The sequence below is a fragment of the Magnolia sinica genome, chromosome 14 (assembly GCF_029962835.1).
Source record: "Magnolia sinica isolate HGM2019 chromosome 14, MsV1, whole genome shotgun sequence".
Taxonomy (NCBI): Eukaryota; Viridiplantae; Streptophyta; class Magnoliopsida; order Magnoliales; family Magnoliaceae; genus Magnolia; species Magnolia sinica.
In genome coordinates, this window is record NC_080586.1 from 79706434 (window position 1) to 79767381 (window position 60948).

Genomic DNA, 60948 nt, shown 5'->3' on the forward strand with positions numbered 1-60948 from the left:
ACTTAGAATGTGTGTAGTCTATCCATGCCGTCCATCTGTTTTTCCATATAATTTAAGGGGTTGAGCCCAAAATTGAAGCAAATCCAAAGATCAAGTGGATCATAACGAAGGAAACAATGGGAATAATGATTTTCACTGTTGAAAGCGTTCTAGGCCCCACAGTGATGTTTATTTGTCATCCAACATATTCATAAGATCATACGGACATGGATGAAGGGAAAAAACAAATACAAGCTGGATGAAAAACTTCTGTAGCCCTCAAGAGTTTTTTCAACGGTAGAGGTTCAATTCACACTTTTTACTATAGTGTGGTCCATTTGAGCATAAAATGGATGGACAGAGTGGATAAAATACATAAAAATCGTGTTCAAGCTCACAGAGTTTACTCACTAAGCTTAGTGAGTTACTCATCATGCAATCCGCTTCCCGAAGGTTGTTCGGGATATTGGAAGGAGATTGCGTCCGACCCGGCATGTACAATGAGCTGTCCATGCAAGGGCTGGGGCCACCGTGTGTGTGTGTATATGTGTGTGCGTGCCGGGGGGATGGTTCTATGCAGTTGACCTCATGGGAACTTTCCATGAGGTTGAGCTGTGTAGGCCCCATCGTGATTCATGTCGAACATCAATGACGTGCATTTGATGGGTTCCTTTTAAATTATGGGATATCCAAAATATCAGTGGTATACAGAACTTAGGTGGGCCATACCATATAAAATCATACGAAGACATGCCTAAAACTTATAAAAGCACTTGATGGGGCCCACCTAAAATTTTTATGCATATGAAACTTGGTCTTAGCCCTCATCCAAGTGGGACACATAATGGATGGGCTGGATTGGTGAACAACATGTCGGTGAGCCCAACAAATGATTATGAATGTTTTAATGGGAGGGTAATCCCTCTCAACTTTTGTATGTGGTGTCGCCCACACAAGTATTAATCGTAAGGTCATCTCTGGTGTGGTTTACTTGAGTGTTAGATTTGGCTCATTTTTGAGCTCATGCCTTAAAATGATTTGAGAAAATGCATGGACAGCGTGGATAAATAGATATATCATGGTGGGCACCACAGGAACCCATATATGTTCTGAGGGAAATTCAGTCCCTCCAAATGGTTGACCCAACTGTCAATGAATCACCACCATTTTCTCAACTGTGGTTTCCTAACAGAGGGTATATTGTCTGATGGTGCATATAGAGTCGCTGTCAAAAATTATGGACACGGCTTAAGTAGGTGGATTTCTGAATGTGGGGTTCACTGCGATGCATGTTTCTTATATCCATACCATCCATCTATGTAGGAGATCATTTTAGGGTATTAATCTTAAAAAATGAAAGTAGATCCAAATTTTAAGGGGACCACAACACAGGAAATAGTAGTGATTGACCATTAAAAACTTATTAGGGACCACAAAAGTTTTCGATCAAGCTGAAGCTGATATTTGTGTGGTCCTTTTATCTATGCCTGTGTGACTTTACCAACCAGTTAGATGGCAAATAAACTTTCTGGTGGACTCAAGAAGTTTTAAATGGTGGGTATTCCATCACTGTTATTTCCTGTGATGTGGTCCAGTTTTTTTATTAAAAAAACAGAGCCTTCAGTCCATGGAAAGGTCACTGTACAGGAGACACTTCGGGCTGGCATCAGGCCAGAAAAGATGCCTGATGCCACCTATCATAAGATTTTCAAAATTCCACATCCCTTTTTTTTTTTTTTTTTACAAGAGAAAAGCTGGTGCCCAAACCGAAGCCGCAACCTATTCTACTGGGACGTAGGTGAATTATATTTATACATGTGAATGACTTGTACACCAAACTTATTCTACTGGGACTTGTAGAGGAACCACTCTCTTTATATATCTGCCTACTGCATGAATGTTTGGGTGATAGAGTTAGCACTACTCAAAGACAACGCGAAGATTTGCTAAGAGAGATTCAAGAAGTGCACCACAACAAACTTGTATATGGGAATGCATGCAATCATTAGGTGCGGTGGACTATGGAGATGCCGTTTTGTTTTTTGGTTTTTTTTGTTTTTGTTTTTTTTTGTTTTTTTTTTTTGTTTTTTTTTTTTTTGGTTTTTTAAATTTTAAAGATAAAATCTTCATATATTTGAACGAATTTACATCACCAAATATAGTTTGGGCAACCTCACGGAAAAAAGGACCGAGTAGAGGCCTCTTCAATTTTGTATTTTAGTTCTTAAGTTTTATTTTTTATTGCTTTAGAGAAGAAAGATGACTTAGTATTCAAGAAATAAAGAAGCATTCTCTTTTCTTTGGTTTAATATTTTATGGCAAGGAGTCTTTGTTCATTCAACTAAGGAGCCATCTGGATGGGTGAAAATAATAAATTAGTCAGGAAAAGAAAATCAACTTCCGCAAATGTAGTGGTTTTTGTCATTTCCAAAAGACGAGGACTTGAGAAATCAATTTTAATTTCCTAATGTCATTATGGAACATCTAACACGAAGGGTTACCACACATCCATAAGCTAGTCTTGGTATTTTTGGGCCATGTGAAATGTTAGATTCCTGCTGTCCAACGGTCATTAGTCACCATTGATAAATGTTTTATATCCCCACAGGCGATTTATTACATTTTCCCTGAACTCAAAGGCTTCAAATTCGTATGTTAGTTCTTAGGTATTATTATTTATTTATTTATTTAGAGGAGAAAGATGACTTAGGACTCAAGTAATAAAGAAGCATTATTTCTTCTTTGGTTTGATATTCTTATGGCACAAAGTCTTTGTTCACCTGCCACAATTTCTTTCATTTTTCCTCTTCACCTTTCACACTTTTTATTTTATTAGTTTCCAAGCACCTCCTTGGGACCAATTTGAGTCACCTAAGGAGCCATTTGGATAGGTGAAAATAAAAATAATAATAATAATTAGGAAAAGAAAATCAATTTCTGAAAATGTAGTGGCTTTTGTCGTTTCCAAAAGACGAGGACTTGAGAAATCAATGTTAATTTCCTAATGTTATTTTGAAACATCTAACATGAAAGGTCTACAAAATCACTCATGTGACGGTAAAAGTCATTCTAATTGGATGCTCATGACCACTAGACATTGGACACCTAAAAAAATGGTTATCATATACCAATATCGTGCATCCATAAGTTGGTCTTGGTATTTTTGGGCCATGTGAAATGTTAGGTCCCTGCCATCCAACGATCCTTAGTCACCATAGATAGACATTTTATATCCCCATAGACGATTTATAACCTTTTCCCTGAACTCAAAGGCTTCAAATTCGTATGTTTGTTCTTAGGTATTATTATTATTTATTTATTTAAAAGGGAAAGATGACGACTCGAGTAATAAAGAAGCATTATTTCTTCTTTGGTTTGATATTCTTATGACACCAAGTCTTTGTTCACCTACCACAATTTCTTTTATTTTTCCTCTTCACCTTTCACACTTTTTATTTTATTAGTTTCCAAGATCCTCCTTAGGACCAAGTTGAGTCACCTAAGGAGCCAATTGGATAGGTGAAAATAAAATATTACTCAGGAAAAGAAAATCAAATTCTGAAAACATAGTGGTTTTTGTCATTTCCAAAAGACAAGGATTGGAGAAATCAATTTTAATTTCCTAATGTTATTTTCGAACATCTAACATGAAAGGTTTACAAAATCACTCATGTGAATGTAAAAGTCATTCTAATTGGATGCTCATGACCATTAGACATTGGACACCTAAAAAAATGGTTAGACCAATCATACACCAATACCATGCATCCATAAGTTGGTCTTGGTATTTTTGGGCCATGTGAAATGTTAAATCCCTGCCTTCCAACGATCATTGGTCACCATAGATAGACGATCTATATCCCTATAGATGATTTATAACCTTTTCTGTGAACTCAAAGGCTTCAAATTCGTTAGTTATTAGGTTTTTTAAAAAAAAAAAAAAAAAAAAACTTTTTTTAGAGGGCAAAGATGACTTAGTACTTAACTAATAAAGAAGCACTGTTTCTTCTTTGTTTTGATTTTCTTATGGCAATGAGCCTTTGTTCACCAGTCACATTTTCTTTCATTTTTCCTTTTCACCTTTCACTCTTCTTATCTTATTAATTTCCAAGCTCCTCCTTGGGACCAAGTTGAGTCATCTAAGGAGCCATTTTGATGGATGAAAATAAAAAATTAATCAGGAGTTGAAAATCAATTTTGCAAATGTGTAGTGGTTTTTGTCATTTCCAAAAGAAGATGACTTGAGAAATCAATTTTAATTTCTTTTTGTCATTGTGAAACATCTAACATGAAGGGTTTACAAAATCACTCACCTGACTATAAAAATCATCCTGATTGGATGCTAATGACCATTGGACAATGGACACCTATATAAAAAAAAATGGTTAAACCAATCATATACTGTTACCGTGCATACATAAGCTGGTTTTGGTATTTTTGGGCCATGTGAAATGTTAGATCGCTGCCTTCCAATGATCATTAGTCACCATAGATAGATGATCTATTCCCCTAAAAATGATTTATAACCTTTTCCCTGACCTCAAAAGCTTCAAATCTGTAAGTTAGTTATTAGGGTTTTTTTTTTTTTTTTTTATTTAGAGGGGAAAGATGACTTAGTACATAAGTAATAAAGAAGCATTATTTCTTCCTTGGTTTGATATTCTTACGGCAAAGTCTTTGTTCACCTGTAACAACTTCTTTCATTTTAACCCTTCTCCTTTCACACTTTTTATCTCATTAGTTTCCAAGCACCTCCTTGGGACCAAGTAGAGTCACCTAAGGAGCCATTTGGATGGGTAAAGATAAAAAAGTAATTAGGCAAAGAAAATCGACTTCAACAAATGTAGAATGGTTTTTGTCATTTCTAAAAGACGAGGACTTGGGAACATCTAACATGAAGGGTCTTCAAAATCACTCACGTTACCGTAAAAATCATCCTGATTGGATGCTAATGACCATTAGACATTGGACACCTAAAAAAAAGTAGTTAGACTAATCACATACCGTTACCATGCATCCATAAGCTAGTCCTGGTATTTTCAGGCCATGCGAAATGATAGATTCCTATCTTCCAATGATCATTAGTCATCATATATAGATGATTTACACATGCATAGACGATTTATAACCTTTTCCCCTGAACTCAAAGGCTTTAAAGTTGTACCTAACATCTTAGGTTTTATTTATTTATTTTTATTTATTTAGAGGGGATAAGATGAGTTAGTACTCAAGTAATAAAGAATCCTTATTTCTTCTCTGGTTTGATATTCTTATGGCAACTCGTCTTTGTTCACCTGTCACTATTTCTTTCATTTTTTCTCTTCACCTTTCACATATCTTATCTTATTAGGTTCCAAGCTCCTCCCTGGGGCCAAGTTCAGTCACCTAAGGAGCCATTTGGATAGGTGAAAATTAAAATAATAATAATAATAATAAATAATTAGGAAACAAAAATAGACTTCCACAAATATAGTGGTTTTTGTCATTTCTAAAAGACGGGGTCTTGATAAATCAATTTTAATTTCCTTATGTTATTATGGAACATCTAACACGAAGGGTTTACAAAATCACTCACGTGACTGTAAAAATCATCCTGATTGGATGCAAATGACCATTGGACATTGGACACCTATAAAAATTTGTTTGGCCAATCAAATACCGTTACCATGTTGATGGGGTTTTTGCCCCAGGCTCGACCGGTCATGAGCCTTACTCGATCGGTCGAGGGCTGGTGCACGACCAGTCAAGTCCAATAGAGTGGGACTCGACTTAAAGTCCAACGACGAATTGAGGTATTTTTTCGTGGTATTCGACCGGTCAAGTGGGCCGCTCGACTGGTTGAGGACACTACTCGACTAGTCGAGGTTACGCAGATTCTGGTCCGATTTTATGCAGGATTTGGATTTTTGAGGCCTTTCGCAACAGGATGCGGAAGGGAGTTTCCTAAAATTATAAATAGGGGTCCTTAGGGCTTTTCTAAGATATGAAAAATAATATAAGAGGTTTCTTAAAGTGTTGCAAAGGTTTGCCAAAGGGTTTAGGGCTATCAAAGGTGTGAGAGAGAAAGAGAGAAAGAGAGAAAGGAAGCTTATAGAAGGGAGGTTGTGCTCGTGGAGGTGATCTACTATGCAGTCAACATCTCAGCGCTTCTACGTCCTCGTAATTGGTGAGATCTCTCCGTTTTTTTTTGTTCTCTTACTGTTTATCCGCTCTTGCGTGAGTGATGAAGGTTTTATTATAGCAAGGTATGCTTGTGATCAGTTGTAACGTTCTATTTGATAACGGATTGTTGATCTGGACGAGGTCTCGTGGTTTTTACCTCTTTGAGGGTTTAATTTTCACGTAAAAATCTCTTGTGTGGTGTGTGGTTTATGCTTTGATTTATTTCATTGCTTTATTATCTTATAATTCTGGTTTGTTCTGGGAGGCTAGATCCTAAGGTTTTGTGCAAGGCCCCCAACACATGCATCCATAAGCTGGTCTTAGTATTTTTGGGCCATGTGAGATGTTAGATCCTTGCCTTCCAATGATCATTAATCAGCATAGATGGATGATCTATACCCTCATAGACGATTTATAACCTTTTCCTTGAACTCAAAAGCTTCAAATTCGTATGTTAGTTATTAGGTTTTATTTTTTATTTATTTAGAGGGGAAAGGTGACTTAGTACTCAAGTAATAAAGAAGCATTATTTCTTCTTTGGTTTGATATTCTTATGGCAACAGGTCTTTGTTCACTTGTCACATTTTCTTTCATTTTTCCTTTTCACCTTTCACACTTCTTATCTACATTGTGGGTTAGATGATATTGATACCTTTCTTTCATATTTGATCTTTTCTTAACGTTAGCTCTGCTACCACTTGTTAGGAAATCATAGAAGCACACAAAAACGAATCAAGCAAAGTAAACACAATCGCATAACCAAGTCCCAAAACAACCAATCGAAATTTTATATGAAAAATCCTTTCGGAAAAAAACCACGGCACAAAGTGACGAGTATGCACTATGAAAGTAGAAATTACAAGAGATAGAGTATTAATGACTCGAACAAGCCTCGAATCCACTTCACAAGCCCTAACTATACCCTTAAAACTCTTAGGAACAATTTAGAAAGCCCTATAACTCATCTACCACTCACAAATCTTGATTACACCCAATATATAAAGTATTAATATGACCAGAATAGGAAACAAATCCTGCAATTACGCAATTTTGCGTGTGCGCTCGATGAGACTTCGATGGCATTGATGACATCGAGCAGCAACACCAAAACGTTCTAACAACCAACATGGATTTATTTATTTATTTATTTTACCGATGGCATCGAGCATCTGTTGATGACATTGACCTATGCTCGCATCAACTGGTCTGTCGATGATATTAACAAACCCTGTTATTTATAGATTTAAGACATCAACAATAGTAACATGTCTGGTGGATAGTATGATAGTAATAATGATAATAGTAGTTGCTCAAGTGCACTTTAAATGTGCAGCCGCCTGGCTTCTTGAAACTAAGGCATATGATTGTGCAATCATAGCTGCTCAACTAGCGATCCAGCAGCATAAATGCAAAGCGTACGAGATCATTGGATATGCCACAACTATAAAAAATAAATAAATTATTAAGAGATTGGAAAGTATGTATATGTTGGTCATGTGTGGCCCACCTACATATTATATTTGCCTAATTTTTATATGCACATAATCTAAACAGCAATGATTGCCTGAAGTGTACTAAATATACAATGTGTTGCATTTGTGAGAACCAGAACATTAATCAAGCAGGCCACACATTGAACATTGGTTACCACAAAATTCAGCCATTCCACTCCGTAGGAACACAATAAAAATTAGATAGAATAGGATAGCCAACCGTTCACATTGATGGTTCAACTAGGGGCCTTGTGTGATGAGCATCATAAATATTGCAATTGTTTGTTGTGTGGTTATACATGGCGCTCTTCTGTTAGGTGATTGTAAATGTGCACTTGCAAATAGCAATCCTTATGATGGGGCTCACCATTCAGTAATTACTCAATGATCTAAGCCACTGATATCATCTGTCCCAGTGCAGATGGCCCATACACCAAAAATCACTAAGAACTTTTGCAGCTCCTTCAATGGGTGGCCATTAAGTAGACAGTTAAGGAAAGAAAGTACAAGGTTTTGTCCTCAACCATAAAGGCCATAAATTAAACCATTTGATTGATTTTGATGAGACCCTAACACCCCATTGCTCACCAGCTTGCTGTTGTCAAAGTTATGTGAGCCCCAACATAATGAATGATACACAAGAAATAGAGAATTGAACGGTTACCGTTGAAAACGTACCAAGCGCCATAGAATTTTTGCGTCAATGATGTATTTATTATATCCACACCGTTCATCCATTTTTCTAGATCATTTTACATAATGATCCAAAAAATAAATCATATCTAAATCTCAAATGGAGCACACCTAGCAGCGAGATAATGATTTTCACCATTAAAACATTCGTAGGGCCCACCATAATGTTTAGTTTCCATCCCACCTTTTCATAAGGTCACAAATACCTGGATGAAGAGGAAAGACAAATATCATATTGATCCAAAACTTCTGTGACCCTCAAAAGGGTTTCAAAGGTAGACGTTCAATCCCCCATTGCCTTTTGCAGTGTGTTCCATTAGATCTTTAGATATGTCTTATTTTTCGGTGCAAGCCTTACTATGAGCATACAAAACGGATGGACGGTTTGGATATAGCACATGCCTCATGATGGGACCACAGAACTTACTGACGTCAACACAGCTATATCGCCCGGTGCTTGGTACACCAGCCAATCCGCTTCCGGAGAAAACACATACATCATGGTGGGGCCCACAAAGCTTTGACACCAACTGGTCTTCAAGTACTGTGGAGACGGTGGGCCCTACCATGAAGATCACTTGAAATAAAAATCAATCCCGTCCACTAATTAGGCAGAAGTACCATTTAGATCAAGAAGCCGTGGCCCCAGTTGTACGGGCAAAGGCCTACGGAGGATCTGGATGTCCTCGGCTTGAGGACCATAGTGGCACTTCCCTCCACTGTTTATGAGAAATCGTATATACAGGAAAGGAAGTAGAGGTAGGCATGGAGTCGAGTTGGACCGCATTGGGTTCAATTCGACTTGGTTCGAAATTTTCAATGAATTCACATAACTCATTTTCAATGAATTGACTAGAACTTAGTTCAATCTAAGTCTGAGTTTGGGTCATCTATCCTGGTCGGATCAGTTGCAATGCTTGCCTAACCCTGAGTCAGATCAGGTAGGGTAGAGTCTTCTATTTTAGTTAAAATTAAAGAAAACATTTCTTATGACACGAATCTAGAGCATAAATCTAGGAATCAGAGCTTCTTAGCCCCAAACCCAGGGTTTCTAATAGCAGAAATGGTCGCATTTCTGCTCAAAATCCATGAAGAAACATATGCATTGCAGTAATATAAACCAATAAAGATTGGAGAGATGACGCGATTTGAAGCGTTACCGTGAGATTCAAGCTGTCGATTGATGAGATTTTGTAATCGGAAAGTGCGTTGAGATTCAAATCCCTTTCCCATCATTTGGGGATATTTCGCTCTCTGGTTGGAAGGAGATCTCTTGAGATTACAAGTAGGTTTAAACTTCGAGCAATTTTCTCTACATCGAACTGACATAAATAGAGTCGTGGAGCGAGAGAGGCTTAGAACCATCAAATTCGGACATGTGTAAGCAGTTTAATAATTTCGTGTGAAAATGTTCTAGCCGAGTATAGCGCTTTTGCCTCTAACTTTTTATTTTTTGAATAAAAAAGAAAATAAAAAATTTATGACTTTCACTGTTGAAAAAATCGTAAGGCCCACCACAATGTTTATTTTCCATCCAATCTATTAATAAGGTCACAATTACATGGATGAAGAGGATAAACAAATTTCATATTGATCCGTAACTTCTGTGACCCCCAAAAGAGTTTCAATGGTAGACGTTCAACCCCCATTGCTTTTTGCAGTGTGGTCCACTTGATCTTTAGATCCATCTTATTTTTCAGCTCATGCCTTAAGATGAGCCCGCCAAATCGATGGATGGTTTGAATATCACACATATCTATGTTTCAATTAGCTGTATGGAGGAATCACCAACTCTATTGGGAATATTACCTCACTTGTGGATCTTTATTTATCATTCAGTGAGAATATAACAGGTAGCTTTCCAAGAGCCATAACTAAGCTTATGTAACACCTCGTACTTTTCTATACTCGGGTGTTACCATGAGAACCTGACTTAGTATAAATATAATCCCGATTTATGTGAACATCCACACTCCACCCTAAATCCAACTATCGAGATGGTAGAGCAATTACGAGATTCGAGATCTATCGTCCAACTGATATGTAGGGAAATCTAAGCTATAGATCTGCCTCAAAGTTAGATGGGTGGCTTATCTTAAGTTGATACCCTAATAATTCATTTTAAATGTGATGTAATTGTATATATACTATAATATAAAGTAATTTTATAATTATTCGTAATAATACATATGTTACATGAATTATTTAATCATGTATATTATTTAAACTATATATAAAATAAATTGTACGCCAACACAATCATATAATTGATGTATATTTACATCTTTAAATATATACTATTGTATTCCCTCACTCAATTTATATGTTGCCTTGCTCAATTTCTAGTTTCCCTCGCTCAATTCGTAGGTTGTCTCGCTCAATCCATAGGTTATCTCGCTGAATTTCTATATTTCCTCGCTCAATCGCTAAGTTGCCTCGCTCAATTTCTAGCTTTCCTTACTCAATTCCTAGGTTCACTCGCTCAATTCATAGGTTTTCTCACTCAATTTTTAGGTTGCCTCACTGAATTTCTAGCTTCCCTCGCTAAATTCCTAGGCTGTCTCGCTCAATTCATAGGTTCCCTCCTGAATTTCTAACTTCCCTCGCTCAATTTCTGGCTTCCCTCGCTCAATTCGTAGGTTGCATCACTGAATTTCTATGTTGTCTCGCTCAATTGCTAGGTTGCCTCGCTTAATTCCTAGGTTCCTTCGCTCAATTTATATATTGCCTCACTGAATTTCTAGCTTCCCTTGCACAATTTGTAGATTCCCTCACACAAATCCTAGGTTGCCTCGCTCAAATCGTAGGTTCCCTTGCTCAAATTCTAGCTTCCCTCGCTGAATTTCTAACTTCCCTCGCTTAATTCCTAAGTTGCCTCGATCAAATCTTAGGTTTTCTCGCTGAATTTCTACCTTGCCTCACTCAATTTCTAGCTTCCCTCGCTCAAATCTTAGATTACCTGTTCACTCCCAAAGTATAGGGTTGTGATGTAGTAATAAACTCAGTGAGACCGAGGTCAAATCCACAGGGACTGAAACCTGTATGTAATCTGAAAGTAACCAGAACTAGAACTAGATAAAGATAAAACCTAAATTAACTGAATATGAGTGAATAATGGTGAAGTATTACTCTAAAACTTGTGAAAATAAAGGTGGGAACTAGGGTACCAAAGATCCACTTGTTGCAGTTGGGAAGCTACCTTGTATTGATTCAGGGACATAACTGGAATCAGAGTCCTATCCTATCCAGTTGGTAAGAAGAGATTTGTCAGATCTCTGAACTTCTCATGGATCTAATCATCAATAGATAAGAGTGGTGAAGATTTGGAAGTGATTCCGTCACCTAACCATGCCCAAGTGACTATGGCAAATAACAGCAATTTACCAATCTTATAGTCAATCATGAGAGAATTGTGAAAGTTAGGAAGGATTCCGTCACCCTACCATGCCCATGGGACGATGGTGAACAACAGGTCTTACTAATTCACAATCTCAATAATGGAAAAAACAAACTTAAAGCTATCGCAGATCCATTGTAATTTGAGTCACAACAAACTATTAAAAACTAAAAATATACCTTCATAAATAACTAGAATCCATAAAAGTTCAACAAAACATGAATCAAAGCCAAGCAAACGTCTCAATCATGCTGCAAGTTTCACCTCTTGGCCTTAGCTAAGAGGTTTAGCCCAACATGATTGGACTAGATCTCTTAAAAATAATAATAAGAAAAATAGTAATCAAAACAAATTAAAAAAAAAAACTCTAAAATACTATCTATCTCTTGAATTATGCCTCCACGGCTGCTCCACACCAAGATGCCCTCCTCTCTCTTTTCCTTTTCTTTCATAGCAATAGGGAAGTCGGTTGGGAGTGCATAAGAGGTCACGCACTCCCTCTCGTAGTGGGAGAAAGCTCCTGACTTACACTGATTTCTCGGTGGGGCCTAGGATTGGTGTAACTTAATAAATCCAGTCCGTTCATTGGATTTTGCACGGAAAACCAGTCGAACATGACCGTTTTTACACTGTTTTGGTGCGGCCCACCAGATTTTCTATGCTACCATTCATTCTCTCTCAGATGGTTGAGATCATCCCAGTGGTTTTGCTCTCGAACTTTTGACACCTAGGCTTAGATGAGAGGGCCCTTGGGCTCTTAATGGACAGTCCAGATTGGACCTTTGATGCATAATGCTGGCCCACAAAAATCCCTTTGCAGGCTCTGTTATGAAACAGAGCCTACGCAGCGGCGCTGTGGTGTTTGGTGGCCCACTAATTGATGTCAGGTGGAAAATCCATGTCATCCATTGAAGTGTCCTCAAAAAATCGTTGGGAATGAACAGTTTTGGAGCGAAATCGGTGTGGCGCACACGATCTTCTATTCTGCCGTCCATCCTGCGTTTAATGGCTAGGATTTTCCTATAGATTGCATGATGTCAAAATATCACCTAGTGAGGTTAATATAATACCCCTTCTCTGTACACAATGGACGGTCCAGATTGATGATTTGAATGAGGGGTGGGCCCCACTACACGGAACCGGTGGACAATGTGAGGACGTTGTCCTTTTTTGAATTGGAGAAGAGGGAGTCGGTCAGCGTGCGCTGACCGACTTTGAGAAATTCAGCGCATGGCTAGTGCACTTGTGCACCGTGCACACGTGATAAACGCGAGGTCCTATGGAGATGTTTGTGAGAAATTCGCTCCGTCCATCTATATTGATAGCTCATTTAACGCGTTGAGACCAATTTTGAAGTATACCTAGAAAGCAGGTGGGCCCAAAATCAATGGTTTATGGGCTGATCTGTCCGTTGGGCCACTTCCATAGGGATCGAATGGATGAAATTTGGCGTGTATGGTTAATTTATGTTTATCAGGCCATATATGAAGTTTCGAATCTAACGGATGGTCAGAACCCTGTAATCTTGTATTCTGGACAAATTTTAGGCTTCTTTAGCGTGAAATATTGGATTTCCTCGAATCTTAGGTGTGTAAACTCTTCGATCTCGATCCCTTGGGGTCTATTCCTTGCCTTGGTGACTTCAGAGCGTTAGGTCCATGCTTTTAGTATCCTTTTCTAGTTTATGCTCTTAAATACACCTTGCATCATAAACACAATTAAAGCAGGGCGTTAAACGGTATCATGCTCATAAAATCAGGTAATAACTGGGGTCTAATATGCAATATTTGACCCTCAACATTGCCTCGCTGAATTTCTAGGTTCCCTCGCTTAATTTCTAGGTTCCCTCGCTCAATTCATAGGATTCTTCGTTGAATTTCTACGTTGTCTCGCTCATTTCTTAGATTCCCTCACTGAATTCCTACGTTGCCTTGCTCAATTCCTAAGTTGCCTCGCTTAATTTGTAGCTTCCCTCACTCCAATCCTAGGTTGTTTCACTGAATTTTTAGGTTCTTTCACTTAATTTCTAGCTTCCCTCGCTCAATTCCTAGGATTCCTCGCTGAATTTCTACGTTGCCTCGCTCATTTCCTAGGTTCCCTCGCTCAATTCCTACGTTGCCTCGCTCAATTTCTAGGTTCTCTTGCATAATTTGTAGCTTCCCTCGCTCAAATCCTAGGTTGCCTCGCTAAATTTCTAGGTTCCCTCGCTCAATTCCTAGGTTGCCTAACTCAAATCATAGGTTCCCTCGCTCATTTTCTACGTTGCCTTGCTCAATTTCTAGGTTCACTCGCTCACTTTCTACGTTGCCTCGCTCAATTTCATGTTTGCCCCGCTCAATTTCTAGTTTGACCGCGAAATGAATGAAATATATTTTCGACCATCGACCTGATGGAATCTTGGAAAATAACTAGGTTGGTTGGGTAAAGTAGCCTCTCCTACCCCAAATTCATAGGTGGTACGCTCAAGTAACTAATTTTAGTTTAGAAGATATTCTTATTAAATGATTAATGAAAGAAATGAAAAAAAAAGAAAAAAAGAGAGAGAGAGAGAGAGAATTTTATATATACACACACACATATATATTAGATAAAAATGTGGGTAGAATAAAATTCTTCATGTAAAAAATAAAAAGAGAAAGCAGTGCATAGCTACAATTATGCTACGGTTATAATCCGTAGCTATAGCCAGTTCTGACCCGGCTAACCAGGTCACTACCCGGTCAACCCCAACACGTGATTCCTTTTTTTTTTTTCCCCTGATGTAATCCCCACTGATTTTTGTGGGCCCCATTATGAGGTATGTGTTATATCCAAACCGTCCATCTATTTGGAGAACTCGTATTAAGGCTTGAGATGAAAAATAAGACAAATCTAGCTATCAAGTGGACCACACTTGAAAAGGTGTGGGGAATTAAATGTCTACCATTGAAACCCTTTTAGGGGTTATAGAAGTTTTGGATCAGTATAAAATTTATTTTGCCTCTTCATCCAGGCCTTTGTGACCTTATGAATAGATTGGATGGAAAATAAATGTTATGGTGGGCCCTACAAAACTTTTAATGGTGAAAATCAATTTCCCCGCTGCTCTTTGTGGTGTGGTCCAGTTGATCTTTGGATATGATTTTGTTTTATTGGATAATGCTCCGAAATGATCTCGAAGCATGGATGAACTTTGTGGATATGATAAATACATAGCTGTGGGGCCATGTAACTTTGATCTCTTCTAAGCCGTTCGTACAACTCTCCGTTGGAGGAGCGTTGCAGTGAAAAGGAGGGGTAGTTTCACCTTCAAAGTCGCTGTCCGCACGTACTAGTCTAAGTTGGTAACTTAAGTTCGAATTCCCTCATAAAAACCGCTGGATAAAAGGTTTTACCTACAGTGGTCATTTTATCCCAGCCAATCCGCATCGACGCGGACTGGGTACTGACGGGTTGAGCAGCGAGACTCCCTATTGAAGTTACATCACCAAGTTATGTGGGCCTCATCATGATATATTTTTTGTATCTATACCGTCCATCCATTTGAAAATATATTTTTAAATAAATATCCAAAGAATGAGTCAAATCCAAAGCTCAAGTGGACCTCACCACAGAAAACAATGGGGAGAGTGATGGCCACCATTAAAAACTAAAATAGGCAACAAAAGCTTATTATCAAGTTGATATTTATTTTTTCCCTTCCTTCATGTCTTTGTTAACTCGTGAAAAGGTTGGATTTCAAATAAAAATCATAGTGAGCCTTAGGAAGGCTTCAACAGTAGGCATCATTCTCTACATGTTTTTTATGGTGGGGTCAAATACATATTTGGATCCGCCTCATTCTTTAACTCATGCTCTGAAATTAAATCTCCAAATAAATGAACAATGTAGATGAAGCACATACATCATAGTGGGCTCACAAAACTTAATGACGTCACTTCTGTAGTGAATCCCGCTATTCAACCTCTCCGTAGCTAATCCGCGACCGCAGAACTAATCCCCCGTCACCAACCAATGGCTGGTAGTTGGTGCTATGTGGACCCCACCAAGATTTATGTATTTCATTCATGCCATCCATCTATGTTTGTAGATCATTTTATGGTATGAGACCAAAAATGATAATATCCCAATCTCAAGTACAGGAAAACAATGTTGAATAAATGTGGACTGTTAAAAACTTTTTTAGGGCAATAAAAGTTTTGGATCAAGTTGATATTTGTTTTTTTCCATTCATCTAAGTCTGTATGACCTAATCAATAAATTCGATGTCAAATAAACAATATATTGGGCCTTAAGAGAATTTTAATGGTGGATATCAAATCACTATTGTTTTCATGTGGTGTGGTCAACTTGAGATTTATATCCCTCTCATTTTTGGTATCAAGCCCTAAAATGATCTTTAAAAATGGATGAATGGAATGGATGAAACACATATATCATGGTAGGCTCCGAGAAGTGCCGCATGTTAAAAGTTGAGATGTGCACATCGAAGGGAGAAAATCTCTCTGGCAAAAGATAATTTTGAATTAAAAAATAATAAACACATTGTGCATAAATTTTCAAGGTAAAATTGTGGAGCGCTTCCCTTCTTATGGGTTAACAAACACCATTAAGCATGAGATATTTTTCAAATTCCACCACTTAGATTTTATTAGTAGTTTTTTAAGAAAGACTTGTAATTATGTTCGAATTCTTCTAATAAAAGTTTATTTAAAATTTTTATTTTTAAAAATTAGATGTTAGAAGACTTTTACTAGAATTAGAATTTTTATTAGATTTAGAATTTTAATATTTTAAGTAATTAAGAGTTTGAGTTTGATTATGAAACTTATTCCTAATATTTCCGTAATTTTCTTCGTGGATTCAGAGGTATCTATGTGAGATTCCAGAGAAGCTTCCTGGATTTGGAGCAGTAGGTGATCAATTTATCACGTTCATTCCTGCCTCACTAGTCTATCCATCCATGGTCACATACACTGTAAATAAAAATTTGAACCGTGTCCATTGAAAAGGCAGCTTATTGTAAACCTTTCGGGGTCCACCATTCAAGTGGGGCACATGTGATTGACGGTCTTGATGTCCGAATCATAGACCCCACTTTTACGAAATGTGGGTTTATGGAATGAGCATATGCTGAGAAAAAGGGATCGCGGCAAACAAATATGGTGCGTTTATACTTTTTTTCTATGTTGAGCCTCCTACAAGTGGCTTGTATCTGAGCCATCGAAGACTGTCCAAATCGTGGCCACACAGGAATCATGAGATCACATTAATTGGATGATCTTAACCATTTATTTCTGCCCAGTTGAATTTGGATGGCTAACAGTTTTGTTTCTGACAGTTTATTTGAAGGCCAACGCTGGACGTTCAGTGTCATCCTTTCGTTATGAATTTCAGTCCATGTTCTATCCACAACATGGCCACTGATTTGGACGGTATGGATTGGCATTACCTGAACACGTATAACCCACACGGTATTCCAGTGGACCTACACAATATCCAATCCTCGCCTTCTATCCAGTAGTCCAAAAGTGAATGGGTTACAGCTCGCAACCCATGAATCACGAGAAAACTATGCAAATGTACGGTTAGAAAACGGCCAGCAGTCTACAATCAAGAGGCAAATCCATGGTAATCTGAGGATCGACCAACCCGTATAATTTTTAAGTTGTGGCCCACCCAAGAACATCTGGAGATCATATTAGCTTACCATGTATAGAGGAGATGGACGGACTAGATTGTTGGATGCTTGAGTGGAGTATTAAATCAGGCTTCGGAAGGAAAGATGAGTTATTTGATGCATCGTATGAGTAAGGTGATCCACATGCAGGCCTAGCCAACGTGGCATGTACATCTAACTCAAAAGTCAATCCAAACCATCCAAATCGTATGAAACCATTTTGGTCCGGGCATAATTAAAATATTATAACTAAGGAGATATCCCGGCTACTCTATGGGGGGCCATCAAATGGACGGTTAGAATGAAAAAGAATAATTTATTAAAATCCAGCAAAAAATGTCTGTTCCTCGTAAATTAGAACATACGAGCAATTGGAATTTGTGGTTATGCCCATCAGTTCCAAGATGGGATAATTCGATAATTCAAATTGAGGACATCAATGCCACGTGTCATTGGATGCATGCGCGCGCATGGATCTTCGTACTCATAAACAAGATCAATGTTTTTTCTCTGAACAAAGTAATTGCATTTAAGAGAGTTGTTGTTATGGCCCTTATGGGTAACATTAGCCTAGTAGGGACTCGCCAGACGCGGATTTCCGGCTAAAGCCCTGCCTGGGAACGTGGTGGGGTCTGCAGTGTTGTTTGTGAGAAATCTGTCCCGCACATCCGTTTTAAGAGATCATTTTAGAACATCAGACAAAAAACGATCCGGATTCAAGACTCAAGTAGGCCACACGAGAGGAAACAGTGGGGATGAGCAACCACCGTTGAAACAATCTTATGGCCACAAAATTTTTGTATCAGGATAAGATTTTTGTGTTTCCAGTTCATCCCAATGGTAATGACATTATAAACAGTTTGGATTTCATGTAAACACCGAGGTAGATGACAGGAAGCTTTCAACAGTAGGAGTTTCTTTCCTCAATTTTCCCTCAAATGTGGCTCACTTGATTCTTGGATCCATCTCGGCTTTTTTTTTTTCTCATTTTGTATACTTATCTCGAAAAACGGATGGATGGGATGGATTTCTAAAAAACATCACGGTTGGCCCCACCTAGGCTCCCAGCGCAAGAATTTCCTACAAATGCTTCCGTCCGAACCAGCGCAAGCAATGACCGGGCAAGATAAAAATGTGCGTTTGCAACACCCAAGAGAGAACCACTTACAGCCCTACGATCTCTTCGGATGGAAAAGCTGCACCATCTATATCCATGACTAGATCATTACTTTATCATGATTGAAAGATTTAAAAAAATCTAAGTTCAAGAGATAAGATCGATTGGTAATTATCAATTTGACTTCTAATGCCCAATCTATGGTGCGCCCATGTTCTGGCCATTTTGTATAGATATAAAAATGTTAGCCATCCATACCGTGGACTGATGAATGTGTATGCGATCCAACGTACCATGCCAAGATAGGTCATGGTTTCTAATTTCACATAAGAAATGATAATTCACCACCACTTTTAAGTTGTGGTGTCCCATATGCTAAATACATAAACGGGCCAAATCATGTGGTCCCATGCCTATGCAGAATGGCCCAAACATCTCATCAATCTGATCAAGGAAGATCAACCATCTGATTTTTTGCTCGCTCAATTTGACTCACTGCAATTTCAATTTGAACCATCTATTCGATAGCAACCAATTGAACGGTTAGGATGGTTCATCCACAATGGGGACCTACTCTGGACTATGCTCCATCCATAATGGGAACTACAGTTTGGACGGTCTGGATTGAAGTGAAAGCATGAGGAAGGGGATCGTTCATGAGACACCGGAACTTAGGAAAATGGTGGTTGGCCAATCACAGTGTTCTCCGCGTTAATAAAATCTATAATAATTAGTTTAAACTTAATCCCTCTTGCAGGCGCATGTTAGATGCTGCCCATGAGGTGGTACGAGAGACGGATTTATCTATTTCTCCTCAAAATATCGCCTTTGAAGCTTTTCTAACCCCACGCGCGTGCAGAAATCAACAAATGCACACGCCACCAAGTATGCCCCCATGGCATAAAAGTGAAATATCCAAGCCATCCATCAGAAGGCTAATACCATATTTATTTCATATAATTATGTCATTCCATCAGTTATATGGGCCACAGAGGACTGAAAAAAGGAACGGTTTTAAAGAAGTAGCTGAAGTTTTCTAATCTATCAACGTATAAAGCTACTGGACCAAATTTATATTCTTAAAAGAAATCTACAAGGTGAGTTACACTAGATGAATGGTTTGGATTTTTCATCTGTTTTCCATGCAGGCATATGGGGTGGCGTGTGTGCTGCTGACTGTACACGCGTGTGGGCTTATTAAAACCGGACGTAGAAGAAAACAAATGTAAATAGCTGTAAATTTGAAAGGATTCCTCTTGGAGTTTACACAATGCAACGAGAAGAACCTGAATACGGTAGCGCTATGTCTACATAGTAAACGTGGTAGGACACTGTATCAATCAGGACCGTCAATATCTCTTATATGGCTGGATATTTTATCTAAATTGACATACATCTGATAATATTATCAATATGATCACTGAGCTTCAAATAAACGGTTCAAAAGAAAAACAGCTGGGTACAAAATTCCCAACCTCTGATATTCGGACATCCATAAAGATCACTTGGTACAAAATTCAGGATGGTCTGCTTGTCAGGCATTGAATCATATTACCGGAAAGTCTGATCTAGACCATCTATTAACACAGTGGGACGCGGATTGGGTACTACCAGGCATGTTCCTGGCTGGGTGCGGACAGGGGCTCTTAGGGGTCGCTGTGATGTATGGGTTTTATCTGCACCGTCCATTCTTTATTTATTTATTTATTTTTTTTTTAAATTTCATTTCAGGGTTCAATCTAAAAAATAGGCACGTGTGTCTGCGTGCGGATGGGGCGTGATCCACACGCGTGTATTGTTTTACCCAATAGTAGTCTTCGAAACTATCTGAAAATGCAGGCCGTGGGCCTGATCTGAATATGGTGCCATCATCTGTGATTGGAACCACTCAATCAGCAGGGTCCACTACAGGTAACCCTTGCTGCAAAGCTCAATTGATAGACTTGGTAGAAAGTGCATTTCTAGCCATTTATCTGAACCATATACCGTCTTGTAAACTGCTGTGGGCCCCACTGGGCTGTCCAATCAAGGTGATTTTCGCACTACATGCCATCTAGAGTGGGGTCCACTTAATTAAAATTTTAAGATTACTTAAGGTGCATCGAATGCAGGGTAAACGCCCCCAGAACTACGATTAGGGTGGCTCCTTCAAGGAATCTGCCATTTTCCAAATTTCAGAACAAGTCAGACCCGTCCAATTTCATGGAATGGCCCCATATAAAATGCCCAGAAAATGCCAAATTCAGTAAGACGGTCTATAAAATGCATGATTAGCTGCGAGGAAATCTCAAGCTAACCGTTGGATTGCTACCTTTCTAAGTTTTCTTTTGTTGTTTCTCATATTTTCTTTCCGGATTTCATGACTTCGTTGGAAAAGAAAGGATGGTTTCAAAATAGAATTTTATTCCAATTTTCGTTTTTTTTTTTAGTTCTTACTTAGGAAATGAAATACAACAAGTGTGGATAAGTGGAGTCCATGGACCACCGATCCAAACTGTTGATTTTATGGTTTTCACCATGAATAGACCATGCGGAAAAATCCCAAGATAAGAAGAATTCTAACCCTTAAATAGTTGGAAGCGAATTGGGGTGGGACCTTTAAGCGTCCCACAGTGTGTGGGGCCACCATGATGTCTCTATTTATCCACGCGGTTCATCCATTTTCTAAGATCATGTTGAATTGTAGACCCAAAATGATGCACATCTAACACTCTAAGTAGACCACACCAAATGGTAAGTCAGGTTGTATTAAACGCACATTAAATGTACAAATTATTAAACGGAAGTTGCATTAAATGCAAAGTCATATATAGTGTGGTCTATTAGAGGGATTGGCCTCAATTTTGGGCCATACCTTAAAATGATCTGAAAAATAGGAATGGACGGAGTGGATAAACAGATACATCACGGTGGGCTCCACATAAATCTGGTCAAATACTTAAAGGTTCGACCAGCATCGGATGCCATCCGCTTCCTAAGTAGTTGGTTAGTAAATTGTCAATTAAAAGAGAAAATACAGCAATTGTTAACATTCAACCGAAAACAAAAATGCTAGACAGCTAAGAGCTTCCCATCCGGCAGAATTTTCGGTGCATGGGCCATGCAACGTGGGGTCCTTTGTTTCCACGGTTTGGATGATTAAAATATGAAGTTGTAGATAATTATGAATTCTCTACTTCATTGGATGTCTTTGATTCTCTGTTAGATGGGACTGTACCACATGGTTTTGACTCAAAGGCTCCTCTGGTCTTGAGTGGGCTTGACTCATCTGAGGCGATGGCATGGGAGGGACGAGTCCGCAGGCCATGCTGCAGGGCCCAATTTGAGCTTTGAATCCGACCTCATATCCAAGCATTGGCATCTATTTAAGGTCCATCTCTACTTGTACGACGCTAGGTCCAAAAACCGAACAGGCCACCTTAGCCAGTTGCCATGCATCCCTAGAAGTGGGTCCCACATATTGGTATGATAATCAGGTGGGCCATGATATGTTGGACGTGGGTCATTGGCTAAGTTCTTATCGGCAGTGCATTTTATTTTTGGCACACGTGTGATCCCATCCAATGAGCAAATGGTTTTGATGCATGTACAGTAAGCTAAGTGTAGCTAACCTTCCCATGCACGTAGTTGCACTTGGACATCTTGGCATCTAAATCACCTATCTAGACCGTCCACTAAGCCCAGTTCACTCTTCATTCAATGCCCGATAAAAATCATGCTAATCAGATGGTCCAATGTTGAAATTTAGTTTTAAAAAAATTTAAATATTTTGTAAATTTTACTTTCCGGTTAAAATGATATTGAAAATTTCAAATACAAAACTGTGGAAAGGAATTTTGTAGTTTATATGTGAATGTATACATAATATTTTTAATAGTAAAATTGGAGGTTGAGATGCTCGGGTTGTGTACACGCTCAAGCTCGAACAATGGGGTTGCAATGATGCACTTTGCACCTGGCACCAATTAACTCCATCAAACTTTAAGGACAACATGTGTGTATAAAAGATGATACACAGATAAATCCAAGCGGCTCTAACATGAACATGGACTTGTATTGCTGACTCGTTCGAGTCGACTCAGACTCAGTTGAGACCAGTACAAGATTGGACAAGCCAGGACCGTTTACCAGGTCAAAAACCCGTCACTATAGTAGAACCATGTCTCCACAGTCCATGTTGCAATGCGTTCAGTCCATCCATATACTGGGCGTGAAATGGACAGACAGAGAAACTATAAATGGTTAGTGGCCACGTATTAAATGGTGTGAGTTGAAGAAAGGTGATGAGTGGGATTGTCTAATAACTTTAGTTATTAAAACATGTCATCAATGTCCTGCAAATAGACGGTCATGATTGACACGTGACACCTGTAGGTGCATGGTAGAATGATGACTCTACCAACAAGCTGCACAAGGCCTTGACCCTAGCCCAACTCAACTTAGGTTAGGGTTGAGGATTTCTAACCAGATCTCAACTGGGCTTGACCTGAAGTCCGGGTTAAGACGATAGCCTTCAACTGAATCTGATTCAAGTTACACCCGTAGCACCATCAGTTGTTTAAGACTTTCCTGTATTATGCGGAATCCCATGTAATCCTAAGCTTTATAGGCTTACCATGTTATCCATGTTATGTCCATTCCTCATCTATTTCATTACTTTATTTCGGCAAATCTAAAATTTAAATGAGACACACTAACAGAAATAATGGGAATACAATAGCCCACCATTGATACCTTGATGAGCACCACCATGATATTTCTATGACATTTGACTTGTTCCCAAGGTCTCTATGGCAATTGATGAGGTCATTCTTTTTAAGTGTTTTTAAGAAGAGTTATTATATAACAAAAGAATGGAAGAAAGATAAGTCTTATATTTTTAATTTTTTTTTCTTTAAAAGTTTATTTAACTTAAGCGGGTAAATAATTTTTAACTAATTTTTTGAAAAATTTATCATTAAATTGTTCAAGTAATTGCTATCTTACCATCTTCTTCTCTTTACAATCTCTTTAAGGACCTCCATGATGAATAATCCATATTGAAAGTGAGGCTTAACATGATGAATGGTCCACATCAAGGTGGGCCCAAATAATACATGATCGCATTAAAGGTGGTCTGACATAATGGATGCCCGACATCAAATTGTAGACCCACATGATGGACGACCCACATCAAAGGTGGAAGCTACTTGATGGATATTAAACATTGAAGTTTATATCACGTGATGGAAGGTCGACGTCAAAGGTGGGCTCACATGATGAATGACCCGTACCGAAGGTTTTGTTTTAATAAATGTAACTTGTGTGCCACATGTGCCAAAGCAGCAACGTTTTCCTCTTTCGGTGAATTGTCTACAAAGGCTGGACCCCCATTATATCAACGGTCTAGATCACTTAACCACGAATCCCACTTGCAGAGACTCAAAACTCGAGTATGCCTCCATGTCACGGTACGAAACCAAAGAGTCATAATTTTAAGATAAAACCATGGAAAAGAATAGTGGTAATCCACCACCAGATTTAACTCATCCTCATATGGGGTCCACATTTAAGGCTATCCACACCATGCAAATATGGCTCACATTACCGATGAGGCACATATGAAGAATCTCACATCATGGATTTGGCAATCCTAACCATTGAATTGTGGCAACCAAATGAATTATTAAAGTGGTTAAACTCAACTAGAAAAATCAAATGGCTACCATGAAGATGTTGTCATTTTCAGGTTATAATCCATCCACAGCCGGATCAACAATTTGGACGGTCCAGATCACACTACTATGCAACAAACAGCACAGTGACGTTAAACATAAATGAGCTAAGACTTCTGTATTAGTTTTCCACCGTCTAAAAAATGGTCACCACTCTTTAAACCAAACTTCAAGGGTACACGTGGCATGGTTGTAAGACAATCCAGAGGATGGACCATAACTAAAACTGAGATGATAATATTAACCATCTGATTTATCCATTCTAATTTCGACCACTCACTAATTTACTTTTAAACATTAGGATTGCTTGATCCATGATATTTTAGAGATATGATCCATCCACGATGGGACCCACAGTTTGGATGGTCTGGATAGCGGTCCAATGTTGAAATTTAGTTTTAAAAAAATTTAAATATTTTGTAAATTTTACTTTCCGGTTAAAATGATATTGAAAATTTCAAATACAAAACTGTGGAAAGGAATTTTGTAGTTTATATGTGAATGTGTACATAATATTTTTAATAGTAAAATTGGAGGTTGAGATGCTCCGGTTGTGTGCACGCTCAAGCTCGAACAATGGGGTTGCAATGATGCACTTTGCACCTGGCACCAATTAACTCCATCAAACTTTAAGGACAACATGTGTGTATAAAAGATGATACACAGATAAATCCAAGCGGCTCTAACATGAACATGGACTTGTATTGCTGACTCGTTCGAGTCGACTCAGACTCAGTTGAGACCAGTACAAGATTGGACAAGCCAGGACCGTTTACCAGGTCAAAAACCCGTCACTATAGTAGAACCATGTCTCCACAGTCCATGTTGCAATGCGTTCAGTCCATCCATATACTGGGCGTGAAATGGACAGACAAAGAAACTATAAATGGTTAGTGGCCACGTATTAAATGGTGTGAGTTGAAGAAAGGTGATGAGTGGGATTGTCTAATAACTTTAGTTATTAAAACATGTCATCAATGTCCTGCAAATAGACGGTCATGATTGACACGTGACACCTGTAGGTGCATGGTAGAATGATGACTCTACCAACAAGCTGCACAAGGCCTTGACCCTAGCCCAACTCAACTTAGGTTAGGGTTGAGGATTTCTAACCAGATCTCAACTGGGCTTGACCTGAAGTCCGGGTTAAGACGATAGCCTTCAACTGAATCTGATTCAAGTTACACCCGTAGCACCATCAGTTGTTTAAGACTTTCCTGTATTATGCGGAATCCCATGTAATCCTAAGCTTTATAGGCTTACCATGTTATCCATGTTATGTCCATTCCTCATCTATTTCATTACTTTATTTCGGCAAATCTAAAATTTAAATGAGACACACTAACAGAAATAATGGGAATACAATAGCCCACCATTGATACCTTGATGAGCGCCACCATGATATTTCTATGACATTTGACTTGTTCCCAAGGTCTCTATGGCAATTGATGAGGTCATTCTTTTTAAGTGTTTTTAAGAAGAGTTATTATATAACAAAAGAATGGAAGAAAGATAAGTCTTATATTTTTAATTTTTTTTTCTTTAAAAGTTTATTTAACTTAAGCGGGTAAATAATTTTTAACTAATTTTTTGAAAAATTTATCATTAAATTGTTCAAGTAATTTCTATCTTACCATCTTCTTCTCTTTACAATCTCTTTAAGGACCTGCATGATGAATAATCCATATTGAAAGTGAGGCTTAACATGATGAATGGTCCACATCAAGGTGGGCCCAAATAATACATGATCGCATTAAAGGTGGGTCTGACATAATGGATGCCCGACATCGAATTGTGGCCTCATATGATGGATGACCCACATCAAAGGTGGAAGCCACTTGATGGATGATAAACATTATTGAAGGTAAGATCACATGATGGAAGGTTAACATCAAAGGTGGGCTCACATGATGAATGACCCATACCAAAGGTTTTGTTTTAATAAATGTAACTTGTATGCCATATGTGCTAAAGCAGCAACGTTTTCCTCTTTCTGTGGATTGTCTACAAAGGCTGGACCCCATCATATCAACAGTCCAGATCACTTAACCACGAGTCCCACTTGCAGAGACTCAAAACCCAAGTATGCCATGAATATAGTGGCTCCATGTCACAATACCAAACCAATGAGTCATAATTTTAAGATAAAACCATGGAAAAGAATAGTGGTAATCCACCACCAGATTTAACTCATCCTCATAAGGGGTCCACATTTAAGGCTATCCAGACCATGCAAATATGGCCCACATTACCGATGAGGCACATATGAAGAATCTCACATCATGGATTTGGCAATCCTAACCATTGAATTGTGGCAACCAAATGAATTATTAAAATGGTTAAACTCAACTAGAAAAATCAAATGGCTACCATGAAGATGGTGTCATTTTCGGGTTATAATCCATCCACAGCCGGATCAACAATTTGGACGGTCCAGATCACACTACTATGCCATCACATGCATTCCCTTTAATGAATAACAAAAAATCTCCATACTCAATCAGTTTTAGCAACAAACAGCACAGTGACATTGAACATAAATGAGCTAAGACTTCTGTATTAGTTTTCCACCGTCTAAAAAATGGTCACCACTCTTTAAACCAAACTTCAAGTGTACACGTGGCATGTTTGTAAGACAATCCAGAGGATGGACCATAACTAAAACTGAGATGATAATATTAACCATCTGATTTATCCATTCTAATTTCGACCACTCACTAATTTACTTTTAAACATTAGGATTGCTTGATCCATGATATTTTAGAGATATGATCCATCCACGATGGGACCCACAGTTTGGATGGTCTGGATAGCTGTACAATTAGTGCCACGAGGGAGGAGTCCAGTCACCATCACTTTTTAAATTGTGCAGAACTAACATGGGAGTTTATTCCTAAAAATACATAACCAACCATGCATACATATATACATTAATTGAAATTTTATATGTAGGACCATATGCTGTGTCCCTTGTCCTTGTCCGACAAAGTAGATCAGGTCATGATCATTTTTTACACGTGGGGACCACGTGTTATGATTTAGACCGTTGATATGGTGGGACCCACAGGGAATGCATAATGCCTTGAAAGTTGTCTGGATTGTATGATGTCATCCATCCCATTAGACCATTGTGGTGCTTTCTATAAATCCAATGGTTGGAATTTTTGGATCTGAGATTTTTTTTTTTTGGGCAGTATCCATCCATAGATTGGAAGGTCCTGAGCAATATACATTGTTAAGAAAGAGGTGAAATAATTAATGGGTAGGATCTTCCATAGATTGTCACAAGCATCCCAAGTCAGGAATGTAAGCATAGGTAGTTAATGGGCGCCTAGATTAAATCCTAAGCCCGACCCATTATTTTCAAAATCAAGACAAGCCACGCCCGTCGAGCATTGTCCTTGGCTTCTACTGGGCAACAACTTGCAGTAGCAAAGCCGTTAAACATGTTAACTGCCCCAGCCTATTTGTTTATCCAACCTGAATATTTGACTCAGGCCTATGTAAATGGCCTGGCCCAGGCTGATACTTGTTTTGGGGGTGCCAATGGACCAAGTTTAATTTGGACCAGCTGCCCTAGCCTATTTGTTTATCCGACCTGAATATTTGACTCAGGCCTATGTAAATGGCCTGGCCGGGGCCTGGCTGAGACTTAGGACCCAAGGTCTAAAACTAGCACAGGCCCATCATGGGCCTATTACAGTAGGCCAAGGTCCAGCCCAACCTAGACCAGACTGGTCCGCGGTAAATTTATAAAATCCCTATTTCCTTATCCACCCATTCATCATTCATCAAATGGATACACTTGCATATATAAAGATTAGAGTATTCAAATTATACAATCTTCCTAAATTAGTAAAACTTACTAAAGATACCAAAAACGACTCAAATTTGTAACCTACACATAACTTACCTAAATAAGTACTCCAGGACAAAAATGGGCTCTTAAATCTGATGTAGCAAGTGGGTGGATGAAAAAGAAGAGATCAGATCATTGCTTCCTAGGATGATTATTGAATTCACAAGGAAATAAAAAAAAAATTAAGAATAAAAAAAATAAAATTGATATTATTGGTGAAAAGTATTATTTATGCTGTTATTAATTGGTCGGTGATGATTTTAATTGCATCATTTCACATCAAAATCATTAACACAAAAGAAAAATAACTAATAAAAAAACTTACTAATAATAATAAGTTTGGAAGTAAAATGGACCCAAAATCTCTACTTCTTCACCATCCGTGAATTCTTTCGCAACCTACACCACATCAAAATTACTTCATTTCTCACATCCATTTGCTTCTTAACCCGATCAGATGCCAGGATCGTAGGACTCGATGGGTCCTGAACCACTCGAATTCGGCTCCAATAATGTAACCATGTCGTTATCCGTTAATTAAATCACCTTCTAAAATGGTGGTGAACCATCATCACTGTATAGCTCTCCACTCACGCACTTACTATCTGTGGGATCCAAACCACTCACTAGGTGTCCCCCAAACCCTCCAAAAAAGAAAAAGAAAAAAATGGTCCACTCATTTTGGTGGGCCACCCCATGCACGAGAAAATAGAGAGTTAATTAGAAAAGATGTCCATTTTAATATACAAGTACTGACCACCAAGCAGGTGGGCTAGCCTGATTTTTGAGGGGGAGAACGTACATGGTGGGCCCCACCTAGTGACCAGCTTGGGTAAAACTGGCACATGTGTCCGGGAGTGCACCAACATCTCCCAGCCTTCCAAACCAGCTTTCTCATTATTGCAAGGGACATAAAAGAAAAAAGTGCTTTTGTAGGGCTGAAAAGTCTCCTTTCTTTTTACCATTGCACGCCTTGGCCCACTTTCTCTCTCAAATTTCAAAATCCAACGCTCCAAAAAGACTCCCCACAATTTCCTTATAGGATACTTCTAGCCGTTCATTCCATTCCGAGATCAAACCTTCAAATGCCTCTCTCTATAAATAGGATCCCACACACACTTCTATTTCTACAAAAGAATCCTCCTACACGCATACATTTTGTTCTATCATATTAAACTACAAAAGCATGTCTGTATGTATCCATTTTGGTTTTTGGTAGTTATTATATTGTAATTAGTGACCAATCACATGCTATATAATGTCTGATCAATGCCGCGGCCCGGTTGCAGGTGATACAGGTGAGGGTCCCAAACCTCGACTGTGAGGGATGCGCCACAAAGATTCGGAAAGCTCTCTTCAAGCTCGAAGGTATATACGTGATCAATCTCTTATTCAGGCTTTGTTTGGTTGCACCAAATATCAAAAAATTTCATGATATTGTGCAGCCAAACACGGCCGAAGAGTTTGTATCAGTATTGCTTGTGCTGGTCACAGCTTGTTTGGATAATCTGCAACATGATATGATTTGCAATCCAAAGCTGTCCATCTTGTCCAGCATGAAAAATACACCAGTTAGATATCATATGACACAGCAGGCTTTTTTGTTTTCCTCTTCTTGATCATCTAACATAAATGGACGTGGTTCTTAGACCATAGTCATTTGGAATCGGGCCCACCAAATGGATGGTTGGGATTGTTGAGCCATGCAGCTATATGGGCCCCATCCAGTAACGCACATTTTCTAATCCTAAGCATGCTTCTTGTGTTAACTAATGGCGTGTTTGATTGCACCAAATACAATGATATTTCATGATTAGTCAGTCTATTTTGGCGCAACATATAATGAAATTTCGTGATATTTGGTGCAACCAAACGCACCATAAACAAACTCAATATTCAAAGCCTTGTCATCTTTTAGCAGATTCAGTTGCCAGCTTCCAAAATGCAAATTACTTCTCTAGCTTCTCACATTGGGTTAGGGGTCCAACCCGGATATGGGTCCAGATTGGGCGTACAAAAAACCTCAAAGTTGGGTATGGGCCTTAGTTGAAAATGGACCCAGGCCTACAAAAATTTATGTTACCCAAGTACAAGTGGCAATGGAAGAGGCTTGTGTCAGGCCAAGCTAGGCCCTGGTCGACCCAACAGTTAAGACCCAGAGCCTGATCCTGGCCTGAACTTGCATGGGCCCACCAGACAGGCCGTTTAAGCCCAGCAGAATTGGTTGCCCGAGCCTGCCCAAGACTCTTCTCGGCCTGATCAGAAATTGATAAATTTCTTATTTCCCACTTGAATTTTTTCTATCCATCCGCTGATCAAGTGGGCCACACATGCACAGAGAAATAGACATTTTAAAGGAATGAAACCAATGGTCTATATTTAAGATGGATCCATGCCATATTTGTAATATATATTAATACATGTACGTACGGTGGAAGTCTTAAGTGGGGCCCACCGTGAATTGATTGAATCTTGAACACGTATGCTACATTGGCACATGTGCCACCCCATAATAATCATGGATGAATAACTAGCATTTTTGATTGGGTCCTTACTCTTGCTCGGGTGGTAAACTCCTAGGAGTTTCAACTCCAGGTCAAGGGTTCGAGTGCCCATAGTTGGTGAAATTCCACTAGCGTGAGTGTGTGGGGGTGTGTCTGCATGTCTGAAAAAAAGAAAAAAGAAAAACTAGCATTTTGATTTATTCAGTTCTTTCCATGCTCCGCAGGAGTAGATGAAATAGACATAGAAATGGATTCACAGAAGGTTACCGTAAGAGGTCATGCAGTGGAGGAGAAGAAGGTAATCAAGACCGTCCGTCGGACTGGGAAGGCTGCCGAGCCATGGCCATTCCCAGCTTACTCCCATTATTCGTCATTTTATAAATACCCAGCCCACATAGCGAACCACTACTACGAACGGTCCAGCCACGATGTGGCGAGTGTACACACTTTCTTCCATACTCCCGCAACCTACTCAATGGCTGTGTCATCTGATGAAGCTGTGGCATCCCTTTTCAGCGATGAAAATCCACATGCATGCACCATCATGTGATCACGTGGTTTTTTATTTTTTAATTAAATATTCAATGGATAAGGTTGTATTGTTTTGTTATTGAGAAATGATCCAGTGGTTCATATCATTATAAGTTACGGTGCTGCTTCTTGTTTTGGAAGATGTTGATAGTCTGACTGATCGATCAATCTATGCTGTCCGTTAGTCCAGTATTCATTTCAGGGTCCACAGTGCAAAAAATCACATTAGCTAGTTGGATGATTCAATCCATAGTTGCCCTTTTTTCAATTTATATCCATCTGTTTGCAGGCCATTGGTGCAATGGTTAGGATTGACCGATAATAGTGGTTGTTTAGAAACATAAGCAATCCACCGATTCTTATGTAAACAATCACAGCTGTTCATAGTGTAAGCTGTTGATGGATGCTTAGAATTGTCTGAACAGTGTGAATTTTCTATGGTAGCCTGCAAATTTTGTGATGGGCCTGATGGATGGTACAGATCGAGAAATCAAATTATTCAAGGGTCCGAACACAACTAGGAGCACTATAATTTATAGCGCTCGGGATCATTCGTCTTTGTTACTCTAGAGGGGGAGAGAGGGTATTCGTGAAGTTGTGTAAGGGTATTTTTGTCATTAATGAAATATCAACGTCCCTATTTTGATGACAGTTCAATAATCAATGATTCCTGACTGTCCATCAGGTCCAACACACATTTCATTTTCATGAGATACAATCCACCACTCCTGAACATAGACTCGTCCGAGTCGACTCGGGCTCGGCCTCGGCCTCGAGTCACCTCAGATACAAGCGAGTTTGGCTGATTTACCACCGAATCGCCACATGACTCAAGACCGTTGAGTCTTAAATCCCTGCTCCCGACCAACCATTAGTTCATACGCTTTCATGAGCCACCTTGTATAAATTACACAGATCGGATGATTAGATCCATCTAAAAGTTTCACTTATTTTTCTGTAGCCTTCCATTTCTTGCACCATTTCACTGAATGGTTTGGATCGTTCGATAGAAGTACTTCTTTTGATTACATATGTGACTTAGTACGTAAGCATTAAATCAAGCAACAGAGAGAGAGAGAGAGAGAGAGAGAGAGAGAGAGAGAGAGAGAGAGAGAGAGAGAGAGAGAGAGAGAGAGAGAGAGGGGGTTGGACTGAGGTTAGGAATCAGAAAAAGTGACCCCCCAAAATCAGCTCATTTGTGGGACATCCCTTGTTCAACTACACCAAAGAGGAGATTGGGGCAAGATTTGGTAATTTTGGAGCGGGGAGGAGCCAGGGGTTCACTTTCATGAGGTTTCAAGAGTAGGGGGAGGCATACCTTGCGGTGGAGAAACTCAACAATAGGAAATTGAGGGATAGAAAGATGGAGATCAAAGAGGCTCACTAGAGGGTGCAGGCAGTGTTGTTAATTGATGTCTTAAATCTATAAACTCACCAATCTGTTGATGACAGGTTCGATGACATCGAGCAGGCTTCGATGCCATCGAAGTCGGCTCGATGCCATTGAGTTATTCCCAGATTTCCCCTCAAGGTTATTGGACATATTGGTGTCATTTTTCGATGACATCAAAGATATGTTCGATGTCATCGAAGATGGGTTGAGCTAATCGGAAATTTTCAGAAAATCTATGTTTAGTTGCTGGACGTTTTTGCGGCTGTTTGATGGCATCGAACATTTTGTGCAAATTTTTTTTCGATCCGTCTGATCTGCGAAATTTGCTTCCTATTTCATTTGAGATTTTTTCTAAAGCTCTATATATGGGTGTAAACAGGATTGAGAGGTATTCTAAGGTTTACAAGACCATACTTAGGGTTTCTGAATAGTCCTAGGGCTTCAAACGGGTGTTATAAGGGAGGGATTTGAGGTTGTTCGAATCGGGTAAGCTCTTTCTCTTTGTAATTTCTACTTTCATAGTGATTATCTGTCACTTTGTGCTGTGGTCTTTTTCTGCAAGGATTTTCTATGTAAAAATTGTTGTGTACTCTTTACTTTGCTTGGTGCTTTTGAATTGCCATCCTAGATTCATCTTTGTTTGCTTCCACGCTCCCCCCAAACAGGCTAGAATATTGGCAAAGTCTAAACTGATCATTCTTCTACAATCTTATTTCCCTAGAAATTGAGGGATAGAAAGAATGGAGATCAAAGAGGTTCACCTTGTGTTTGGATGCTCTAATTTGCTAGTAAATTATTTAGTAAATGATTTACTAGTAAAGACCCCGTATCATTTACCAGCAAAAATATGAGATTCCATTTACTAGTAAATAAGGAGATGGTAATGGCTCTATTTTTATTTTTTTATTTTTAATGAAATCCTAGAAAGTAGATTTCTTTTACCATTTACAGGCTATCCAAATATTGTAAGTAAATCATTTACAACTTAAAGTCAAACAGACGGGCTATAAATCATTTACAACCTTAAAAGTGATTTACTAGTAAATTATTTACAATGTAACCATTTACTACCATCCAAATGACCCTAGTGGAAATGAGGTGAAGACAAGAAGTCAGACAAGTGAGGAGCACGTCCAAGGGAGATCATCTAGAGTGTTAGTGGAGATGGCCTGCTTCAATGAAGAAACCCTTGCCACAAATCAGGTCAATCCAATCTCTAGCCAGATCAAAATGGACAGTTGGAAAAAAATCTATAATGGCCTATATTCATCATGTGAAGTGATTTTTTTTTTTTTTTTTTTTTGATCAAGCATGTTCACATAGAGACCGAATTGAGACCTGGCCTAGATATTGGTAATGCCTACCATATTATCCTATGTGCTATGATTTTAATTAGCTCCACATTATCATGTGCACTATGACGTACATCTATCATCTCTCCTCATGCACGCTGCTTTATTTCTTAATGCCCAAATAATTGGTATTTCTATGGTGGATGGCCAGATTGAACTCCACTAAATGGACAATTAAAATCCACCAACCATATAATCATATGATAGAGGCTAGGCAAATAGTTCATTCTATGATGAACACAACAATTGTTTGGAGAATTCAAAGAATGTCAATGGATTAATTGTACTTGCTAACCGAACTCTCTACACATGACAATGGATGGACTAGCTAGATCATGGAAAGTATCTCCCTTCATATGTGAGTTTGAAAATTAATTAAGCTAGTGCACTCATTAGGTGTGTATAATCTTAAATATGTACCATTACCAATTTTACTAAGCACACATTTCTCTTCAGGTGTGGCCCAATTGAGGAGTAGAGCAGTTGAAGCGTATAAAGTAGGAACATGTATCATTACACACACACACACACACACATCATTTCAAACGAAGTTTTACCATAACATTCCTCTAATTTGGACCGGTATGGAATTGATTCAATATGGAATCATGAATAGTCATTGGCTCCATCGGTGCGTAGTAGTCCATACTTTATTTTTATATATGTATGAATAGGTATTTCTCTAGGAAAATCTTAGCAAAAAGCCAAATTAACCCATATTCTGTTATAGGAATGAAACACATTTATAAAAAACATGAAGATACACACACACACACACACACACACACACACACACACACACACACACAAAGGTGGGAGCACACCGCCTGTAATTTTATTGATACTCGAAAATCATATACATTAGAGGGGCAACACTGGCCAGTTCCCTCCCCAAATTTTCATTAATTATAAAGCTATTTATTACAACTCTCATAAGAAGTACTAACAAAAAGAAAATCAACCTAGGTTGCAAACAATTATTCATCATTCATGACCTAGGTTTCAATCTAGCATCATGTACAGTGACAATTAAAACAAAGTCTATCTTTCATCTCATCAAAGAAGCGGTAATAGACAATCCTCCAGGACCTCTTCAACACTAAAATGCCACAGAAGGCCCAAAACCCAATTGCAAATCCTGGTCCCAGTCCAGAGCAAAACCAACGCATCTCATCCTCTTCTTCATCTTTTTCAATGTCACCACTAACAAGCATTGGACCTTGAGGAGTCTCATCGCTAACACACTTATGTGGAAGAGGAGGTCCACAAAGTCTGTTGTTGCCCATATAAATAGAAGGATCTTGAAATGTTTGGAGCTGATTTCCAGATGGAATTTCCCCCCACAAGTTGTTAAATGACAAGTTCAAGTAACTTAGAAAAGTTAAATTTGACATGCTCTGAGGAATTGTACTTGAAAACTGATTTTTTGAGAAATCAAGAGACTCTAGCAATGTCAATTTACCAATCATGTCTGGGATCTTTCCGGTCAAATGGTTTTCCGAAAAGTTTAAGACTCGCAATCCTAAAAGACTTGTGAGTCCTTTTGGGATCTCTCCAGATAAGTTATTTCTTGAAAGGTCCATGCATGTAACAAGTGAAATTGTTCTAGTGTATTCAAGCATTAGCCCCTTCATTGATAAAAACAAGTTTTCCTCGTAATATGATGTTCCTATCCCTCCATAGGAAAGATTGAGGTTTGTCCTCTTCATGGCCATGAGATCTTCAAAACTTTGGGGAATTGAACCAGATAAACAATTTTGTCCCACATCGAGGATCTGAAGAGAAGTCAGGTTTGACATTTGTGCCGGGATGTTGCCAGTAAACATATTTGATCGTAAACTCATAATTCTTAAAGCTGAAAAGCTTTTTCCAATCCAAGTGGGAATATAACCTGAGAAATTGTTGTGTCCAAGGTCGAGAGTCTCCAAACTAGTACATTTCTTCAAAGATGAAGGGATTTCTCCTGATAGGTTATTGTTGCTCAGGTGCATTGATTGGAGTTGACGTAATAGACCCAAAGACATGGGTATTCCTCCGGATAACCTGTTCTTGCTCAAATCAAGTGCCTCAAGTGCTACGCAATTACCCAAACTCAATGGAATGATACCACCAATATTGTTACGGGAAAGATCAAGGACAGTTAAGGAATTCATTCCTTCAATGAATGAGGGAATCATGCCACTGATTTGGTTACCTTTGGCAGAAAAGATTTCCAAATACTGCATTGTGGATGTAAAATTGGGTGGGATTGGCCCAGAAAATTGATTGTTGGAGAGATCAAGTACTCTGGCTCCATTCAATATGCAGGGTATGGGACCATTGAAATGATTCAAACTCAAATCAATGGAGGCCTGAGGATGCATTTTTAAAGGGCCGGGCAATTGGCCAAAAATCTGGTTATTTGAAAGGCGTAGGAAAAGAAGTTGGGGTGTTAAATCCCAAAACCAGGTGGGGATGACGCCAGAGATGGTTGTGTTAGAGAGATCCAAAATCTCTACGTATTTTTGTGTTCGTAGCCACGGAGGAAATCGAGGACCTAAATGACATGATCCTAAGTAAATATGGGAAAGCTGAAATGGAGGGGCCCAATCAGAGTGTGGATCAAAAACCAAAGAATTGGAAGACAAAATTAAGTACCTCAACACTTTCAGACACGTTTCCTGTCAAGGAGTTGTGAGAGAGGTCAAGCCAATACAAGTTAGAAAGTTGTCCTAAAGTTGTTGGGATTGTCCCATTCAACTGATTCCCACGGAGAGATAAATCTCGTAAGGAAGACAATCCTCCAAGAGCTGCAGGGATATTTCCATTCAACTGATTCCTCGAGAGAAATAATTCTTCCAAGGAAGACAATCCTCCAAGAGAAGCAGGGATATTCCCATTCAACTGATTCCCACGGAGAGATAAATATAGCAAGGAAGACAATCCTCCAAGAGCTGCAGGGATATTCCCATTCAACTGATTCACTGAAAGGTCTAAATATTCCAAGGAAGACAATCCTCCAAGAGCTGCAGGGATATTTCCATTCAACTGATTCCCCGAGAGAATTAATTCTTCCAAGGAAGACAATCCTCCAAGAGAAGCAGGGATATTCCCATTCAACTGATTCCCACGGAGAGATAAATATAGCAAGGAAGACAATCCTCCAAGAGCTGCAGGGATATTCCCATTCAACTGATTCCCTGAGAGATCTAGTTCTTCTAAGGAAGACAATCCTCCAAGACGAGCTGCAGGGATTGGGCCTGTCAGCATGCAATCGGATAGAGAAAGGCTTTTAAGATTTTTTAGCTCATATAAGCAATCAGGAATGGCCGCATGCATTTGGTATCCGTACAATGACAGGATCTCTAAATTGATAAGCTTAGTTATGGCTCTTGGAATGCTACCCGTTATATTCTCACTGAATGACAAAGAGAGAGACTCAAGTGAGATAATATTCCCAATAGAGTTGGGGATTCCTCCATGCAGCTGACTGAAAGATAGATGAAGTATCTTCAGCTTCCTCCAGCTGCCTTCAAGGAACTCTGACCAATCAACCCTGAGGTTATCATCAGTTGATCCCAACCCCAACTCTTCCAAGTTAGGAAGTTGTGAAAATCGATAAGGAACCTGATCACCATGAAAGTTGTTACCTAAGAGATACAAGGACACGAGGCTACTAATGTTAGCTATCCAGTTTGGAATGCTAGAATTGAAGTTGTTCTCACTGAGATCGAGGACACGGACAGATGTGAAATTAACAGAAGGAAGAGTTGGAGAAATATATGAAAGACCACAGTTCCATAGGTACAACTCAACGAGGGAAGGAGACATGTTCATTACGTGCACCCAATCATGGCTTGCCATGGAAAGGTTCACAAAAGACATGTCGAGGTAAGTGAGAGAAGGTAGGCTTGTCAACCACCAAAGGTTTTTGGCACTCAAAGAAGGTGAAGAAAGCTTCAGGGAAATGAGTTTAGTGAGGTTTCCAAGCTGACGAGGGATTCTCCCGCTGAACCCTGCATCTGACAAGTTCAAATGCCTCAACTCCTTCATTGAACCCAGGAAATCTGGAATTGGTGCGCCATTAAAAGCATTCGAGCTCAAGTCCAAGAACTGAAGATGCTTCAGTTGAACCAGAGCTGGATCAATTCTGCCACCTAGTCCGAGGCGGGAGTCCTTGACATGGAGGTCGAGTTTAAGAACAAACCCAGTTATGTTGTGGCAGGTAATACCTCTCCAATTGCAGCAGTCAGAGGCATCATCATCCCATGAAGAGAGAATATTGAAGGAATCGTTGAGAGCCTTCCGAAAGGTGGTGAGAGCTTTTCTCTCGGAATCGAAGCAACCACTCACCTTCCAATATCCTCCCCAATATATTAATACATTTAAAACAAAGACAGAAATAAAAAATCTTCTCTGCTGAGAATAACAACTCTCCATTCCTTTTCTCTCTGCTCTAGAAAAGGGAAATTGATTCTTTGCTGATTTCTCCTTCCGCTCTCCTTAATTTGTAAGATCTGAAGACCGCACACATCTATCATGCTAGTTCACCACCATTTTCTCTTAACACTGATCAAGCAATCCTAACCAAATCCGATTCCGCTCATGACAAGGCAAGTCTCTGGCATCTTGATCGTCTAAGACATCCAAACCGTTTATCAAGCTCCTTAGCACATCTTGGGGACAAGGATCATCGTCCATCCATTTTGGGGTCCATAGTACGGAAAGGTGGACAGCTGTATGTAGGATTTCTGAGAAACAGTGGAGGGAAGTGCCAGTCTGGTCCTCAAAACGAGGACATACAGAGTCTTCTTACCCCTTTCTTTGAACAACTGGGGCCATGCCTTCTTCATCCAAACCGTTGATCTAAATGGTACGTCTGCCTAATTAGTGGACGGGATTGATTTTTTTAAGGTGATCTTCATGATAAGGCCAACCGTCTCCACAGTGCTTGCGGACTAGCTGGCGTCAAAGCTTTGTGGGCCCACCTTGGTGTTTGTGATTTCTCCCCACCGTACATGCATTTTGCCAACTTTAAAACAAAAAAAAAAATAAAAATAAATAAATAAATAAATTTACACACACTCCACACACTCACGCTAGTGGAATTTCACCACCTATAGATACTCGGACCCTTGACCGGGTGTTAAAACTCCTGAGAGTGTACCACCGGAGCAAAGAGTAAGGATCCTTGCCAGCTCATTTATAAGCTAAGAAATAGGAAGATTCAAAGCTCAAGAGTGGGGATTGTATGGCCACCCTTTGAAAACTTGCTGATTCCTACTCCAATTTTTTTTAGCCATCCAACCTTCTCTTAAACTCACGTAACCATTTAAATGAAGGGAAATCAGAAAGAGTGCCATATTCACACAATGAAGGGGATTCAAATCTTAGGTGGACTCTTTATAGAAAAATAAATGATAATTGACCATTAAAAACTTCACCAGGGCTACAAAAGTTTCGCCCCTTCATCCAGGTCTTTGTGACCTTATCAAAAGGCGGATCAACAATAAGCATTTTGGTCGACCCCATGAAGCTTTTAATGGTGGGGATTCGATCAAGATTATTTCATGTGGTGTGTTTCACATGAGATCTGGACCTACTTCATTTTTTGTACCATTTTATATAATGAGCTTTCAACATGGATGGGTAGAATGGGTGTAAGGAAAATGCATCATACTCATGGGGGCCTGAGTGGGAATCACCGGAGCCAGCTATGTAGGTGAGACACTAACGGTAGGGCACACCTCAAATTTTGCATTGTTTTATCCACGCGGTCCATCTGTTTTTACAAATTATTTTAAAATATAGTCCTAAAAATGAAGCCAAATAAAAGTTTTAGATGGACTACACCAGAGGACATAATAGTAATCAAACTTCCACCATTCAAAGCTTCATCGGCCGTAATGTTTATTGACCATCCAACCTATTGATAATGTTTTACATGTCTAGCTAGATGAAATACAAAAACAAATATCAGCTTGATGTAAAACATTTTTATCCAACAAAAGGTTTTCAATGATCAATAATCATTGTTTCCTGAGTGTAGTCCACCTGAAACTTTTATCTTCATCATTTTTGGACCATGGCATAAAATAAGCTGATGAACAGCGTAGATAGACAATTCATGCATCAAGGTGGGCCCTTTTAGGTTCCAACTCACATCAGATAGACAATTCTCTCTGATTCTCACCCAAGTTGCGCTCTTGCACCAGTTGACTCTCCAAAGCCATTCACATGAAAGGAAGTTAGATGGGCCCCACTGTTATGTTTTTGAGAAATCCATCCTATTCACATGACCCGAAAATAAGGGAGGTTCACAACTTAAGTGGGCTGCACACGGAAAGAAATGGTTAGGAAAGTGCCTACCATTGAAACCCCACTGTAGTCCACCGTGATGTTGCATCCATACTGTTCATAAGGTCATTCTTACTGGGATGAACTGAAATAATAGAAAATATTAGCCTCATCTAAAACTTCTGTGGCACCACCAACATTTTAAAGATGGAAATTCAGTCCTCACTGTTTTCTGTCAAGTGGCCCACTTGAGTCTTGGTTCTATTTCATTTTTAGGAATCATTCTTACTGGGATGAACTGAAATAATAGAAAATATTAGCCTGATCTAAAACTTCTGTGGCACCACCAATATTTTAAAGGTGAAAATTCAATCCTCACTGTTTTCTGTCATGTGGCCCACTTGAGTCTTGGTTCTATTTCATTTTTTGCCATGTCCTAACATGATTTGAAAAAACGGAAGGACAGGATGGATCTCTCACAGAAATCATGGTGGGCCCTACCTAGCTTCCCAGTAGCAGGAAATTCCTGTCAAAGACTTTCCCTGGTTAGCAAACGGAAGCGGATTGGCTGGTGTACCACACACCAGCTGTTTTGCTGAAGTAGATAGGTCAGCAAGTTCTGTAGGTCAAATCATGAGGTATGTGTTATATCCAAACCGTCCATCCATTTGGCGAGCTCATCTTAAGGCTTGAGCTGAAAAATAAGACAAATCTAAAGATCGACTTGACCACACTACAAGAAAAAAAAAAAAGGTGCAGGATTGAATGTCTACCCTTGAAATCCTTTTGGGCGTCACAGAGGTTTTGGATCAATATGAAATTTGTTTTTCGTATTCATCCATATCTTTTTCCCTAAAAATTTTTTAATGGTGAAAATCATTATCCTGGCTGCTATTTTTAGTGTGGTCCATTTGAGTTTTAGATATGATTTATTTTTTGTCTGATTCTCTTATCTCCTAAAATGGATGAACTGTATAAATATAATAAATACATCATTGTGAGGCATGTACCTTTGATCTCATTTGAACCCTCGTACACCTTGGAGCTCGAGGCGCATCGGCGCTCGTCTTGGCACAACGCATCTCTACACCAGCTATATAGCTGGTGTGTCGTGGATGCGGATTCTGTTCGGGCAGGGCTCTATGGGGCCCACCGTGATGTAAGTGTTTTATCCAATCCGTTAATCGCTTTTCTCGGATCAGTTTATTGTATGAGCCAAACAATGAACAACATAAAAGGCTTAAGTGGACCACAAAATGGGGATTTAATGTCCACCATTAAAAACTTCTTGGGAGCTGGAGAAGCTTCGGATCAAGCTAATATTTGTTTTTTCACTTCATCCACGCCTACATGACCTTATTAATAGGTTGGATGATAAAAAAAAAAAAAAACATTATGGTGGCCCTTAGAAAGGTTTCAATGGTGGGAGTCATTATCACTGTAGCTTCCTTCGGTGTGGTCCACTGGAGCTGTGGACCTATTCCAATTTCACATGCAAGCCTTAAAATGATCTGAGAAAAGTGATTAACAGATTGGATAAAAGACTTACATCACGGTGGGCCCCACATAGCCCTGCCTGGACGGATTACCGTCGTGGCGGGGGTAGGACGCAATCCGCGTTCGGTGTGTGGTACACCAGCCTATCCTCTTCCATCACAAACGGTGTTCCTGTCCTGTACCTGATTAGTCTGATACACCATTGGTCATTTTTTTATAAACTTCCAAATGTGTGTGGCTCAGTTGCCAACGGTCTATAAGAAGGGAAATTACATGAAACTCAGGCTGCAGTTGAGCTTGATACATAAGAACTTAAAAATTATAAATGTGGCATACATTAAATCAAATAAATTAATATGATTATGCAGCCTACCGTGGCAAAGTTACAATCCCAAGATTATATTGGTTGAACCATCCTAACCTCTGAATCCTGGAGACTTGTTTGTGGAAATTAATAAGATAGATAAATTCTTTTTTATTTTTAATCAAATAAGCATACTTTTTGTTAAGAGTACATCTACATTGGATACCCTAATTTGGACAGTTTAATTTGACTACTTGTATGCCACGTGTGCAATGTATGCATTTTCTTTCCTTAATTGTTTAAGTATCGAAGGGGCTGGAAAAGTTCTTAGTGATTTTTGTGTGCATGGGCCACTTGCAGTGGGACAGATAATTTCAGTGGCTTAATCACCGAGTAATCACTTAATGGTGAGCACCACCATAAGGATTGCTATTAGCAAAGGTGAATATGAATTCACCTTACAAAAGAGCTCCACATGCGATGTAGAGTGGGTCGTGGACACTTTCATGACAAAGATAGACTAGAGAAGGTCTGATAATTCGATGGCATCTATGAGAATCACAATCGAAATCAGAAATAAATCCGCAGATATGCAACTATGTACAACTTTGCCCAATAATTCGATGACACATTTGATGGGACTTTGATGGTATCGACAGACTGTCGATGTCATCGAACCCCTTTCGATGTCATTGAACAAAAGACCAACACATTACAATGACTAAGCATGAATTTTTCAGATTTTACCCATGTCATTGAACAGGTATTCAATGTCATCGAACAAACTTCTATAGCATTGAGCAGGACACCTAAAATGTCCAACAACTAACATGATAAATTTTAGATTTTTACGATGGCATCGAACCTTCATTAACAACATATGAATTTACAGATTTAAGACTACATCAATCAACACCTTATGTCCATTGGTCACGTGATATGTGAGAAAAGATTGCCTTTTTTTATCTGTCCTGTTATCTATATGACTCCCATCATCCAAATCTTTTGGTAGGATAACAGGTAGGCGATGACAGTCTCCCCTAGTGCAAAGTATGTTTCTTCTCATCTTTTGTAGTAGTATCCCAACACATGGCGGCTTTTTGTTGCGTTAGGATAAGTGTAAACAATAGCAACTGCAGGATATGGCTTTTAGTGTTTTGTCTACATTGTTTGGGAGAGGACGGCCCGCATATGCAAAAGAAATAGACGATTGAAAATTTGACCGACGTTCCGAAATCTATGTGCGAGTGCACTCCAGCTCCTGACAGACCAGACTAATATAAGGCTCGCAAGTTTCCTAGCTCTGTTACAGGGACCGCTTGTAACCGAAAGCTCCATTAGGCCACTATGATGCCCAAGTGAAATCCAAATCCACTCCTTCAATTAGCTTCCCTAACTCTTTTTAGTATGTGACCTCAAAAATGAGGAAGATTTAATTCTAAAGTGCGTCACACCATAGGAAACTGTAGAGGTGGAAAAGCCCACCATCAAAACCTTCCTTGGCCACCGTGATGTTTCTTTGCCATCCAATCTCACAGGTCTGTTAAACACCTGCCGTGGGGCTCACATGTATTGTGTATCCAACGGCAAACTTCAAATGGCTACTATTAATGATCAGTGCACCACATTCAGGACAGAGATTTGGCCGGCAGGGGCAGCTGTAAAACTCTGCCATGTGTTTCCTTTACGAGTTGATACTATTTTCTAAAGAGTAGTTATATGATACTCAGGCGGTATATGACACTTGATGCGCATGTACTCCGATATTATAGAAAGGGTGCACGTTAACCAAAATTAAACTGACTAAATTGTGAAACATGCAGTTGATAATTCGCAGTCCCAAGATTATACTAGTTTAACAATCATATATAGCCTCTGATTCTTGTAGGTTAGATTGTAAAAACACGACCTTTAAATAAATTTCATTTTTAAATCTGCACTAAATGATCACCAATCCAATAGCCAGATGATCAAATTAATAAGTGTATTTTTTAGCTCATGATGCATCTAAGCTGGGAAGTATATAATTTGGACAGTTTATTTCCAATCACTTGCATGCAATTTTCATTAATCCATCAAACTCTGGCAAAGTATCAATGTCTCTCTCTCTCTCTAGATGAAATATTAGTATGGTTGGAGCATATAGTTTAAGTAAAGGAATAATGGGCAATGCTTCCAAGCAAGAAATGTCAAAAGAGATAGCAGTTGTGAGGAGAGACGGACAGAGAAAAAATTTACAAAAAAAAAGGTGATTGAGATGGGTTGGAGTATTTGATAGCAGAAGATTGGTATGGTTTTCAAATAAAGTAATGTGATACTCGGTCAAAATGTAATGAATGATGCGCCCGCAATTATATTTTACTTACAATTAAATTGCATACACAACATACTAGTAATTCAAATTAAATAGTTCAAATTTCGGGTGCCAGTTAGATGTATAATGAATAAACAATTTTCTATTTATTTACCTAATTATTAGGTTGTGGACATTTATTGGACGGTTAAAAAAATAAAATTTTGTCTAATGTCTTATTTTAAAAAATAAATGCCAACAAATCAAAGGTTAAGATTGTTCAACTAATTTGAGTTTTAGTTGGAGGTTAGAGGAACTGTTCCATGATTTAGTCCGTTTAATTTGAGTTGATGTGTGCCACATACAACATTTGTATGTGCTTGTGCATCAAGTGCCAGTAGCCAAAATATCAAATAATTCCCCTTTCAAATTGATGTAGAGAAGGCCGTGGATGCATTCTTTGCATAATTGGATTAAAAAAATAAAAATAAAAAAATAAAAAAGCCCAAAGAAAAGCTGAAGTAGTCCGTTAGAGTTGAGCCTAGTTGTACGTTGGAATGATGTAATTGCCCTACATGTGTCTGGTTCAAAGAGATTCATTCCGAATATGGAAAAATTATCATTCGAAGTAGGAACCATAACACATGACCTTTCGATCTTTATGTAATGGTGCATCTGGATCAATCGGCCCGCTATGCAAATCAAAAATGTATGTTTTGTGAGAAAGTGAACATCTTCTATGTCAAAATTGAGGTTCTAATTTTTTATTTTTTATTTTTTACTTCTTTTGGTAAGGTTTATTTCCATTGTATATCCTTAGTCTTGTGGTTTTAGAATTACCATTCGTTTTAGAAGTTATGTATAACATAATACTGAGAATGCCCTTGTAAGGTTTGATTGTTGTTTGTATTTTTGAAAATTTTAGCTTTTAGAATAGATTTTGTTATTTCAGGTAATTTCTATTTAAGTTGGAGGTTTGGGTCGTCCATGTAAGTAATGTAAGCAAGCAATTTTATTATATCGAAATTTTCTTCTTTTACTTCCCGTAAATTGAAGAACTCACCTTATCTCAACTTATGAATTCAAGATATTCATCACTTGAGGCAGATGTTGATCTTTTTCTTTTTATTTCATGCCATTTCCTACATCACGAATAAAGGTTAACTATTAGGGTCATCTGCTCAAAGATCTTGTCCAATATTGCTATGTTGGGTCTCATTGCAGATGGATCTTGGACTTAAAATTCTCATTGTTAGACAAATATTAAACTTTTGATCTATTGCTTTCAAAATTGAATGGTTAAAAGGATTTTAGTGATGGTGAAGTGATGCGGAGATGACATGATAGGGTCGATCACCGTCTTCCTCAAGGATGACTCTTTGAATTCATGAAGCTTCTCTGGACTCTTCACCAAAAACTTCTCAAATCCATGAGAAAAAAATAAGAAAATAAAAATAATTCTAAAATATCTATAATAAATTTATTGATGATTCAAATAAACGAGTCTACAACCCTTTAAATAGGGATACCAAGCCTTGGAAGAAGTTTAAGAATTAAACTATAACTAAAACTCCCTAAAATTCATAACTTACTATAAATAGTAAATTTACTATTTATAGTAAGCGTCATATGTGGCTTAACTACGTTATTCTCTTAATTTTTGTAAACACTTTTTATGTTGGACATAACTCCTAAAGCCCAACAGATGAAGAGTTACACTCAAACCAAAACTTACTAAAAATAGTAGAAAGGGAAATAAATATGGAATTCGACCATTGATCCGATGAAATCTCACAAATTCGCCACAGGCAACGAAGCATAGCTAGGTTGGTTGGCTAAAGTAGCTCCTCCTACCCCAAAATCCTATACAGTACGTTGAGTAATTCACTTTGATTTGCGAGATATGCCTATTTGAAGGTTACGAAGGTTTTGATAACTTCCGCCTCCCATCGGGCCTTCTCGGTCCAGCTTGGACATGAAGTGTCCATGCCACTACTCTACATCATGAAGATAAGTAGACTGTAGCCTTAGTACAGTACTATGCATGTCCTTGGGTTGACATGGCCTGCGCCTTTACACATGTGGGTTCTCACTTCTGAGAAGTGAGTCCATAACATGGTGATCTATATAGGTGGGCACATTTGACCCGATTCGGTGGATCTGACCCGATCAGACCCGATTTGACCCGTTCCGAACCAAACCGATGGTCTGGATCGGTGCAGATCGAGTAAGGGCCCTTCAAATCCGACCATTTTCGGATCGAGATCGAGTCGTCGTTAATCCGGACCGATCTGATCCGAAAACCCGATCCGATTGGAACTAGATGGATTCAATCCAGCTTGATCTGTAATGATTCATATCGATACTTTTACTTTTTCCAATGGTATGGTCCACTTAAGATTTGGATATGCATCAATTTTGGGTTCAACCACTAAAATGATATGGAAAAACGATGGACGACATGGATAAATCACATGCATTCAGGGTGGGCCCCAACAAAGTTTACTCAGTATAATAAGAGGATTCGCTGGTGTACCACACAATGCTATATAGTAGCAGTAGCTAGCTTTAGGTACGTGTCGTGCCAAGACGGACTCAACGTTCCTATGAAAGCCTTTCAAAGGAAGTTCCTGCGCTAGGAACCCATGTGGGACCCATTGCAATGTTTGTGCGAAATCCTCCCCGTCCATACGTTTTGTGAGTTCATTTTAGGACATGAGGCTAAAAATGAACCGTATCCAATGCGCAAGTCGGCCAAAAAAGTGATAATTGAACGTCCACAGTTGAAATATTCGTGGGGCCACAGACGTTTTGAATCATGCTAATATTTGTTTTTTCAGTTCATCCCAATAGGAATGACGTTATTAACAGTATGGATGTCATGTAAACATCACCGTCGAACCCAAGGAGGTTTCAATGGTAGGAATTTACCTAACCACCTTTTCCTTTAATATGACCCACTTAAGTCTTGGATCCTGCTCACTTTTGGTCTCCTGTTCTAAAATGATCTCAAAAAATGGATGAATGGAGTGGATTCCTGAAAAACATCACGGTGGGCCCCACCTACGATCCCAGCACAAGAACTTCCTACGAAAGGCTTTCGCAGGAAATCCGCGTCCCTGCTAGCATGCTGTGCACGTCAATACAGGCCAGCTGTGTTCCCGAACTCCGAGTTATATGAACGGCTCAAATGAGATCCACATTACATGGGCCCCACAATGATGTATTTATTATATCTATACCGTTTATCCTTTTTTTTTTTGTGATCATTTTAAAGCATTCGAAAAAAAAATGATCATATCTAAAGCTCAAATGGACCACACTGAAAATAGCAGCGAGGATAATGATTTTCACCATTTAAAAATTCAATCTGTACCCAATCTGATCCGACTCGGTTTCCCTGATCCAGTCGGACTCAGTTCAGGTCAGGCCAAGCATGTAACGGATCGATTCGAGTAAGCTGTTCCTGACTCGATCTCGGATCGGATTGGGTCTGGATCAGCCCAGGCAACTTTCGGACCGAACCGAGTTGGACCAAATTCGATCCAACTCGGTCCAATGCCTAGCTCTACTGATCTAGACCGTAGGTGTATTGTGTGCCATGCCGATGACTATTCACAGGGAAAAAAAAGAAGAAGAAAAAGTCCTCCCTATACTAAATTTAACTGTTTGATCCATGGCCCACGGATAGACTATAAAGATAAGAAATATAACAAGGTGGGTCATGTTTTAGAGATCTATTTTGGGCCGTCACGCTTAGACCAGACATATCAGTATGGATTGGCCCCCACCTGATAGAGACCATCCGTTTACTCGGGTTGCGGATCACATGATACCTCTTTAAGCAAAGACGTGGTTTGGGTCCTACTCCCACAACAGGTAAGTGGATTTTTACAGCCAAGTGAATAACATGTAGAATGACCTCTTTCTACAAGGACACTTCTCGAAGAACCGACCTCTGCCGTATTACAGTAATGAAATTTCAAAAGTTCATTTGTCGTGCTCCATTTGGTTAGATGCTCTTTTGGGGAGCCGCGACCCTGGATCCAACCAGGCGGGTGCCACCCTGACTGTGGGGCCCACCTTGATGTATGCTTTGTATGTCCACTCAATCCATCCATTTGCCATTTTTATCTTTTATTTTAGGGCATGCTTTTGAAACTGAAGCAGATACAATCATACAAATCTCAGGTAGACCATACGGCTAGAAACTGAAAACAATGGTTATTCAACGTCCACCATTAAAGCTTCCTAGGGTCCACCTTATTGTTTATTTGCCGTCTAACCTATTAATAAGGTCATACAGAATTGGATGAAGGGAAACACAAATAGCAGCTTGATTGAAAAGTTTTGTGGCCCTAGGAAGCTTTTAATTGTTGGAATTTAATTTGTACTATGTGGTCCACTTGAGATTTGTTTCTACTTTAATTTTAATTTGGGCCATGCCCTAAAATAAGCTGAAAAAACATATGGATGGCCTGGATATATAATGCATACATTAAAGTGAGCCCCAGGTTGATCAGGATTGCACCCACTTGGCCGAATCTGCTAATCCGCGTCCCTCTTTTGGGGCGCACTGCAGAAGGTTGGTATATGCTGCCTGCACTGGTAGCGGATTGCGTGGTGTGCCACACACTATCTGTGTGTTGAGGTCACCAGGTTCTGTGGGTCTCACCATGACGTATGTCTTATATCCACACCGTCGGTCCATCATCAGCCCAAAAATGTGGCAGATCCAAAGCTTAAATTGACCACACCAGAGAATGCAGCGGAGAGAATGATTTCCAGTACTTTTGAAACCTTCGAAGGTCCCACCATGATGTTTATTTGCACATCCAACCTATTCAAAATATCTCACAGACCTGGATGAAGGGAAAAAACAAATATCAAATTAAACCATAACTTTTTTGAACCTTTGGACTGAAAAGTACACTCTTAAAATGGTTGAATTAAAAGAAACTATAAGGGAAGCGAAAGTAGTTTATCAAATCCGGGCCTAATTCTATACCGGGAAAGATATAATTGGGTTCAAGTGGGTTTAGTTCAAATAAATTCTTTTTGAATACGAAGAATATCAAGAAATTCAGTCTGAAGACCGTCCGTCAGACTACGAAGGCTGCCGAGCCATGGCCATTCCCAGCTTACTCCCATTATTCATCATTTTATAAATACCCGGCCCATGTAGCGAACCACTACTACGAACGGTCTTGCAGAGATGTGGCGAGAGTACACACTTTCTTCCATACTCCTGCGACGTACTCAGTCGCTGTGGCATCTAATGAAGCTGTGGCATCCCTTTTCAGCGATGAAAATCCACATGCATGCACCATCATGTGATCATGTGGTTTTATTTTATTTGTAATTTTTAATTTTTATTAAATGTTCAATGGATAAGGTTGTAATGTTTTGTTATTGAGAAATGATCCAGTGGTTCATATCATCATAAGTTGCGGTGCTCCTTCTTGTATTGGAAGATGTTGATAGTCTGACTGATCGATCAATCCATGCTGTCCGTTAGTCCAGTATTCATTTCAAGGTCTACAAAGCAAAAAATCACACTTGTTGGATGATTCAATCCATACTTGCCCTTTTTTCAATTTATATCCATCTATTTGCAGACCATTGGTGCAATGGTTAGGATTGACTGATAATAGTGATTGTTTAGAAACATAAGCAATCCAAATTGTTGACTGGACCTATTCTTATGTAAATTTTCTATAGTAGCCTGCAAAATTTGTAAGCTGTTGATGGAAGCTTTGAACAGTGAATTTTCTATAGTAGCCTGCAAAATTTGTGATGGGCCTGATGGATGGTACAGATCGAGCAATCAAATTATTCAAAGGTCCCAACACAACTAGGAGCACTATAATATATAGCGCTCGGGATTATTCGTCTTTGTTACTCCATGGGCTTTGTACATTTGGCTTTAGGAATGAAGTTGGGGAGTGAGGGTGTTTGTGAAGTTGTGTTAGGGTATTTTTGTCATTAATGAAATATCGACGTCTCTATTTAGATGACAGTTCGATCAATGATTCCTGACTGTACATCAGGTCCAACACACATTTTCATGATATACAATCAACCACTCCTGACCATAGACTCGTCCGAATGGACTCAGGCTCGGCCTCGCCTCGAGTCACCACCGATTCAGGGGAGTTTCGCTGATGTACCACCGAATCGCCACATGACTCAAGACCGTATGAGTCTCAGGTTGACTCGTCGAGTCTTAAATCCATGTTCCTGACCAACCATTAGCTCAAACGCTTTCATGAGCCACCTTGTAAAAATTACACAGATCGGATGATCAGATCCATCTAAAAGTTTCACTTATTTTTCCGTAGCCTTCCATTTCTTGCACCATTTGACTGGATGGTTTGGATCGTTCAATAGAAGTACTTTCTTTTGATTATAGATGTGACTTAGTACTTAAGCATTAAATCGAGAGAGAGAGAGAGAGAGAGAGAGAGAGAGAGGCAGGAATATTAGCAAAGTCTATACCGATCATTCTTCTACAATCTTATTGCCCTAGAAATTGAGGGACAGAAAGAATAGAGATCAAAGAGGTTCACCTTGTGTTTGGATGCTCTAATTTGCTAGTAAATTATTTAGTAAATGATTTACTAGCAAAGAGCCCTTATTATTTACCAGCAAAAATGAGAAAAATAAGTTTACAGAAAAATTTAGTTTTTTCTCTGTGTGTATTCGACAGTCAAAATGGACTGCTATATAAAAGCTTACAAGAGCAAATCAAGATCCTAAATAAGATCCTAAATTGTAGAAAAATAAAATAAAAATCTAACTAATTCTCTTAATTGAAGGGATTATAAATCTCCTAAATATATACATGAAAGAATATCCCTTAATTTAAGCTAACATAATTTTAACACTCCCCCTCAAGTTGGAAGATGTATATCCAGCATGTTCAACTTGATTCTTAATTTTTTAAACACATATTTCCTCCAAGAGCCTTCATAAAAACATCTGCCAACTGCAAATGAGATGGATCAAATTTGGTGATGATCTGACCATCTTGTATCTTTTCTCTCTTTTTTTTTTTCTTTTTAATTTAAAGAAAAGGTGGGACTAAGACACCAAATTTTATAAAACATAAAAGATGTACATTCATTCGGGCAGGCCCCAACAAAAAGATTTGGGCCTTGCCTATCGTTTACAAGAACATCCTCAGAACTATGAACAAAGCATCACCGGAAGTGAGCCTAGGAAAACCAGGGGAAAAGGCTCGAGCGAAGCTGACGACCCCTACCCAACCAAGCCAAAGAAATCAATCTCGCAGGTTACCTAGGCTTGCTTTTTTTTTTTTTGAAAGAAACGAAAACTGCACAAAGAAAGCAAAACCTTTACAACGTCTTGATCGAACCAAGGCCAACCTTATCGAGAAAGATAGAACCTCTAACCTGTTGGGGAAGATCCGCAAGAGAGTCGAAGCAGGAAAAGGATTGAGAGCTGCTTCCATGCCGGGCCATAAAATTTGCCGGTGCGTTTCCTTCCCTCAGAACATGCACAAAGTTAACTCGACCCCGCAATCTCAGTTGGTTGATCCTTAGGATCCAAGCTTTCCATTTTCATCCAGGCTTAGCCCCTCCATTTAGCATATCAATCACTTGCCTAGAGTCGGATTCAATGATGATTTGGTGCCTGCCCCTCTGGAGAGCATGGAATAACCCATCTTGTATCTTTTCTCTTACAACATGAAAATCAAGTTCTATGTGCTTGGTGTGCTCATGATATACTAGGGTTGCTGCTATGTCAAGAGCAGCTTGATTACCACATAACAATCTTGCTAGTCCTATAGAAACTTGCATATCATTGAGCAAAAATCTGAGCCAATTTAGCTCACAGGTTGTCGCTGCCATGGACCTGTACTTAGCTTCTGAGGATGATCTTGAAACTATTTTCTGCTTCTTTGCCTTCCATGAAATCAATGAATTCCCTAAGTACACACAATAACATGCAGTTGATCTTCTTGTCATAGGACAGTTTGCCCAATTAGCATCATAATATGACTTTAAGGCAAAGGAATTGCTTGAGGAGAACTACAATCTTAAACCAGGACTGCCTTTCAAATATTTGATAATGCGAAGAGAAACATCCCACTAAGGCTTTCTCAGAGCATGCATAAATTGGCTTAGAATATTAACAGAGTATGTAATGTCTGGTCTTATAATTGTAAGATAAATTAGTTGTCCAACTAACCTCCTGTAGTGAGCTGAATTATATAGCAGATCACCTTGATAATCTGTGACCTTTAGAATCATTTCCATGAGAAAGTTTGATGGTTAAGCACCTAAGTATCCAACATCTTCTATGATCTCTAAAGTATATTTTCGTTGAGAGATAACAATACCTGCTTTGGACCTTGCAACTTCCAACCTAAGAAAATACTTAAGGAGACCAAGATCTTTAGTATGAAATTATTGATGAAGAAATTGTTCGAGACTTTTTATAGCAGTTACATCATTTTCAGTTATTACTATGTCATCTACATAGATAAGCACCATAATTGTAGATGAGCCTTTAGTCTTCACAAACAAAAAATAATCTGAATGCGATTAAACAAAGCCAGCCTGTTTGATAGCATGCGAGAATTTTGTAAACCAATTTCGAGGGGCTTGTTTAAGCCCATAAATAGACTTATGCAGTCGACATAAGAGTTTCTCCCCCTGTCGACAAAAATCCGGTGGTGGAGTCATGTACACCTCTTCCTCTAAATCACCATGTAGGAAGGCATTGGTCACATCCATTTGATACAATGGCCAATGTCTAGCAGCAGCAACAACAAGAACACAGCGAACAGTAGTTAACTTGGCAATAGGAGCAAATGTTTCGGTGTAATCCAAGCTTTCTTGTTAAGAAAATCCTTTAGCAACTAATCGAGCTTTGCAGCATTCAATTGTGCCATTGGAATTGTATTTGATACGATAGACCCATTTGGTGCCAATGAGGCGATGACCAACAGGCAAGGGAACCGAGGACCATGTCTTTTGGGTAGTGAGATCATTAAGTTCATGTTGTATTGCCTCTTGGCATTTAGGATCTAAGACAGCCTGAGCATATGAGGTGAGTTCTAGGACACTCGAAATGGTATTAACGAAGTGTTTATAAGCAGAAAACAAAGAATCATAGAAAAGATAGGTACTTAAAGGATACCAAGTACCTGACTTAGTCAAAGATGCCTGTTTTGAAGTTGCAGTTGATGACGTTTTACTAACTTGTCCACAATGAAAATCTTGAAGGAGGGTGGATACTGTCTGACACATTCACTTCTGCAAAGAGGAAGTGCAGCAGGAGATATAGAAGAAGAAGGAGAGGATGAATGAGTGATCTCGGATGATGAAGAAATAGGAGGAGTTGCAAGTGGAGGTGAATCAATGATATATTCAAATATCTCAGGTTGGGAAACAATATTTTCTGGAGCAAGAAAAGAAAAAATTGATTCATGAAAAATGACATTACGTCTTAAAAAAATTGTTGAGTGTTGAGATCATATAAGTGATAGGCTTGTTGGCCTATAGGATAACCGACAAAGATGCGTTTTCTAGCGTGAGAGTCAAATTTGTGAGATGGTTGCAGATTATTTACATAATAAAGACATCCAAAAACTCTTAAGTGAGAGTAAATAAGTGATTTGTTATATAACATTTCATATGAGAATTTATGTCGCAGCATAAGGGTGGGAAGACGATTAATAAGATAGGAAGCGGTAAGTAAACGCTCCCCCCTAAAAACGCAAGGGAATATTAGCATCAATTCTTAAGGCCCTGCCAATGTTTAAAGGATGTCGATGTTTTCGTTCAACTATACCATTTTATTGAGGTGTAGATGGGTAAGAGCTTTGAAATAAAATGCCAAGGTTGGAAAAAAAAGATTTCATGGAGATGAATTCTGAGCCATTATCACTTTGACTGCATTTAACTTGTCAATTAAACTGAGTGTTGACAAAAGAGATGAAGGTTTTTAGTAATCTTTGTATTTCAGATTTGAATTTCATTAAGAATATCCACGTGAATCGAGTATAATCATCAACGATGGTTAAAAAATAATGTGTCCTTATATGAGTTGCAGTATGAAGGGGTCCTCAAATATCACAATGAATAAGATCAAATGAATGTAAATTTTGAATAGAACTTGAAGAAAATGGTAGCCATGTTTGCTTAGCCAAATGACAGGTTTCACAAGAATGTTTAGAATCAAATACAAATAAGGGAATAACATAGCTCAAAAATTGTGAAGTTGCCTTGGAGGGATGTCCTAACCGCTTGTACCATGGAAGGTTTGTAGTAGAATCAAATGATAGGTGACAGAGAAGGAAGTTGGTGCAGACTTCACTGGAGGAACAAAGTAGTACAAGCCATTAAACTGCTTTCCCAATCCAATCATCTTCTTCGAAGTTAGGTCCTGCAATATACAAAAAATGGGAAAGAAGTGAATTGAACAATTCAATATGGCAGTTGTGAGTTGACTCATTGATAGTAAATTGACATGGAAAGATGGTGCGCATAAAATGTTTTTAACATGCATATGATCTGAGAGTTTGTATGGAGCCAATGCAAGTTATCTCAGAATATGTACCATTGGGCAAGGTTGCTTGAGAAGATAAATGAGAGGTATTAGATACTGAAGATGTTATGTGATTTGTTGCACCACTATCAATAAATCAATGATTCAAGACTGTCTTTTGGATACTAAAGGATGAACAGAAAGGGGCAGAGATACCTGTATAGTTTGCTCTGGCAGAATTTTTACCATTATGGAAAAAAACTTTTATTTGGGCAAGCTCTTCAGAGGTGAATTGGGGAGTCTATTCTGTTGGTATCTTGATTATGTCCTGATGCATCTCAGCACTGGTTTGATGAGCAGCAGGTTTTCTGCTTCAATTTGGTGGCTGGACATCTTTGCCATGGAGCTTATGACCAATTGGGAATCCATTCCAGTAGTAACAACGATCCACAGTGTGAATTGTGCCCTCAACATAAGAACATAACAGAGATTTTCTAGTGCCTTGTGACTTGCAATGAGAGGATGACTACTGTCTGTGTTGTCGTTGAGCATCAGACTGTGATTCCTTAGAGTTGTCATAGGTTTTGATACTTATAGCATGAATGAAATCAGTACCCTTGGCCTCAGTAAGTCCTCGCTTCTTTTCTTATTCACATAGAAGTGAATATGCCTTTTTGATAGTTGGTAGAGGGTGCATTAACATGATTTGCTCTCGCACAACAGAGTACGTCTCATTAAATCCCATAAGGAATTGTCCTAGCCAAATCCTTTCTTCTTTTTCTTTTAGATCTTTTTGTCCTCCACAAGTACACGTGATTGCAGGACTATAGGTAGTTAGCTCATCCCACAGCATTTTCATCTTTGTATAGTAAGAAAAAATCGATTCTTGATTTTGTTTCAATTCAACATTAAACCATTGAATTTGATAATGATGAGAAAAATTACCTTGAGAGAATCGTTCTTGAAGATCTGTCCAAATCTCTGAAGGCGTTTCAGTATAGAATACGCTGTTTGTAAGCTCCTGACTTAGAAAGTTAAATATCCAGCAAAACACTATATCGTTGCAGCACTACCATAAAGAGTATTTTGGATCTTTTTCATCTGAGGTGGAAATTGTTCCTTTGATGAACCCCGACCCAGTTTGTTTTTAGCACTGAGACTTACCAACATAGATCTCTTCCACATAGCATAATTGGTTCCATCTAAGACTTTTGGAACAAGAATCATGGTAGGATGATCAGAAGGATGGAGAAAAAAAAGATCTGCGGAATCAAATTGCAGACGTAGATATAGCATGATCAGAGTAGGCGGAAATGATTTACAGAGGCAACAAGATCATTAGCGCCCTGATACCGTGAGAAAAATAAGTTTATAGAAAAATCTGTGTTTTTCTCTATGTGTATTCGATAGTCAAAATAGACTGCTATATATAAGCTTACAAAAGTAAACCAAGATCCTAAATTAGATCCTAAATTGCAGAAAAATAAAATAAATATCTAACTAATTCTCTTAATTGAAGGGATTACAAATCTCCTAAATATATACATGAAAAAATATCCCTTAATTTAAGCTAATGTAATCTTAACGAAAAAATGTGAGTTTTCATTTACTAGTAAATAAGGAGTGGTAATGACTCTATTTTTTTTTAATGAAATCCTAGAAAGCAGATTTCTTTTACAATTTATAGGCTATCCTAATATTGTAAGTAAATCATTTACAGCCTTAAAAGTGAAATCCTGGTAAAATATTTACAAAGTAACCATTTACTACCATCCAAACGACTCCTAGTGGAAATGAGGTGAAGACAAGAAGAAGTCGACAAGTTGGGAGCACGTGCAAGCGAGATCATCCAGAGTTGTAGTGGAGATGGCCTGCTTCAATGAAGAAACCCTTGCCACAAATCAGGTCAATCCAATCTCTAGGCAAATCAAAACGGACAGTTGGAATCTATAATGGCCTATATTCATCATGTGAAGTGATTTTTTTTTTTTAATTATTATTTTTTTATTTTTTATTTTATTTTATTTTATCAAGCATGTTCACATAGAGACCGAATTGGGACCTGGCTTAGATATTGCTGATGCTTGCCATATTATCGTATGTGCTATGATTTTAATTAGCTCCACATTATCATGTGCACTATGACGTACATCTATCATCTCTCCTCATGCACGCTGCTTTATTTTTTAATGCCCAAATAATTGGTATTTCTATGGTGGATGACCAGATTGAGCTTCACTAAATGGACAAATAAAATCCACCAACCATATAATCGTATGATAGATGTTAGGCAAATGAACGTAACAAATGTTTGGAGAATGCAAGGAATGTCAGTTGATTAATTGTACTTTCTAACCAAACTCTGTACACATGACAATCGATGGACTAGCTAGATCATGGAAAGTATGTCCCTTCTTATGTGAGTTTGAAAATTAATTAAGCTAGTGCACTCATTAGGTGCGTATAATCTTAAATATGTACCATTAGCCAATTTTACTAAGCACACGTTTCTCTTCAGGTGTGGCCCAATTGAGGAGTAGAGCAGTTGAAGCATGTAAAGTAGGAACATGTATCTCTCTCTCTCTCTCTCTCTCTCTCTCACACACACACACACACAGAGAAAGGTGGGAGCACACCACCTATAATTTTATTGATACTCGAAAATCGTATAGATTAGAGGGGCAACACTGGCTAGTTCCCTCCCCAATTTTTCCTTACAAAGCTATTTATTACAACTCTCATAAGAAGTACAAACAGAAAGAAAAGAAAATCTACTGAAGCAACCTAGGTTACAAACAATTATTCATCATTCATGACCTAGGTTTCAATCTAGCATCATGTACAGTGACAATTAAAACAAAGTCTATCTTTCATCTCATCAAAGAAGCGGTAATAGACAATCCTCCAAGACCTCTTGAGCACTAAAATGCCACATAAGGCCCAAAACCCAACTGCAAATCCTGGTCCCAATCCAGAGTAAAACCAACTCATCTCATCCTCTTCTTCATCATTTTCAACGTCACCAAGACCTGGAGGAGTCTCGTCGCTAACACACTTATCTAGAAGAGGAGGTCCACAAAGTCCGTTGTTGCCCATATAAATAGAAGGATCTTGGAATGTCTGGAGCTGATTTCCAGATGGAATTTTCCCCCACAAGTTGTTAAACGACAAGTTCAAGCAACTTAGAAAAGTTAAATTTGACATGCTCAGAGGAATTGTACCTGAAAGCTGATTTTCAGAGAAGTCAAGAGACTCTAGCAATGCCAATTTACCTATCTTGTCTGGGATCTTTCCTGTCAAATGATTTCCAGATAAGTTTAAAGCACGCAATCCCAAAAGTCCTGTGAGTCCTTCAGGGATCTCTCCGGACAAATTATTTCTTGAAAGGTCTATGCATGTAACCAGGGAAACTGTTGCTGTGTATTCAAGCACTAACCCCTTCACTGACACAAGCAAGTTTTCCTTGTAATATGATATTGTTCCCATCCCTCCATAAGAAAGAACGAGGTTTATCTTCTGCTCATTCTTCATGGCCACGAGATTTTCAAAACTTTGAGGAATTGAACCAGATAAACAATTTTGTGCCACATCAAGGAGTTGAAGAGAAGTTAGGTTTAATAGTTGTGGTGGGATGTTGCCAATAAACATATTGGATCGTAAGCGCAGAATTCTTAAAGTTGGAAAGCTTTTGCTAATCCAAGTAGGAATGTGACCAGATAAATTGTTGTATCCAAGGTCCATAGTCTCCAAAGCAGCACATTTCTTCAGGGACAAAGGGATTTTTCCTGATAGTTTATTGTTGCTCAAGTGCATTGTTTGGAGTCGATCCAACTGACCCAAGGACCTAGGTATTTCTCCTGATAACCAGTTTTTGCTCAAATCAACTGCCTTAAGGGCTACACAATTACCCAAACTCAATGGAATGATACCACCGATATTGTTTTGAGAAAGGTCAAGGGCAGTCAAGGAATTCATTCCTTCTATGGATGAGGGAATCGTGCCACTGATTTGGTTACCTTTGGCAGAAAAGAATTCCAAATACGGCATTGTGGATGTAAAATTGGGTGGGATTGGCCCAGAAAATTGATTGTTGGAGAGATCAAGTACTCTGGCTCCATTCAATATGCAGGGTACGGGACCACTGAAATGATTCGAACTCAAATCAATGTACAGGGACTGAGGCCACATTTTTAAAGGGTTTGGCAATTGGCCAAAAATCTGGTTATTTGAAAGTTTCAGCCAAAAAAGTTGGGGTGTTAGATCCCAAAACCAGGTGGGGATGATGCCAGAGATGGTTGTGTTAGAGAGATCCAATAATCCTACATATTTTTGTGTTCGTAGCCACGGAGGAAATCGAGGACCTAAATGACATGATCCTAGGTCAAGGTAAGAAAGCTGAAATGGAGGGGCCCAATCAGAGTGTGGATCAAAAACCAAAGAATTGGAAGACAAATATAAGTAGCTCAACTTTTTGAGGTTTTCAAAAACACTTTCAGACACTTTTCCTGTCAAGGAGTTGTTAGATAGGTCAAGCCAATACAAGTTAGAAAGTTGTCCTAAAGTTGTTGGGATTGTCCCATTCAACTGATTCCTACGGAGAGATAATTCTTGTAAGGAAGACAATCCTCCAAGAGCTGCAGGGATATTCCCATTCAACTGACTCCTTGCGAGATTTAAAATCTCAAGGCTACTAATGTTAGCTATCCAATTTGGAATGGTAGACTTGAAGTTGTTAAAACTGAGATCAAGGACAAGGAGAGATGTGAAATTAACAGAAGGAAGAGTTGGAGAAATATATGAAAGACCACAGTCTGGTAAGTACAACTCAACGAGGGAAGGAAACTTGTTCATCACATGCACCCAATCATGGCCTGCCATGGAAAGGTTCACTTCAGACATGTCGAGGTAATTGAGAGAAGGTAGGCTTGTCAACCACCAAAGGTTTTTGGCACTCAAAGAAGCTGAAGAAAGCTTCAGGGAAATGAGTTTAGTGAGGTTTCCAAGCTGATGAGGGATACTCCCGCTGAATCTTGCCCATGACAAGTCCAAATGCCTCAACTCCTTCATTGAACCCAGGAAATCTGGAATTGGCGCTCCATTAAAATCATTATTGCTCAAGTCCAAGAACTGAAGATGCTTCAGTTGAACCAGAGCTGGATCAATTCCGCCACTTGGACTGAGACTGTTGTTATCATTATGGAGATCGAGTTTAACAACGTACCCAGTTATGTTGTGGCAGGTAATTCCTCTCCATTTGCAGCAGTCAGAGGCATCATCATCCCATGAAGAGAGAATATTGGAAGGGTCGTTGAGAGCCTTCCGAAAGGTAGTCAGAGCTTTTCTCTCGGAATCGAAGCAACCACTCGCCTTCCAATATCCTCCCCAATATATTAATACATTTAAAAGAAAGACAGAAATAAGAAATCTTCTCTGCTGAGAATAACAACTCTCCATTCCTTCTCTCTGCTCTGGAAAAGGGAAATTGATTCTTTGCTGATTTCTCCTTTCGCTCTCCTTAATTTATAAGATCTGAAGACCGCACACATCCATCATGCTAGTTCACCACCATTTTCTCTTAACACTGATCAAGCAATCCTAACCAATCCGTTTCCGCTCTCGACAAGGCAAGTCTCTGGCATCTTGATCGTCTAAGACATCCAAACCGTTTATCAAGTTCCTTAGCACATCTTGGGGTAGAGACTTTTGGGGAAAAGGATCATCGTCCATCCATTTTGGGGTCCATAGTACGGAATTGTCGACAGCTGTATGTACGATTTCTGAGAAACAGTGGAGGGAAGGGCCAGTCTGGTCCTCGAAACGAGGACATGTAGAGTCTCCTTAGGCCTTTGTCTCCTAACCGTTGATCTAAATGGTACTTCTGCCTAATTAGTGGATAGGATTGATTTTTTTTTTTAAATTTTAAATTTTTTTTTCAGGTGATCTTCATGGTACGGCCCACCGTCTCAACGGTCTATAAGAAGAGAAATTACATGAAACTCAGGCTGCGGTTGAGCTTGATACATAAGCACTCAAAAATTGTACATATGGCATTCATTTCATCAAATAAAACAACAGGATTATGCAGCCTACTGTAGCAAAGTTACAATCCCAAGATTAGATTGAACCATCCTAACCTCTAATTCCTGGAGGCTTGTTTGTGAAAATTAATAAGATTGATCATTTTTATTTATTTTTAATCAAATAAGC

General features: G+C 38.9%; 3 protein-coding genes across 4 annotated transcripts; 1 reads left to right on the forward strand and 2 right to left on the reverse strand.

Moving 5' to 3' along the window:
* The first annotated feature begins 29215 nt into the window (after positions 1-29215).
* Positions 29216-31654, forward strand: LOC131224681 (heavy metal-associated isoprenylated plant protein 31-like). 2 transcript variants are annotated; one of them, XR_009161120.1, is made up of 3 exons: positions 29216-29265; positions 29363-29441; positions 30783-30924. XR_009161120.1 is itself a non-coding variant. In XM_058219972.1 (3 exons), exons 1-3 carry the CDS (start codon positions 29260-29262, stop codon positions 31125-31127), a joined length of 411 nt encoding a protein of 136 aa, XP_058075955.1. In that variant the 5' UTR covers positions 29221-29259; the 3' UTR covers positions 31128-31654. The 2 variants fall into 2 exon arrangements, 1 of the variants encoding a protein (XP_058075955.1); XM_058219972.1 differs by having other exon boundaries at positions 29221-29265; positions 30802-31654.
* A 3212-nt stretch (positions 31655-34866) lies between these two features.
* On the reverse strand, positions 34867-36078 carry LOC131225045 (receptor-like protein EIX2). Its single transcript, XM_058220470.1, has one exon. The coding sequence runs from the start codon at positions 36076-36078 to the stop codon at positions 34867-34869; it is 1212 nt and encodes a 403-aa protein (XP_058076453.1).
* A 376-nt stretch (positions 36079-36454) lies between these two features.
* LOC131225046 (receptor-like protein EIX1) lies at positions 36455-60091 on the reverse strand. Its single transcript, XM_058220471.1, has 6 exons — positions 59963-60091; positions 57578-59822; positions 55687-55762; positions 54507-54639; positions 53506-53652; positions 36455-38196 (listed from the first exon to the last, which is right to left on the reverse strand). Exons 2-6 carry the CDS (start codon positions 59806-59808, stop codon positions 36455-36457), a joined length of 4329 nt encoding a protein of 1442 aa, XP_058076454.1. The 5' UTR covers positions 59809-59822; positions 59963-60091.
* Between the last annotated feature and the right edge of the window lie 857 nt (positions 60092-60948).

Excerpts from the sequence above, each read along its gene's own strand:
- LOC131225045 (XM_058220470.1), bottom strand. The coding sequence starts at position 36,078 with ATGCAGTATTTGGAAATCTTTTCTGCCAAAGGTAACCAAATCAGTGGC.
- LOC131225046 (XM_058220471.1), bottom strand. The coding sequence starts at position 59,808 with ATGAAGGAGTTGAGGCATTTGGACTTGTCATGGGCAAGATTCAGCGGG. Across the intron at positions 53,653-54,506 it reads TCTACTACAAACCTTCCATG|AAAATATTGTTTCCCAACCT; the intron begins GTACAAGCGGTT and ends TTCTTGCTCCAG. Across the intron at positions 38,197-53,505 it reads TGCACTTCCTCTTTGCAGAA|GATATTGGAAGGTGAGTGGT; the intron begins GTGAATGTGTCA and ends TATATTGGGGAG.
- LOC131224681 (XM_058219972.1), top strand. Across the intron at positions 29,442-30,801 it reads AGCTCTCTTCAAGCTCGAAG|GAGTAGATGAAATAGACATA; the intron begins GTATATACGTGA and ends CATGCTCCGCAG.